The sequence below is a fragment of the Ptychodera flava genome, chromosome 16 (genome assembly GCF_041260155.1).
Source record: "Ptychodera flava strain L36383 chromosome 16, AS_Pfla_20210202, whole genome shotgun sequence".
In the NCBI taxonomy this organism is placed as follows: domain Eukaryota; kingdom Metazoa; phylum Hemichordata; class Enteropneusta; family Ptychoderidae; genus Ptychodera; species Ptychodera flava.
In genome coordinates, this window is record NC_091943.1 from 25,295,537 (window position 1) to 25,367,625 (window position 72,089).

General features: G+C 37.6%; 3 protein-coding genes across 3 annotated transcripts in view; 1 reads left to right on the plus strand and 2 right to left on the minus strand.

Moving 5' to 3' along the window:
- Positions 1–10,648: 10,648 nt before the first annotated feature.
- LOC139114409 (uncharacterized) lies at positions 10,649–22,621 on the minus strand. The gene is made up of 8 exons (XM_070676129.1): positions 22,546–22,621; positions 18,909–19,013; positions 17,933–17,967; positions 16,829–16,971; positions 14,825–14,944; positions 14,118–14,384; positions 13,118–13,326; positions 10,649–12,188 (listed from the first exon to the last, which is right to left on the minus strand). The coding sequence occupies exons 2-8, from the start codon at positions 19,002–19,004 to the stop codon at positions 11,823–11,825; spliced, it is 1,236 nt and encodes a 411-aa protein (XP_070532230.1). The 5' UTR covers positions 19,005–19,013; positions 22,546–22,621; the 3' UTR covers positions 10,649–11,822.
- A 1,324-nt stretch (positions 22,622–23,945) lies between these two features.
- Positions 23,946–35,752, minus strand: LOC139114410 (uncharacterized). Its single transcript, XM_070676130.1, has 7 exons — positions 35,705–35,752; positions 34,238–34,409; positions 33,322–33,464; positions 31,331–31,450; positions 29,443–29,709; positions 28,785–28,993; positions 23,946–26,866 (listed from the first exon to the last, which is right to left on the minus strand). Exons 2-7 carry the CDS (start codon positions 34,399–34,401, stop codon positions 26,537–26,539), a joined length of 1,233 nt encoding a protein of 410 aa, XP_070532231.1. The 5' UTR covers positions 34,402–34,409; positions 35,705–35,752; the 3' UTR covers positions 23,946–26,536.
- Positions 35,753–66,216: 30,464 nt separating this feature from the next.
- LOC139113951 (EGF-like repeat and discoidin I-like domain-containing protein 3) overlaps positions 66,217–72,089 on the plus strand; it is a 30,217-nt gene continuing 24,344 nt past the window's right edge. Inside the window, exon 1 of the mRNA XM_070675426.1 lies at positions 66,217–66,467. Coding sequence (XP_070531527.1) covers positions 66,398–66,467 — 70 coding nt within the window. The 5' untranslated portion in view covers positions 66,217–66,397. The remainder of the gene's footprint in view (positions 66,468–72,089) is intronic.

The following is a 72,089-nucleotide window of genomic DNA, read 5'->3' on the forward strand; positions in this document are numbered from 1 at the left end:
CCTTCAATGGCTAAGTTGAATGCTCGCAAGGTTATTGACAAAATGAGCAATTGTGTATAAACGTCATGATTTACGGTCTCTGGTCATTCCTTGTTGTTCAATATCAGGTATGCAATGTGATTCAGAACTTGTTGGATGGAAAGCTGCAGTTAATCATTGTAGAGACGAGCACATATTGTCAAAAATTGGAGTATCTTGTGTAGTAAATCAGAGATGTAAGAAATTCAGTAACCCATTTATTTGGCTGGACCACTTATGTAAGGCTCATCCATCCTTGGTTTCTGAGAAAGGGTTGCATTTTTTTGATTCGTACTTCTCTTAAATTATGGTACATTTTGTCTTTTCCTCGCTCCTTATGGTTTTTATTAGTTAACTTAATGTAAACGGCCTTCAGGATGCTCGTAAAAGTTCTGTTTTTCATTATCTTAGAGACCTCAAATATGATGTTGTCTTTTTACAGGAAACACATATTTCCTCTAGTAAAAAGGCTCAACTTTGGAATAAGGAGTGGGTGGGGATAGTTTGTGGAGTATCGGTGCAAATTTTAGTTGTGGGGATTAATTTGGTGATGCTATACAGTACTGTAGAGTCTGCGCTTCTGTGGGGTTTTACGATATAAATTAATGGCATATTGGTATAGCCATCAAAATTTGATGTTTGGCAAAGTTTTACTTGTCAAAAGTGTAGCTTTCTGATGCTTTATCATATTGAATCACTGTTTCCCTTGTCCAGAGGCATTGGTCGAACAATCAACACAGCTGTACTTAATTTCATCTTGGGCCAGAATAAATGGCAACCTGTTGCCAGGGAAACCATCAGGGCTCGAAATTAGTGGTAGTCCCGCGTCCACAGACTACCAACTTTTGCCTGGGGCTACCAAAGTCCAGGAAATGGTAGCCCAAATGGACTACCAAAGCCTGGGACATAAACTTCAGTCGGTACTTTGCGTGCCATGTCTGGTCTTTCACTTCTGGATGCGCACGGCCCATGAAAATGTATTTATATGGCATTTTGATCAAAATGTATCGATCACAAACTCCTCCCTACTACAGAAAGCCCATGGTCTGTTTTAGCCCTACTGAAAAGGTGGTGGTCATTGCCATGATGAGTATCAAATATTGGCATGCAACTCTGAGAATGAAACGAGTTGTCAATTCAATGATAGGTCACCAAACTTTTCGGTGTCACTGTCGTCAATTATACCAGTTTCCTTTGGGTAATAAAGGTGTGCAAGTATTCACATTAAATGACTAACAAATTCACTTTATGGGCAGAATCTTGAAAAAAATAGGATTTCTTCTCTTGTTAATGAAAAAAACCCCTAAACTAAATATGCATGGACTACCAGTCATTGTCACTGGGCTACCAACTTCAGAAAATGGTGGACTACCAGTGAAAAAAGTTAATTTCGAGCCCTGACCATGTACCTACCAACATGTGAGGGCGGATGTGGTTTGATAAACATTGTTCAAGGAGCAAAAGCGCTGTTAGTAAAGAATGTTTTCAGGATGTTCTGATAGTCAAAATCATGTCAATCTTTGCCCATTGTTTACACAGCAGTGGAGTTGGAAAAATTCAGCACCCCCACCCCATCCCACCCTTCCAAATGGCTCCTGTCGCCTTACACGCTTGGAAATGCATATGAATATAGGGTGAGAGCCCTACCATGTAGCTAGTACTCTCCACTGACAATCTGTATAATTGCTCCCTGTTCCCTGATAACACATTTCTAAAGGTCATAAGGTCTCATCCTAACAAGTTCATTCCAGCCAGTTTGCATATTCAAATTCTTGGACTACCAAATGAAAGAGTTATTGTGGAAATGCACTCACACTGTCATTAAAAGTACAGACCCACCAAAAAGTATTTACGCACCCAGCTTCAGCGGTGAAAATGTTTTGAAAATAATAAATAGCACACACTATACAAGGTTATCAGGAAAAATTAAACTATATTTCATAAACAGGTGAAAAATGAAAGACAAAAATCATAAAATCTTTCATCTCACAATCACTCTGGACAAGAAAATCACGGCGTGAAAAGAGCTGTATCAAAAAGGTCTCAAAATCGTTTGATTTTCTATGGGAACAACAACGCTAAAGCATCATGAATATTAATGAGGTCAATCGAACTGTCTAATAATGGGTATGTCCACCCCTTCGCTGGATGACCTCTCGTAGCCGGCTTGGCATAGTATCGACAAGTTTCCGGCAAACATCTCATTGAAAATGTTCCCACAAAGTATCTATACGGTTGTAGTATCATTAACGCTGTGTATTGGTCCGGACAAGTATGTACCTCCAAATCGATCAATTCCCAGAGATTTTTGAACGGACTCAAATCTGGAGACTGCGCTGGCCAATTAAAAGTTGTAAAATTGTCAAATGGATACTGGATAGACATAATCTTGGGGGTTTTGTAGAAGAGATTTGACATCCAAGGCAGTATGTACGGGAGCATTATCCTGTTGAAATACGAAATCAGGCCCGACAAATCTTGGTGCCGATGATAGCATTTCGTTTCAGAGTACATGTATGTCTAAATACTTCCAACGATTCATGGTGTTCTTGACAAGAACAACCGAGCCAACACCAGCAGCCAAGAAACAATCCCAAACCATGAAGCTTAGCTGCTACCACCATCAAACTTGACAGTTGGGCTGATGCAGTGTATTTCATACTCCTTGCCAGATCGCCGTCGTGTGTACAACATCCCGTGACTTCGAAATACCGTAATTTTCGACTCGTCGGTCTAAACAACACGGGACCACTGAGCTGGTGTCCAGTCTACATGACGTCAAGCGAATTATAATCGTGCTGCAATGTGCCGGGGTTGCGATTTCGGCTTTTTCTTGGCAACACATCCACGAAGGCAAGCTCTTCTGTAAAGCCGTGATTTCATCCGACCGTACTTAAACTCAAGAGTTTCCCTGTGTCCTCGTGAAATTTTGCACGGAGTTCACGGGCCATTTCGAACCTGTCGGCCAGACTTGACTGCACCAACATCCTATCTTCCCGTTCAGTCGTTCGCCTCGGATGTCCAGACTATTGTATGTTGACCATGGTACCATGTTGCGACAGTTTTCGGATGCTGTACCTCACACTGTCTTCAGATATGCCCAGCTGCCTTGCAATTTCCTGGTTTTTGACACCTTGAGTATGAAGTGCCTCTATTTGGCCTTTCATATATTCCGGAAGTTCGCGAACTTTGGGCATGGTTTCATTCACAAAATGTTTACAAACAAAAACTATACAGTAACCTCTGGCGACCCCTATCAGAATATTCATATGCAAGTCTGGCAGATTTTCCCGCCCCATAATTAAATCAGAATTATATTTAAACAAGCGACCTAGCGGCCGATATACCTCCGCTGTGTTTATGTAGAGAATGACTATTTTTCACACTTGTTGATGAAGAAGGTGGAAATCTTGATAGCTCATTTCAGTGGCCAGACAAAAGTGGCTAAAATAGCTGCAAAAATACACAATTGAAGATTTCATCATACTTTGAATATATCACATCGGATCATCCCTAAAGAACATGTCAACCAAAGCTATCTGATGAGTAGTTTTTTGAGAATAAAATTTTCTGACCAAAAATGGCAACAATTGCCCCAAAAATAAAAATTGCAGATTTCATCATAATTTCAAAAAGACCAAATTTAGTTCATCTATAGAAACCTGTATACCAAATTTCAAAGCTGTTAGACCAGTACTTTTTGAGAAACACATTTTTTGACCAAAAATGGAAAAAATTGCCCCAAAAATTCAAAATTGCAGATTTCATCATAATTTCAATAAATATCATTTAGTTCATCTGTAGAAACCTGCATACCAAATTTCAAAGCTATCAGACCAGTACTTTTTGAGAAACACATTTTTGACCAAAAATGGCAAAAATTGCCCCAAAATTATAAAAAATTGCAGATTTCATCATAATTTCAATAAATATCATTAAGGTGATCTGTAGGAATCTGTATACCAAATTGCAAAGCTATCAGATGAGTAGTTGTGGAAATACACATTTTTTGACCAAAAATGGAAAAAATTGCCCCAAAAATACAAAATTGCAGATTTCATCATAATTTCAGTAAATATCATTTAGTTCATCTGTAGAAACCTGTGTACCAAATTTCAAAACTATCTGAACAGTTCTTTTTGAGAAATACATTTTTTGACCAAAAATGGCAAAAATTGCCTTTAAAATGCAAATTTGCATATTCTGCACAATTTGAACAAATCTGAAAAGATCATCCCTAGGGACATATGTACCAAATATCAAAGCTATCTGACTGGTAGTTTTCAAGAAGAAGATTTTTAAATATTTTTTACCAAAAATGACAAAAATTGCCTTAAAATACAAATATGCAAATTTCACCACGATTTGAACAAATCTGACTAAAGTCACCCTGAGTAAACACATTTCAAAGCAATCGGACAAGAGGTTTCAGAGGAGAAGATTTTTTTACCAAAAAACCAAAAAATGACCAAAAATACAAATTTCACCACGATTTGAACAAACTTAAGTGAGGTCACCCCAAGTGAACTGCATATAAATATTTCAAAGCAATTGGACTTGTGGTTTCAGAGGAGAAGGCAATTGTTGACTAAACACTATACTGCACTAAACTTGTCGTTTATGGGGGTTGGAATTTGTTCAAACACGTCGATCGCGTTCCAAAAACATTGAGCGTGGGGCATCAGTTTTTCTGTGAGCCGCCATTACCGGAAGTTGGTAATGGCTGCTCCCAGAAATGTTTTCGGGAAGCGATCAAAGTGTTTGAACAAATTTCAAACCCCATAAACGACAAGGTTAGTGTAATCTAGTCTTCAGTAGTGATAAATCGTTACGACCAAGTGCAGTAAATATGTAGCATTTCACACCAACACGCCTAGTCCAGTGGGATGCGCTTAGGGGTGGACCATTTGATATCCTGGGGGGGCTTGGAAGATTTGGGGAAAAAAAAAGATGCCAGGTGGAGTTGCTCGAAAAAAAAAATCTGGCTTTAAGTGGCTGATGGAAAAAAAATTATGGACCATTGCGACTCGGAAAAAAAAAATCTTGGCAATTGTTCGATGCACACTGCAGCATCAATAAAAATCAAGCAGTAGCTCTAGAGTTTTATAAAAAATAAACCGTTTCAAGCTTGAGGAACAATAACTGAATATGAACAATTGTACAGTATACATGACCTTCTGATTAGAGGAAGTATGCTGAAATTGAAATTGCTCACCAGTGTTTTCCAGAAATGTGTAAATCTGAATGTAAGGATTTTGTCAAAATACCACAAGAAGAGAGACAGCCTGCAAACATTTTACTATTATCGTTTGCGCATAGAAAACTCATAACAATGAAAAAATATGTAGAGACTCAATCCAATGCGTAATATTATTACGCATTGGATCGACTCTCTACACATTTTTCATTGTTATGAGTTTTCTGTATACGCATGTTTTATTCGTAAATGCGAACACTGTTATAGTAAATTATCTTACCAATGTTTTCTTAACAAAAGCGAATGTGTTTTGATTAGAATTGAATGAGTTTGATGGTTTTGGGGAAACTACTATGTGGTAATGAAGAATGGGGAATGGCAATGAAATGAGCAGACAGCAGGTGATTTAAGATTAAATGTTACATCTTCACTGCAAATAAAACCATAAGTGTGTCATAAATAATACAAACAAAACAAAATCATGTTTGTTTGTTTTGTTGTATGTGAGCCACGTCTAAGACACACAACAAAAGTACTGTTTCAGTCAGTAAATGTCACCTCAGATGCCACCAGAGAAAACCATTTCACTCCAAAATTTCATTTTTCGCCTTGCGAGAGGGAGGACACCCCCCTCTCGCGCTCTCCCCCCCTCGTTCGCTACGCTCACTCGCCACTCAGTCGCTTCGCTCCCTCGCAGCCACCCGTCCACTTTCTTAAATTACCCGGCTACTTTCAATGTAAGGAGAAATAGTCTGTGTGCGATAGAACAGCATCTTGTTACTGGGTGTGAAAAACCAAGCAAACAAACATTGCACCGAAATTTGGTAAAAAAAAAAATATCTCGAAGAAGGAAAGTGAAAAAAAAAGTTGCCAGCATATGCCCTGTAGAAAAAAAATAATTCATGGTGAAGCACGTGGGAAAAAAAATAATGGCTCTCCACCAATCTTCCAAGCCCCCCCCCCCCAGGATATCAAATGGTCCACCCCTTATTTTATACTCCCCAGGGCCATTGGCATTGTAATTTGTAGCTCTACTGGTGAGCGAAGTCGCAAAAACCAAAAATCACCAACCGCCTCACCGTAGCGCTACAATATTGCAGCTACCTGGATGTCATGACGTCATCGCAAAGCATCTATAGGATGATGTCAGTCTTCATCTCTTGATGCCAAGTCTTTCAAAATTTATTTCACTACCGTAAACTTTCACTCCAATTTCCTTCAAAATATTTCTTACAGTCAGTACAACATCCTGCTTTTCTTCCTTTCGGTTCCGAATAATTACATCTTCTCTGTTCCTCAATATCCACTTCCTCCGTAATGCCACGGCAGGGGTAGGGCATCGACAATATCGCCCAGTCCTTTTTCCATAGATGGCTGTTTCTGCTCTAATGCTGTTATTTCAGTCATTCATACTCACTGCGCATCTTTTCATTTTCCGCAGAACCAGTGGACGGTGCCATCTCCGTTGGCGCGACGAGGCAAGTTTTTTTTTTCTTCTTTCATCCAACAATGGAACATGGTACCAAAAATTGCATACACCACATATCAAAGCATCCGAGTCACATTTGGCAGTCTTTCCACAAATTCCGCACACAAATATAATGTCTCCAGTTTCCTTGTTTCAGATTCACGCTGTGAACAGCCTTGCTTTCGCAGCGGTACGGTAGCCATCTTGAATGGATGCGCGTACTCAGTTATATTCAGAGTCAAAACTTCACTCAAGTATTTCAGTTCAGGAGTCCTGGTCAGCGATAAAAATCCTTCCAACATTACAAGCGGATGTTAATATCGGTGAGAAAATCAAAGCTTGAAGGAATTCTGAGTTATAAACTGTGAAAAATGTAACCACGACCACGGTCACCCTACCACGACTGAGGACGGGATGCGTGGGATGCAAGCTATTAAATCACGCCCTCTAGCCACAAATGAAAACAAGTATGGAACTGTTTGGACCTGTCCAATAAGACGTGGACCATGCCATTTGATTTGGAGCGGGTGTGGGGTGAGGGTGATTGGAGGAAAAGGGTATAGCAACAATTTTCCTACCGATCCTGGCAGCAATTTTTTTTCTTGAAAGGTTACCTTGAAACAATTCTTTTTGCCCGGTAAGGTCAAAACAATTTTTTTTTTCAACAAAAAAATCACTGATTTAGCATACTGTGGTATAATGTCTACAGCATGACAACTTGCCCATGTTTGATAATATGAAGGTTACTTTTCTCACAACTTTTTCTGCTCTGTATACAAGCGGTAACAAAAGCATGTAAATATTGTTTAATAATATTTTGTAAAAGTACGTTTTGATATTTGGGTTAAAAAATTCAAAATAATCATTAACTTACTAGTAACATTCAAGTCACACTCTGCATGAACTACAAATGCTGTACTTTTGAAAAGCACGTTATGACAAACTGAAGTAGCCATTCTCTTAAAAAAATTAGCATACAAATTTCTTTTGTCATTTCTACAGGAAAAAATTAAAAATAGTACAAATCATAATGAATAATGAATCATGGGATATCTCCAATCCAGTATGGAGCATCACTAAATTTGGAAATGACCAGGACTCGTGGCAAGTATGTTGGGGTGCATCATGCGCACCTTCCAAAACAGATCCTGACTCTTCTTGATTATATATATATAAATACACACACACACACACACACACACACACACACACACACATATATATATATATATATATATATATATATATATATATATATATATATATATATATATACACATTATGAAAAACAATACCTCTACCTTTCTGCAATTTTCTATAATATTTTGTCTGTACTTTTATTTGCTAGTCATAAACTCTTCAAAGAAATAGCATACGTAGTTCTTTTGAAATTCACTTTACTGGTTCCTAGATATTCACATTAATATTCAGATACTTCAACTTTTATGTTTTGACAAAATCAGCCATGTTGATTTAAGGATAACTTACCTTATCAGAACATCAACAAAACATTCTACAGAAAAATATTTTCCGATTGCTTGGAGTTTGAACTTTGATATTCAGATACATTCATAGAGCTTTGCTGATTTATAAAATGTTTATAGAGATTTGTTGTTTTATAATGTTTACAGAAATTTTTAAAACGTTTTTAGAGGAAACAAGTTGCTCTTTTGTTCCCTTAACTTGAACTACAGTTAGCTTTTTTAGATTTGAGAAAGTTTGTTAAGTTGTACTTAGACTGTTCAATAAAAAATGATGTACTATTTATTCTTCAAATATTTATTACCAAAAATTTGTAAAATGTCTTTGGGTTAAGCCAAGATTTGCTTTTATATAAAGTTCTTCTTTATTGCTATTGGTAAGGATTTATGAACGTTATTGTTCTTTCAATGACTTAAAAGTTTTCACCAGTGTTTACAATGCACAATGTTAGCTGTATTAAGAGGTGTTTCTAGGATACAGACTATTATATGCTGTTCAATTTTAACCTGTCAGGGTCTTGAAAGTGTTTGTAGGTCATATCTTTTACAATTTCAACCATTGTTTGAAAACCAAGCCAATGTCAACATGAGTGAGAGAAGACAGCATGACGTCAATGAAATTTCATGAGCACTGAATATTAAAAAAAACAACTATTCACTGGTGAGATTTGAGTTGCAGCAGAAAAATTTTGTCTTTTTCATTAAACATTTTATTAAACGACATTCAACATATATGTCATCGTCATTACCAGTATGCAAGAAAAATCGGTTTAAGAGAAAATGTCAAACTTTTTGACATACATATATGTGTCAAAGTGGTCTTTGACAAACATTGACAAAGTGTTATCTGATCACATTGAATCCAGGCTCCTAGTTAGCAGTTTTAATAAAATTTGAAAAATAAAAACATTTTAGTCAAAAAACATTGTCATCATCATCATCATCATCATCATGCAGCAAAAAATTCAAACCAATGTTCGCCATCCCTTACGTAAAGTACTCTTCCCTACATTGCATGATGATGATGATGATGGTAATTTTCATATTTTTTTTAAATTAATATTTTTTTTCAATTTTTAAAATTAAAATTCATATTATTTTTCATATTTTGATCAAAATTAATAAATATGATCCTGGCTTCCCTTTGATCTGACCCTCAGCAGTAATGCATTTGTAAATAACTTTCAAATAAACAGAATACAAGTATAAATCCATGCATACTCAGATTTCTAACCCATTAAAAACTTAAAGTAACTGTCCATGCATTTTTTGTTACTTCTTTCAGCCTGACTTACCCAAACATCCTGTTCTCAAAGGTTTTGCATAATTATTTTGTCTTTCCACAGAACTATTTACTTTTATGTCTTTGTTCTGCAATTTGTGTCAGGAGTCTTTTTTTGACAATTACATAAGATTACCCTTTACGTCACTTTTATTTCAATTTCACATTACAAGTTGGAGATAGCAGGGGCAATCATACCTACTCTCTTATGGGCTAAATCCTTTCAAAGGGAGACTGGTGCACCCCTTTTGCAATGCACATTATGGGGATGTTTAAGGCCAGTGTCTTGATCCCTGGGATCAAGTTTGTGCTAGTCTGTAAGAGGATTATGAAGTGTCATAGCCTTTTGTTTTCCATTGAAATTGTAATCTAGTAAGTAGATTTCCTTGCGAGACACAGGCCTTTAAAGGCACATTGTAAGGAGGTCGTCCTGTCAGTGGCTGTGCAACTTCCTTGTTGATAAACACTGCTTCTTCCAAGAAATTGGCAATGAATGTCAAGCAGCTGTGAAGCAAATTCTGCATTTAATGCGTGTTTAGTTCACCACTTTTGTAGCTTTCCAACCACTGCAAGTATTTGCCAAATAAACTTTGGATGCATCCCTTTGTTTGTATGAAGCTGCTTTGGCTGTGCTGTGGTCACCAGTTTCAGTTCAGCTGCCATTTTAAAGTTTTGGATATGCAACAGTAATGTCAGAATATGTTGTGCTTAGCAAAAGACACTTTGCATGGGCCCTATATGTGCAGCAGCTAACGCGATGACCCCTCTTTTAAAGTTGTCATAAAAGTTCTCTTTTCATTAAAGGGCCAGTAATGCTAACTTTTGATTATTTTTTCATAATTTTCATTTTATATGTCAATTACAAGTTCTCACTTTACTCCTAAAAGAATGTTGAAACACCTATTATTTTGCTTGTCAACATAGCATCTATATGTGTAAAATGCACTATTATTGTTTACATTTGACTTTTAGTCCGGCCCAGAATTCCATTGTAAACAATAACATCGCAGTTTTTAACATGTACAGGCTGGGTTGACAAGCTGAATACTGTATATATAAATATGCACTGGGGAGTGGAACATGAAATTATGTTTGGCCTTAACAACAAAAATGGTGCAAAAAAATCATCAGAAGTTAGCATTACTGGCCCTTTAAGTTATGATGTTATCAAAGTAAACAAACTCTTCTGAACACTGTAGCTGTTACATGAATGGCAGAAAAATACAATTCTTTTTAATTACATAAATACATGTAATTAATACATTCCTGAGAATAGATTTGTACCATTATCACTTATATCTCTAAAATTCACTTTTGATATTTGTCATTTGTCCTACCAATTTAAGTTTTAAAATTAGCTGCCACAGTCTGAACGATATCAATGGAACCTGAGAAATACAGCTTGCACTGATTTTACTGTTGTTAGTAGAGCTTTCAATTATAGACTGAAGATGCATGTCCTGCTAACATCTTCAGTAAATAAGTAGTTGCTGTATATATTCTTTGGTGCATGTTCACTGTTGCTCTGAAATGATAGCTTTACAGGCTGTACAAGCACTGCTGAACATTACAGGGTGATGAAAAATATGTCATCAATATTCTTTCATTCAGATGTCAAGCGCTGTCACTATGAGCTGAAGTAGTGCAGTTACAGTATCCTGTGACCAATCTGCTTGATTTTAAAATAGAATAGTTGAAAGTTTGCTTGAGAAAACTTTGAGCTAAGGTTTAATTCTTTCAGTTTTGAGGTACGAACTACCTTAAAGGCACAAGAGCTGCAACTCTGTGAAATTTGTCCAACCTCAAGGTACCTCCAATTTCCTCAGATATTCATTGCAATCTGCAAAATTGAATGATATAGTCATTAACCATGCCTCAACAAGATTTGCTTGTGGCAGAATAGGCAAGAAATTGAACAGATTTTTGTTCATTTTAAATTTCTTGCCATTTTCAAAATCTTGCCATGTTATGTGAACAACGGGGATTTTTTTGTTAAAGTGGAGTGAATTCCCTTTCCATCTTTTCAGTGGGTTGCACTATGTTGTATTTGTAAAGATTCAAATGTGTACATGCACTATTTACGCTGTTTATCATGTAGTTGTATGGAGGCGGCCATATTTGGATGCGACACCCGTTTGTTATTTGTCTTACTGAAACCTCCCCATGCAGTCCCACTCAGTGGATAATTATACTTGAGTAAACATCTGTGAGTAACATTTCTATGAACTTTTTTTAATCTAATATAAAATCATGAAAATAATGCCAAAAGTTCCAGCTCATGTGCCTTTCAAGAGGTTTAGTGTACAGTGATACGAAATGTGATAGTGGAAAGGATTTCAGTGGTATTTTGTATATCATATTTTCTGTGTTCACAGTCTACTGAATGTCAGACATCTTGGTGGCGCTCTGTTGAATCATATCCAAGACAGCGTCCCTGACTTGGTAATAATCAGACTTTGCGTTGTAGACGTTGGCAGATATCCTGCACCACAGCCGGCCTTGTACAATGGTATATGCGCACACAATATGGTACTTGTCGAAGATTTCCACAATTTTTTTATTAAGAAAGTCCCGAGTATATTGCACCTCGCTCATGTTTATGATATTTTCTGGTAGTGCCACCATACCCATGAAGGGCGCCCTCATTTCTGTGGGAATCTGCAGCTGCTCTGTGTTCCAGGCTTTGGACAGCATCTCTACAGCCCAACTGATCAACTGTGTGCAGTAGTTGTTTATCTCATCCTAGTGAACAGAACATTTAACAAACACAAAAATTGTCAATTTGAGAAACTGCAGACACAACACGTGTCAAAGCAAATAACACAGAAGTTCACTTGCACCTGCCAAACGATAATAAGATGTGGTATATATAGATCTCTCAGATGTTAGGAACTACAAACGACACTTGTGCAAAAGATAATATTACATACTGTATATTTTTAATTTTCTCCCTTTTTCCTTTTAATCACAGACCCAAGCTACAGTCTATATCTAATGCAGGGTCAAGCAGGTAAAGTAGAGTCACAGTTACATTGCCAGCATCTTTTTGATAGCTAAATATTTCATAAGATTTACAACAGTTAGGGGAATTCTTGTTATGCTTTCCCAACCTGACCAAAATAAATGATCTACATTGCCAAACTCTACTTATTAGCAGATGCTTTGGCAAAGATATCTTCACAGTTGTTTATAACTTGACAAAAGGAAAATCATTATGGAAGGATGGCATGCATTTCAAAAGTGGCTGTTGCATAAAGAAATTGACTTGTCATGAAAGCTACACAAATTGTGCAGGTTTCTGAAAAAATTGTGCTAATAATTTATCGGCATCACACAACTTGACCAAAAAGGTCAGATTTTAACATGAATGTGTGTATGCCACAGAGATATTGTCGGAATTACATAAAATTAGTTGAAGCTAAACCTCTCAAACATAAAAACAACAACAGTCTTAATGAGGTTATCGCAACCTCTAGGGGCTGTACTGTCTGAAGAAATTGTGGGGGCGGCTGAATGTAAAAAACCCATACCCCCATCTAAGATTTTGTCATTTTAGGACCTAATATGACCTTTGACCCCACTAAAAAGTTGTGCAATTCACAGAGCATATGATGCGAAAAAAGGCACAATGACTACATGTATATCTGACATTCATGAATTAAGATACTCACAAAGCCGCCAATTTCTTGATAAAATTCAATCGCTGCTGGAGCACAGAGATAAGGGGAATCATCGCAAGTTCCCTGCATGTAGAACTGCTCTTGTAAACTCTGCTGATAGTTATGTGAAGTGACCAGTGGTTTCACGGTCTTGTTGTGCTTAGGGTGAACATACAGCAAGGCAGAGCCACGAGGTGTAAACAGCCACTTATGAAGGTTACCTGTGAGGCAATATATATCCTGATTTCAATGATATTTGAAATGCGCAACACAATTCTCAATGGTACACATTGTATGGTTGAATAATATTTTGAAGTTCGTTATTTGATCTTCCTTTCACAGAAATGACTATTGAACTTTGCTGCGTATGCAACAACACACAGATTACTCAGATAAATGAAAGACAAATTTTGGCAAGTAATACATTAACAAATCAAAGCACTGCAGATACATTAGTAAAATTGTATCTCCTGGAATCATTTAGTCATAGGAATGAGTAGCTTGTACAAGAAAACTATCAAAAAATGCACATTGATTTGGTGTTCACCTTTTTGTGTTTAATGATCTCTTACCCACAAACCTTTTTGACTTTGAGAGGACGTAAAACAAAAGAATTTATTTACTCTGGCCTTACTCATCATACAAAGCTGTCTCTGGTCAAATGTAAACAAAACCCGATATAGGAAAGCTATTATAGAGAAGAAATAATATATTTAGACCATTAAATACTTTATCATCTAAGGAGCATTCATGGGAATTTTAACATTTGGTTCATGCCTATAATATCCTGTCTCCATCTTTATATACCGGTAGTACACTATTAATGTTTTCTCATTTGTAACTCTTGTGTTGGGAGAAGACTAATTTCTGTGTATCTGATGGAAATTATTTAGCACTGAATACAAATCAGGTTCTAACTGGTGGCATTTCAAAACTCTATTCAATGGTTTTGTTTTGCTCCCTGATCCAATATAGCTGACTAACAAGTGTGTGTAATCTGGTTCAGACTCACCAATATAGTAATCAGCACCAAGCTCTTCCAAATTGAGCTGCACTTGTCCCGGTGCATGTGCTCCATCTATTACAACCTTTACACCCCTGTCATGACATACTTGAATCAGTTCTTTGATTGGCATCATCACGGCTGTAGCACTTGTAATGTGATCTATAATAGCCACTCTGATGGATGGGTTGGCCTCCAAGATGTCAGTGTATTTCTGGATCACCTCATCCTTTCCATGTATTGGAAATTTGATATCCGCAATTATGTATTTGAGGTCTGCCAAAGGAGAGAATGATAACTTTGACAAAGCTGATTGACAAAACTGTCATTTCACTTTGTATATTTTTAACCTTTTTTATTTTAAGTAAAATCATTAATTTTCACAAAGATTTAATTTGGCCCTTTTAATGTTTGAGACATTTCACTAGGATTTAAGTTCATCGTTTTCTCCAGTAAAGCAATGGATTCTATTGTTACTTAACATTTTCACTGGGATTTAATCTAGCGGATTTTATGTTTCAGTGAAAATAGTGAAATTAAATCCTAGTGAATAATTAACACTGTTTCAGTATTTGGGCTGAAAAACTGTCCAAAGGCTCTGCATCAAATTATTATTGATTACAAATGCAAATTGTTATCGTCTAATTAAGAGGTACACTGCACAACAAAAAGATGTGAGGAAGACTTGCATATGTTAAAGTGCAAAGTTCATTCACCTTTCTCTGAGTTGTCGCAGACATCGAAAGCTGTTTTGGCAATTGCAGCATAATTCAGGTCACTAACCAACACCATGTCTCCATCCTTGAACTTCATGGATTTCAAAACGCAATTCACTCCTATGAAGAAATAGAAAAATCAAACTACTGTTTTGAGACTGTAAATTTATGATAGAGTGCACTCGATCATAACTTTACAGTCTCAAAACACAAAACTAGTGATGCTTGCTATGCCAGACATACCAGACATACCAAACTTGGAACCTGTCTTGGTGGCCCCAAACATGAATAAATTTCCTTCAATGTAACACTGGATGAACAAATTTTAGGAGGAGGTTATTGCTAAGGGAATTACAGATTCAAATAATAAATCAAACATGACTTATAATATTATTAAACCATATTCATAATTTTACAATGGCATAACATTTTTTTATTATTTGCATGTTGTCTGCAATCATGAGGATTACCATAGCTGCTATGCAAAGAGACAATGTCAGCTGTGTACAGTGTAAATATTCTTCATGTTTCAGGGCCAATTGAATACGCTAACTTTATGTAAGCTTTTCGACAATGACAAATCACTTTTTACAACATTTCACACCAAAATTCCAATATTATATTGGCGATCAATCATGCCGAGTGATGAATATGCTACTTGGTGTTGTCAAGTTCACTCTGAATATGCATGAGTGGTAGTGATAGTGTACATGTCGTAAACTGGTCAAATCTAATGGTATACGGTCACTTGGGTGGTTTAACTGTTTAATTATGCACTTGCCACTGTATTTCCATCCTTTAACAATACTCGTTTATACATAGATTCATAAACAATTCTACGTATCTTGCTTCAAACTATAAATGAAACAAATCATGCTTGGACCACAAATATTCGAGTAAAAGTTCAAACCATCCACACTTCTGCAATAAATGCTTAAAGAAGGAACTAAACAATACACTGTCTTTATACAGGGACCATATACTCAAAGTCACTTAAAATTCAATGACTTTAAGACATTTTCAGCAATTGTCAAAGATTGTTTGAGATCAAAAACACTGATTTCGATATTATTTTTACAATATGTCATTTTTGAATGCCATTTCATGTATCATTTTTACGATATCATGACACATTATCTTGTCATTTTTGACAATTGTTGATGGATCATCAATTTTCCAGGAAATTCAGGGACTCAACGTCATTTTCAAGGATTTTCCAGGAGGTTTTAAAATTTAAGGATTTTCGAGGACTGTACAGACCCTGTTTATGGATACAATTGCCTGTTCATGGTTTTTAAACTGGAGAAATGCTGATTTTCTGGGAGTAAAAGAATCACTGCAGAAGTTTTAGTTAGAAAAGACTTCACCTATGTGATCCAAAAATCTTCAAGTCACTTTGATCAAATCAAAAAGCTATTCCCAATTACAGTGAAAAATTATTTGGTTTGACAAGCAAGAGCACTGCAGTGTCTCTAGAGGGCAGTGTTTATGAACTTTGAACTGTAATACCACAGCACTAAACCTCCAATGACACTCAAGAATTCTTGGGATATGGTGGTTCTTGGTTGACAACTTCATCTACTCAAAACTAACTTTCAGAATATTAATTCATTTTGACCTTGAATTAATTAAAGCATATATCAAAGGGGAAATTTCATGAATTTTTCTCCCTTCAGTATGTTAAAAATACAAAGTTATTGTGTACAATATATGTTAGTCTCGACTAATGAATTCCAGACTAACATTCAGATTTCAACAAACACATTGGCATTGGTTGACAAAATTGAACATTAGGTCTTGTTGACATTATCTTGAGAGTATGTGAATTTCAGGAACAGAACAAAAATATGTACTTGAGACACACTGAACATTGTACAGCTACTAGATGTTTATGGTGCCTGGCACTCATCTTTCCTTTTCTTTGCAGGCACTTTCTAATTAACTAACTAACTTGACTGGATGAGCTGCCTGTCACCATGTACTGGCATTCAGTGTGTCACTTACCAGTAGTTGTATTGCTAACAAACACCAAATTCTCCGTCTTCGCGCCAACAAAGTCAGCCACGCTCTGCAGGGCTTCTGTGTAATAAATGTCTTTCTGTCGTCGTACGAAATCATCTGAGCATCCCTCTTCTTCCTTTAAAAACCTATAATATGGAGTGTTATGTTACATGGTAGAACAAATAAATCGCCTATTATTTTGTATCCATGGCAGGAGCATTTCTTAACACTTTGAGCCCATGACTCCACCAAAATATAGATGTTTGTAGGTGCTTTTAGGTGGTTGACAGTGAAATGGTTGCAGAACATAATGGCTCCTGTACTTGAGGTTTGAACCGAAATGGGGTTCAGCTTTTGTTGCGCCCTGTCTTCCATTGTCTAGAATCATTTTAACTATATGGACGCATCAAAGTACAGTAGTAGGTGTAGCCTTGCTGTTTAAAAGGTACCCATCTCAATCCCTGGTTTTTTCCAATTAGATGTGTGAAGTGATCATTGACACTGTTCATCTGTTCTCTATTGAAATTTTTAATGGACTTGGCCTGTGTCCACAAATACTTGGGGGGGGGGGGGGGGGGGGGCTTGAGGAATCTTGATTGAAATCTTATTTTTGTTCAGATCCCCTCAATACCCCCCAAAATTTTCAAGCCCTTCCCCCATTATCATTTAGCAGCATATCTATTAGGGATGTACACCCAGAAAAAATAAACATGTATTGGGCAGTTCTGTTTGCGGCAAAGTTGATCGAGACCCTTTGATACTTTGATATTGGTGTGATATTTACAGTGACAGACCAAGAAGTGTTTGAAATGAAGGTGTTTTTCATTTGAATAATGTTGTACAGTGTGTATCTCTACGTTGGAACAATGAGAAATGCTATCATGACACAGCTAAAACCTCCATTTTCACAATCTGATCAAATGAAAAGAAGTATTAAAATTCTTTCAGAATTGAGCATTAAAATGTGAAATTTTTCTTAAAATGCACCATATGGGACATGTTGTGCTTCACTAGTTGGGAGTCCTGCCATCATGACTGTGACTAGTTTTAACCGACATGATGCTGAAATATTAACTTGCTTATATCTTTGATGAGGTGCATACTTACTTACACATCCTAGTGACGCCTATTGCCTTCATGCCCTGACAATGACACACATAACCAGGGCCATAGTATAACAGCTTCTACTGTCTTTGTTGCAGTACCGTAGCTGTGGAAACGCAGCTATCTGTTGGCGGGGTAGGGTGCGTCTCTATGCGGGTCAAAGGTCAACCCCACCACGGATTTGGCAGGGTTGACCTTTGACCTTATAGGGACGCACGCTACCCGCCAACAGCTAGCAGTACCGTAGATTGAGGCTTTGCCGTCAAACCCCATGTCCACCGAACCCATACTTCACAATCCCAGGTGACGAGCTACTGTACTGCAGCAACCACAGTCTTGCCTATGCAGAAAAGCGATCGAACTGGCGGACTATCCATAGGGAACCCAGAAAGCTGGTTGTTGTTGTTGTTTGTGTTGTTTGTGTTGTTGTTTATGTTTATTAGTCGTGTTGTTGTTGTTGTTGACCAATAAAATTCAACGAAGATAACTGTTGTATTGTGATTGTTTCAAAATTAATGTAGATATCATAAGAAATGCTACAGGGACACTATCATTTTTTGACCCAATGCAACTCTATACACTATCTTCATATAAGACTAAGTGTTAGTACGTTAGAGTTACATCGGGTCAAAGAATGATAGACTACACTATTAGTGTCCTTGTAGCGTTTCTTATGACATCTACATTACGTTTGAAACAACCACGACACAACAGTTATCTTCGTTGAATTTTACAGGTCAATAACAACAACATCACGACAAATAAACATAAACAACAATACAAACAACAACAACAACAACAACAACCAGATTTCTGGGTTCCCTATGGACACTCCAGCCCACTGATGCCTGTGATGTTCTCACCCTATTCTGACATCCATAATACGTTTGGGCAGCGCTCCATATGAACCATGATTGCACGGAAACACATCTCTACGAAAACAAAATTCTTGGTCTCGCATTTCTCGTCCGAATTGCACCTTTCTTCCTCTCCGGCTTTTCATCAGCCAAGCTGCCATTGAACACAGACCAATCGTCGCAGCAGCTCCAGCAATCACAGTCAATCTTCGATCCATTGTTTGTATCTGAGGTACAGTTCATTGTTTACATATAACATTAAAAAGAGTCAATTAGTAATCAACTGTAGATACCTGGGCTGTCTAGTCAAATATAAGTACATGACGTGGCATGGCCTGGAGATGTGACAGCCACATCACAGAGGTCAAGGAAATCCTTGCAGTGTTAGGGCGCCCCCTACGACATTCTAAAACATAAATGCGTATTTGTCTTTATTACTACTTGAGCATAAGAACCTGTTGTTCAGAAGAAAATTTAGTTTAAAGCCCCAGTAATGCTAACTTTTGATGATAATTTCACCATTTTTATTTTGAATGTGAACCATAATTCCTTGTTCTTCTCCCCAAAGAATGTTGATATACACAGTATCCAGCTTGTCAACCCAGCCCCTATGGTTGTAAAGTGCATTGTTATTGTTGAAAACTGACTTCTGGTCCGGACTAGAATTCAAATGTAAACAATAACTATGCATTTTACACATTTGAACGATAGAGTTGACAAGCTAAATAGTGGGTGTATCAAAATTATTTGGGGAGTAGCATAAGAAGTTGCAATTGATATATATATAATATAAAAATAATGAAAAAAATCATCGAAAGTTAGCATTACCGGGGCTTTAAATTTGTCATAAAGTTAGATTATGAAGACAATTTCTTATATTTTGAAACCTTATTCGAAAAATAGAAGGCCGTAGCACTAGTAGAAATACAAGTAAAATAAACTAGACGGATAGATAGACGGATAGATAGATAGATAGACAGACAGATAGATAGATAGATAGATAGATAGATAGATAGATAGATAGACAGACAGACAGACAGACAGACAGACAGACAGACAGACAGATAGATAGATAGATAGATAGATAGATAGATAGATAGATAGATAGATAGATAGATAGATAGATAGATAGATAGATAGATAGATAGATAGATAGATAGATAAGTAGCCTAATAAAAAATCAAAACAAAATATCACAAACTGCATAGTAGTTTTATTTCAGATTCGTAAATTGAAGATAGGTCCGCCAAAGAATATGTGAAAAGTTCAATAAAAGAACTCAATTTTTGAAAAAAACTGTAAAATTCTAATTCTTGTGGTTGATATTGAAATTTTACGGAAAGAAATGGCACGGAGTGAATGATGATTCTGCCGATGATCTAAGTCTCAAAGTTAAAAACTGTGGCTCGTACGGTACGCTGTGGGACGACTCAATGTTTCCTTAGGCTGTATGGTTGACGCCCTCAAGGGCTGATTTCTGCCATTACGAGAATATGGACCGTGTTCTTTAGTTGTTCCTAAATATCCAACGACTAAGAAATTTTAAGGACTCTCAGTAAAGTGGAAGAGACTTTCTGTAGCAAATGACAACCTTTTGGTTGCTCAGTCATCAATAGTTTTTATTCATGACAGCTGAAAGTTTTCCTTCGATCACCTTGGTTCAAGTTCACCAACTGTCGCTAACGATTAGGTACATTAGGCCAAGAAAAGTAAAAATTTGTTTCTCATCCTTGACATATTGCAAAAACGATGCCGTGACGCGGGTTTTTTTCTTCTCATTTTTTTATTCTTCGACCAACAAGAACGCGCAAAAAACATGAAAACAACATAGGAATACGCGCAGAGATAAACGCACAGCACTGTTGCTTTAGTTGTTTTGTATAGCAACAGTTCTGTGGTTTGACATTTAGTGCAGCAATGCACAGTTTTGACAGCTTAATATAACAGTGACATGTGTACAGTTCTGAATGGAATGTCAGTATCAGTTATTTGTTTACAGTTTTATTTTATACAGCACTGTGTTATGCATTATCGTCGAGTATTTTTGTCGGTTTGTTTTCATTTTATTCTCTTGAGCAAATATTAAAAAGGTTGACGTGGCGGGTCTGAATTGACACGCGCGATTATGAGAAACAAACTTTTTAATTTTTTTTGTCCTTAGGTACGATCAGGCCGCCGTGTGCCAAATCACAAGCAACTGTAGGTTCACCTATATAAATTGTCAGTTTTGTGCCCCAGATACTTCGCTGCTATGTTGATTTACTCTCAAACTCTCTACATCTCAGTGAAAGTCAAACATTTTATAGCACAATTAATGAGGCGTTGCACTTAACCGACTCAAAGATGACATGAAAACCCCCTTATACTATTCATTTTTAAAGAGCAGAGGATGTAAAGTTTGGTATGGTACAATAGTTTATCCGAAGGATTAAGTGATATATATTTGGGGGTAGGAAACCTCTATTTTCTTATTACTGATAAAAGTTAATTTCAGTCAAAAAATCGCAACTACTTTATGAAATTTCATCTCATTTGAAACTAGAGTATATGCAGAAAGAAAACGACAATTTTGTTTTGCATTATCTATTGACATAATTAAATGCCAGGCACTTGTTGAAAGGCTGATATTCAAAAAGTGATTAAAATCATGATCAGCAATATTGAAGTAAGTCTCATTTTAAATGTAAGAACTTAATTGCCAAACAAAATTGTCGTTTTGTTATATAGCATCAAAAGAACATAATTTGTAATTTAAAAAAAAACTGAACCTGCCAGCGTGAAGTTCAATATAGTGAAATGTTGAAAACTGGAGAAAAAAGGAGTTAGCAAACAGGTGATTTGCATAATTTTGTTTAAATTTACATGTCTTACTCACCCAACTCTTACAACTGTTTATCTTGCTAAACGGGGTCAACCCGACTTATATATTAACCTTGGTTTAACAAATTAATGAAAACTGAATGTATCTTTGTCAAAAAGTGATTTTGAGCAAAATACGTTTTGTTATGTGCAACGTCATATTAAGTTAATCTTTAAATATACCAATTTAGATAGACTAGCATAATTTGTGTATCTTTAAACCAGTCTATTATGATTTGTGCATGATTTGATTTGATGTACAGATTACTCTATAAAGTATTAATAAACATCAGCTTTGAACTGGCAGCGACCTTTGACCCTCATGTCAGTTCGTGTTTGAAGCTTTCAATGGGATTCTGGAATACATACACGACAGCCTGACTGACAGGTTGGCGCCGTTTCGATCACCTGTCACCTGTACCGTGGTGGCTGTGACCGCACCATGTCGCGTTGTCAGCAAATTTCAAGCAAATTTAAAAAGTGCTAATAAAGAGTATGTATAGGAGATAACTGGACTGCATTATTCCGTTGTTTTTTTAAGAAGATTTCTTTTTGCCTTTGTCTGTATTCGGATAGAAGAAAGTTTAAATTATTGTGAATCTATCTTTTAACTGACCTATTTGATTTTCATATTCCATCATATATAATGAAATATAATGAAATATAATGCATAGTAAGGTGACATGCAGACAGCCATTCTGTTGACCTCCACCATAATTACTTTACTGTGCAAACGTCGGCAGCTGCCGGGATCGCTAGCTTTACTGAGATAAGGTCTCGTACGACACAGTCGAATATAAGTATTCGGTTGAAGGTTCTAATTCATGAAATGGTCCAACCTCCCCTTCGCTATTGTAATTTCAGTTCTTAAGAAACTCAACAGAGAAATACAACTCTTACCTTCTTTAGGGTTTCTTCAATGAACTTCGCCCCCGACACGTTATCATGTCGAGTAGTTGATATATTACCAGTATCATGTAATATGTAACATATAAAGTCAAATCACGTGTAAGTCACGGGGTCCAAAAATCCCGCCGTGATTTAAAATATCTACGTGATATTATTACAGTACATGCATGTGCTATTCTCGAAAAAAAAAATGTAGAGTGTTGTCGAATAGGGAGACTCGTAATAAGCAAGAACCGGTATTTTACCTTTAAGAATTGAGGCTTTTGCCAAAGTAACCATGTTTGTACACGTTTTGTTAGAAATTAGTGAAAAACGGACAGATAGAGGAAGAAATAGACACACATGAATAGCGACGTATTAATAATAACACGATTAAAAGCTTTGTCGAGTGAGCAACGTTAACGTTTACTGATTCTTACGTATTGCTGATTATGATGTCTTCAACATTCAAAATCACTGCTACGGAGCACATTTGAACTTCAATGTCGTTCCAGTTTTTATAATCTTAAAATGCATATGAAATACTTCGATCAATGCGTAACATACGTTTGGTGCCAATGGTACAGAGCGAGACAAAGAGGACTCTATCAGGGCGTTCAGAGACTCGCGGTGCTGCCGTGGGTACACAGAAGTGTACGTCAGATGTACTTGTTGATGCGGAATCAGTGAAATGTAATAAGACGTTGATGTATTGCCCTTTAACTTGTTCCTCGATACTGTATCAAGCACCCTAGGGTATCAATGCTGTAGCCCTTTCGCGGTTATTCCGACCATGCATTGCTGTGGCAAACGCCGAATACACACTCAAAACAACAAAAACATATTGATTTTGTGTTGTATAACGGATTGTTATATCGGGATTGTTATACATGGCTGACACAAATCTGCATGCCTCATGTTTCGTATCCATCGGCGACGACAGTATAAGCCAAGGTGTAACCCTACCATACTAAATGCGTATACTACGGCTGAAAAGGTATAAGAGTAACACTGCGCTTTGTATACCCTAGTGCGCACTGCATCATGGAACCGATAAAAGAATTATTGCGAAGGCATGCCTTGTGTGTGCGTGTGTGCATACGTTTAAATACGTTTGTGTCTATTTGATTCATTTTGTGAAGCTTTTAATTTAAACAAATAAACAGTTGTATGTAATAAAATTTGCAAATGTAAATTAGATTTTAGTGCCTCAAGCCCACAGATCCTCTCAGAAAACACCAAGGATGTGTCTTATAACTCGTTCGAGACTAGCTGTTGGTCCATATCTTTGGTGTTTTACGACTTTACAATTCAAAATCAGCCCGTAAAAGGCAAGAATACCGTCTGAAAACACCACAGCCATGCACCCACACCACAGCTAGTTCCCACAAAAAACTAACAGGAGAGCGCCCTCAGTAGTCTGACATGCGTCTTTGTTTATCCATAGCCATACTTTGTTCTGAGGTTTTTACTAAAACTTGCTATAGCAAAATTAAAACTTGCAAGTCACTATAACTGCCAATGATACAAATGTGATGACAAGAAGGCACCACAGACTGAATGAAAATTAACTAGGTTTGCAAATCGGTTTTCTATTTTTTTTCATAGAAGAAGCGACACACGAGAATAAGACAAAGGGAGGATATTATAAACTTTTTACTAACGTTGAAACTATACCGTAAACTATGTCAAGATGCTTGAATTCCTATCATAAAAGAGTAATTTGCCAAACACAATCAGTAAACCCCGTTGGAACGAGCAATGCGACCCTGAATTTGACTTCAGAAGATTCAATATGCTGTTCAAATGTGTAGATAAACTTCCCTAAAGCTATCAAAGAGTGATTAGGCATCCGGATGAAGTGTGTAGAAGGCCATACCTGTTGAATGTGAACTCAAGTACATCAACTATGTGAGAAAACTATCGTCTGCTTGATATTGTAGGTAAAAGTGGTTGTCTGAGTGGTAATTACGTGCACAATTATGAACATCTGGGTCTTTTCGGGAATCAACAATCGCCGTGGCACATTGTAGGACCGCTCTTACTTCATTAAGCATACATCAACAGCAAGTTATTGACTTGTGACTATTTACGCTTTTTGCAAAAATCTATAGAGAGCGATTTCCTGAAGACTTGGCGAGTGTTGAAACGCTAAGGTTGTTTTCGCCCCTTCTGTGAAGTTATCGCTTCGTCCACCCTTTCACTGTGAATCAATGTGTCATAAATCAAACTGGAAAATGATGATAAAATCTGAAAAGGTCCCAAGAAACCAAACGAGGGCTCCCTGACCGCTTATAAGGTGCATTTCAATGTGCAATTATTCATTTATTTGGCGATAACCTATCACCGGCTGGCTTAAATATGATGGAAATCGGCCACTCGTGACCTAAAAATGTAAAAATCGATCGGTAAACGCCTAAATTATGAAAAGACCTCATCGTATAGGTGAGGTCAAACTGCCAGAGAGTATGTATCAGATGGATAGGAGTATGACTTGCTGTAATTTGTATACAATATCTCCGTTTATGCATCTCACTCAAGGGAAGGGTCGTCGATAGTGCACCTTGACGGCTTTCTTGTTTACAAACCATGTATTTCATGCACGATATCTAGATGCATATGACACCAACATAGCTGCAACATTTACAGTGTACTTTCTGACAAACATGTTTTAACTTTCATTAATCGTCAACGTCACACCTTTGATATACTGTATACGTTCTTGGTTGTGTGGGTCCCATACGAACTCACTCCAACGACCCCCCTTCTTTAATAACGCAAATATCTAAATCTAGAGTTTTTAATAGTCCTGATAGATTGGTATTTTGATAGATTTGGGTCCAATTTTCCCGAAAAGTTTGGGTTGGCCTGTGATCTCTCTACCTCAACTATGTCAGTATCGGTTAGTTGTGTAGACATGGCGTCGAGATAGGACACGCCTCGAAAGTGAAAGACTTACACTTTTGCTCCAACTTTCCTCTATGAACCTTTCAACCATTCTCTTACTATATCAATAATAAGAAATAGGGGTCACCGTGCAAAGTTCGGTACTGGAGAAACCAATTACCTAACATTTACTGTTACTGGAAATTCAAAATAGCCGCCATCCCGCCTGTAAGTCTGTTGGGAAATAAAAAAAAACACATTTCGAGTTTCGAAAAAAACGAAGAAAGTAAAAGAATTTCCGACTCCATGAGCTTTACGATTAGCCGTTCCACAAGTGGTAGACCATAAATGTATGGAAAGAAACTGGGAATCTGAATATCTGTCCCCGAGGCGCATTCTACCTTAAGAAGAATAAGGCCATAAATCTGCAATTGACGGCAGTCTACCTAAAGTCTATTGGTCCGACACAATTACGGTAACATATCAGAATACTGACGAAACTTTTTAAAATTTAGAGATGTGATGGGGCTAATTACAAAAAGAAAACCTGTGCATTCATCCTGCAGTTTGCATCACTGAATGTTTGCTGTAAAATGGTCCTCTTAATTTGATTCAACTGCAGGGAAGGTCAAGCTCACCTGATTAGTCTCATCAAATTTCTTAGGTTAAAGGGAAAGGGTCGTCGGAACTGCGCCTGCGCGACTTTATTTCTTTATTTGTTCAAACAATCTATTTCTTGCACGATATATAGATGCATCACGTGAACATATAGCTGCAAAATATAAATATTGCGACGTGAATTATGCCAAAGGTGTTTTAACTTTCATAAATCGTCTACGTACCTTTGATATATGGTGTTAACACTGGTTGAATGGATCCCTTACGACCTGTAGTTCCGACGACCACCTCCCTCTAACCTTTAACAAGAATTCAGCTGTAGGAAAGTACATGCATAAAACTTTGAAACCTAATTTTTAAAACGAAACTATACCAGGTTCTACGCTGATGAATATAGTTGTATGACCAAGTTTTGCCTCTCAAAAAGTTATACTAATCTGTATTTTCTGTTATAAATGTTCACAGCCAAATGAATGCCAGGCATCTTAGTGGTGTTCTCTTAAAGCATATCCAAGATGGCGTCCCTAATTTGGAGATAGTCGGACCTTGTGTTGTAGACATGGGCCGATATTCTGCACCACACGCTACCTTCAACCACGGTACACGCAATGACGACATTGTACTTGTCATAGATTTGCAATATCATCTTATGGAGACCTTCCCGCGTGGTTTGTACTTTGCCCTTCACGAGGTTGTCTGGTAGTGCCACCATTCCCATAAATGGCGCTCTCATGTCCTCCGGGATCTGCAATTTCTCAGTTTTCCAGGCTTCCGATAGCATGTCTACGGCCCAACTGATCAACTGTGAGCAGTAGTTGTGTATTTCATCCTGGTAAAAAGATAGATAAAGGGACATATAGGAAAAACAATGCAACAGTCAATCAGACAAATTGCAGACATAAGCCGGCTTTAAAATGACAATACCCGTTCAAGCCTAAGGCTATAATAACCATCGATATAAAATTGCCTTCTTTGAACATCATATTCTTTTGGATAAGGTAGCCAGTCTTTTATCATTATTAATCTTGGACAAAGAGCTTGGTTTTCATTTCCAAAAGCCAGATTTCAAACAAGCTCACAATGCGATAATGCCCCCTGGTATAAATCTTTGTGTTTTTTGAGAGTTCTACTTACAAGTGACACATCATGTACTTACGCATGGTGGAGAAAAACAAGCATCAATTTTCAAGGACGAAATTGCAGTTTTCTCAATTCATATAATGTCAGTGATTACACTGTATTAGCTTTTCTCTTGTTCATGGGCAAGCGGATTTGAAAAGAGAAAACTTGCTGTTTTTTATGTAAATCTAAAACAGTTTATTTTGTATTTTCTTTCCTCTTTACAGAGTTCTTGATATCTACAACCGACCATACCAATCTGAAATGCTCAATGGCAACGCTATTATCATAATTTAAAGTTTGAATATTGTTACCTCACGCTTTTGCCTTATCCATTTTCCATTAATGCGTTCACATTCAAAGCCGCCGTAAAGGAAGATGACACTGTCATCAACAACGAAGAGAAGAAATAACAGGCAATTTCAGATTTTCTCAGTGATCAAATGATTGAGAAAACACATGAGTCGTCGACGTAGTTGGGAAATAGCATGTGAATGAATTTCTTCACTCGAAGGAAAAGTTTGAGAGGCTCTTTACGGTCTGTTTCCTATAGTCTACGGCTTCGTTAAACATACTGCTCTTTGGAAGATTCAAAGCGTGCATCGAAAATGTAACCTGAGACCCATATATGCATCAGACTCGTTAGCAAACGGAGAAACAAGCATATGCCACCACTCTCATGGTCAGTTAATACGTGTATATAGTATTCTATTCCATATATTGCAAATTCAACATATCAAGCTTCAATGCTCAATATATGAAGTGAGGAAAATATTGATTTTCAAAGCTCTCTATCTATCCAGTGAGAAGAATCTGTAAAGTAGTTCCCTTTTTGTAACAACAGTGGTATTGCAATTTCTAAAATATATTAAATTTTAACACGCAACAATACAAATTTCTCACTGAAAGAAAAGGTATTAGAAAAAGTCTTGTCAGAATGGATCTGTTGTGAAATCCATCTACGATGAACAAATTTTGAAAATTTAATACAAATGGCAAACAGCAATTGATATTACTCATTATTCAATATGCTTTGTACACCATCGCATTGCTTTATGAAGTCTCGTGGCTGTACACGGAAATTCGGAGAGAAATTTCACATTTTCATCTCCAACATGAGAAAGACCACTTTGTTTGTCACATAAAAATGGTAAAACATAGAGTGTTTGTGAGACAAAACCAAAATCATCGTTGAAATCCAACCTTCAGTTGATCATTCCTTCATTAAAAACATTCCTTGAATATTTTCCTTCGGTACACGATTGGAACAAATTTGGGATAATTGGATTTTCATATTATTCAAATTTCTCAAAATTGTTAGATGCCATACAGCTGAATGTTGCAATATTATAAATTACTCACAAAAACAAGTGTGTAATGTGAAAAGAAAAGCAGATGAGCTTACATTTGTAGATTAAATCGGCATTACTTAACCATCCAATATCCCAAATTAATTCCAATCGTGTTTACGGTACTTTTGATAGTAAAATATGAGAATATTCTCTACGTAGCAGTTCTTACACTTCAAAATCAAGCGGTCCAGATATGCTGGACTTACATGTATGGTTTGTTAGGTTTGTTATTTATTGAAGACTTTGATATGGTACACAGAAATTACGGGTGCTCACCAAGCCGCCAATTTCTTGATAGAATTGAATTACTGCAGGTGCGCAGAGATAGGGTGAATCATCGGAGGTTGCCTGCATGAAGAACTGTTTCTGTAAGCTCTGCTGATAGTTGTGTGAGGTGACCAATGGTTTCAAGGTCTTGTTGTGTTTAGGGTGAACCCACAGCAAGGCAGAGCCACGAGGTGCACACATCCACTTGTGAAGGTTACCTTAGACAAAAATATTATGATTTAATCGATATGTGACGTTGGTTAGCGAGTTAACCTCTACTCTGGTGATGTTCGTAAGAAATATTGTGTAATTTTCTAAATCCTCATATTTTTATTGAGCAAAGACCGGATTAGTCTTGATGCATATGACACTGATATCACTGAGATAAAAATGGGTATACTTTTGCAATCAATATATTTCGCAAATCAATTAGTAAAAAGACATTAGCCCATTGTAATAATGTGATGATGCCCCAAAAGACCCTACCCCCATGATCTTAAAATAGTGCATTACTTTCTGTGTGCTTGGACAATACTTATTTCTGCGCATTAGATGCATAGTAGTCGACACCGACCACTGAAAAGGTTTGGAATGGTGAAACTCGCTGGCGTTTCCTTCAGTGTAGCTAACTACTGTATGAACTCTGAAACGACCTGTACACACTCACCGACGTAATAATCAGCACCAAGCTCTTCCAAATTGAGCTGCACTTGTCCCGGTGCATGTGCTCCATCAATTACAACCTGCACACCCCTGTCATGACATACTTGAATCAGTTCTTTGATTGGCATCATCACGGCTGTAGCACTTGTAATGTGATCTATAATAGCCACTCTGATGGATGGGTTGGCCTCCAAGATGTCAGTGTATTTCTGGATCACCTCATCCTTTCCATGTATTGGAAATTTGATATCCGCAATTATGTATTTGAGATCTGCAAAAGGAGAAAATTAGAGTTAACTTTGGCAAACAAATTGACGTAACTGCTATCTTAATTTTGGTCATGTTCTGAAGACTGATAGATTATGAGTCTGAAAACTCTCATTAAGCGTTGCATTAAATCATGCTATTCAAGCGAAGATCGACAGCAACTGATAGAGACAGTGACTGTCATATTCTCTCATGCTTATTGCTTAAAGGAAACATCTTATTAAAATGTAATGGTTCACAGGAACTGTCCTGCAATAATGGGAAATATTATGCGCATATATATATAATATAATATATATATATATATATATATATATATATATATATATATATATATATATTATATATATTATGTATTGTATATATATATTGTATGTGCGATGTGTGCGATGTGTGATAGTGAGCAAGCGTACGTGAGTGCTTCACGAACTCTACAACGTGTGGAGCGGTATCAGTCAGAAAAATGTAACAACTTAGCCGGCTATTGAACCACTCTTTTTGGGAGTGGAGATTTAGCCGAGCGGTTCTCTCTGTGGCCTCTCTGCTAGGCGACTGATGCCGTATGTTGTGGTTCGAACCCGATTGAAAACTAGCCGTATTTTCTACCCTGGGTTGGTAACTCTGCTGGTGGACAGAATTGTCCCCGAGGTTATCGTTCGCCCAGTTAAAGCGATGAATTCGTTTCTTCGCTTCGATAAAGTTTGTATGTGCGATGTGTGATAGTGAGCATGCGTGCGTGAGTGCTTCACGAACTCTACAACGTGTGGAGCGGTCTCAGTCAGAAAAATGTAACAACTTAGCCGGCTATTGAACCACTCTTTTTTGGGAGTGGAGATTTAGCCGAGCGGTTCTCTCTGTGGCCTCTCCGCTAGGCGACTGATGCCGTATGTTGTGGGTTCGAACCCGATTGAAAACTAGCCATATATATATATATATATATATATATATATATATATATATATATATATATATATATATATATATATATATATATATATATATATATATATATATATGTGTGTGTGTGTGTGTCTGTCTGTCTGTCTGTCTGTCCGTCTGTGTCTGTGTGTCTGTGTGTCTGTCTTTTCAATTTGTTGTTCGAATTGATCGGCAACAGTTTCTCGCTGTCAATTCATAACGCACAATACTAACCTTGTCAACATCAACTGTATATGTGTGTCGTGATTATCAATATATGATAATCAAGATTAGTTTCGGATTTGAATTCGATTGTCAGCTATAATGATACATGCCGAATATTAAGAAATTCAAAACTGCTGTATCAAGTGAATTTATGTGATCAACTTCCGGAGGGAGGTCAACTACATTTTCTTGATCGACTTTTGGAAGTGGATCGAGAAAATGCACAGTCATGATGTATGGAACAAAATACTAAACAATCGTCAGAAGTTACAGTTACTAGCAGTGACATAATATAATAATACATTGAAATAAAGGGGGATATTTTTTAGCGGGTAGGGGTTCATAAATTTGACGGAGGCATAGGAAGTATTTATTGGCTAACCCTCGACCGTCATATCTAAACGAACTTTCGTTAAAGTGTGCAAACGAACTCGTGAAGGAGTCTGTCATATACACATCTACAAAATCCAGATCACATTTACCGTTCCCGGAGTTATCACAGACATCGAACGTTGTTTTAGTGATAGAATCGTGTGTAAGGTCGTTGATCAGCACCATGTCTCCACTTTTCAACTTCATGGATTTCATAACGCTGTTTATACCTGCGGGGAGCGTACAAAATCAGAAGAACAAGACATACTGATGGTGACATTTTAGTGATCTGATCGTTCGAGATGCAAAAATAACTGTGCTAAAATCGCGATAGGCCACAGTTGAAACTGTCAAATGGTTCTGAACATGAATTAACTTTCACGATGTCAAAACGTGATAGGTAATGAGGTTGTCGAGACGAGCATAGCTGAGAACTTATCAAACAATGAATAGATAAAATGTAGTACAACTAGATACTGAAAAATTGTATTCAGTTTTCAGAATGGCGCGAAAATCTAATGTCCTCTGCAGCGACAACAAATTGATGCGCATTGAAGAAAACGCATTTAAAATGTACAGAACGTTTTTAATGGTAAAATTCCATATTTTCTGGGAGATATAATGCACAAATTTAAGGCTTTCAGTCATCACCAAGTCACTTTCCCAACATTTCAAACCGAAAATTTCAAAATACTAAATGTTATGTCATTGAAACAATATAAACTATGCTGAGAGGCGGATGTAGTATTCTATTGCAACCAGTTTAGGCCTACTGTGTATACGCACGGTGAAAGCCATTGCATATGATGTTGTGAACTGATTAAAATCTTGTGGTTTACCCGTGACTTTACTTGCTTAGCACATAATTATACACTAGTCATTATATCTACAGAGTTTAGCAATGCTCGTTCAAAAACCATGCATTAATAGTTAGATATATCTTGCTTCAAGCATTCCATGAAAAAAATTGTAGGTAAACCATACAAATTCAATAAATAATTTAATAAACATTCAATACAGCTGTTAAAGCATAATCTCTACTCTGCAATAAGTGCCTCGGTAAGGGAGACACGTAGATAAACCAGTTTGTGTTTCTGGCTATATGACTCAAGTCACTATCTATTTATCAAAAACCGACAATGAATCAGCATTTTTTGTGAAAATCGCTTTTGAATAGAAAATGTGAGTAGGTTATTTATGTATGTTCAACTGAATAAACATCACGGCATGTCGTTTTGCTCAGTAAAATATGGCTCTGATAAAGCCTATGCAAACAATCTAACATTTAGAGTCATTGTCTGTGTTTCCCTTGCGATTTGAAATATCACTTTTAGTCCTGACTGATGACGACATCCCTATCTTTCACACATATCTGTACATTGGGTTGTCCAACATATGATAACCCAGGCACGAGCCTTCAAACGGAGTGAAAGGTTGCTTGAGGTAAGTGGACCATTAGCTTAGGTGGAAGGTCGATATTGCAAGGAGCATGGACTCGGAATGGTGTAATACACGGCAAGAAAGTTTTTCAACACATATTTTAACAATTGAACATACTTCATAATATGACATTGTATCCAAGACTTTAATCACCAAAAGTCGGTATTTCAGATTTATTGACCTTGAATCTTACATGCATGCATTGGAGTGGCAATTGCTGCAACTTTTGATGTTTGTAGAATTTTTGCCCCATGATAAAAAGGCGTCGTCTCATTCTTCTGTTGTTGGAATACAAAGTATTAGCCTTATACATACAACGCTCTGTGTACGTTTCGCAATGCTAATTTGGTGAAATGAATTATAGTGAGGATTACAATTCAGGTGACAGGAATAGTATCGCACACCACATTAACTCAGGCTTCCTCAAAGAAATTTAAGAGGGTAAAAATGTGCGTTTTTTTTGGTAAAAACTTGTGTTTTGCTAATAAATCTAAAAATGGAAACTCGCCAAACGTTGTAAAGCTAAAAGAGCTAAAAGGAGCCATCGCAGTTTTCCAACATGACGTGAGAACACTGTCACCGTAACCAGCATTCAATGCGCTCACCAACTGGCATTCAAGGTGTGAGCAATACTGTCACCTCTGTTCAGTGTGTCACTTACCAGTAGTTGTATTGCGAACAAACACCAAATTCTCCGTCTTCGCGCCGACAAAGTCAGCCACGGCCTGCAAGGCTTCTGTGTAATAAATTTGCTTCTGTCGCCGTATAAAGTTGTCAGGGCATTCCTCTTCTTCCTTTAGAAAACTACAAGTATGTCATGTGAGAACTATATATGTGCACCTTCTTAATTTTGATTGTAATTTCTCTTTCAAAAGATAGAGGTATGCCGGTGAAAGTGGCAAAATTTACGAACAAAACATTTACATTTATGCACGAGGGTCAGCCAAGAAGGCTGTTTGTGCAAACGTTGTTCTTGAGCGATTATTTGTCGGGCCCGGTGTTTACGCTTCGCTTTTACGAGCGATTTCTTGTCGGGTGGTCGGACGATATTTTCTCCGTATCATCGGACGGAGAACATGCAATTGTGAAATTTTCCTCATTAGTTAGCGGGGAGATATCATTCTCTTGCTCAGCGGACAATTTGAAAAAAGATCGAATGGTCGTTGACTGTGAAAGACTTGGTCGATTTTCCGAGCTCGGGTTTGCCGATGGGAACGGGAACACACAAGGCTAAAAGATAGTGGCGATGATATTTGTGACTGAAGAGTTGGGAATAATGTTAGCGGGCAGAGAGAAATGAAGATATCGTGGTAAGGACGGGGATCAAGTTGTCATGTTACTCATTAGGCAAGAAAGAAACTTTTTTTTCAAATCCTATGGGTAGCAATCTCAAAAAGCTATTATTTCCCATCAATATTTCGATTTTGTCCTGAAATATTTTTGCTTGCAATTTCGTTAAGACGACCAGCTGACTGATACCAAGGGTGTACAACTCTTTTTCGAGGGGTGGGTGGCAGAGCATTTCTTCTGTAAAATATTGTTTTAAGCGAAGATTTTTGGTCGTCACATGTTCTCACCTATCCCGGACATCCATAATACGTTTAGGAACCGCTCCATATGAACCATGATTGCACGGAATCACATCTCTACGAAAACAAAACTCTTGGTCTCGCATTTCTTGTCCGAATTGCACCTTTCTTCCAGCAGCACCACCATCAATCAAAGGCAATCTTCGATCCATGTTGTTCACTATGGAACAGTTCACAATTTAAAATTAGAAGAGTTAGTTAATGATCAACCGTACATAGTGGGGCTCTCACTCCAGTTGCACGGAATAAGAGTTCTTGGCATGCCAGCCAAGGTCAAGGTCAACCCAATGGTATGTATGCCAATCATGTGCTTACCCTAATTTACTTATATTTGGAAACTGGCTTGAAATATGAGGTCATAGACCTGGCACAAATATGAAAGAAAAAAACTACATGTCGATAGGAAGATCAGTCAGATAGGTAGTCAAATGAACAAACTGCATCCTAAATGATTACATGTATGCCTTTGAGGTTTTTGCATGTTTGATTTAAGAAACGGTACGTAAAATAAAATCATGTGAACAATTTCAATGAACGTAGTCCAATTTTAAGAAAATCAAGTACAAAGTGCCTCATTCTGATGATTATGATATCAATACTGAAGTATTAATGGGGCAGGGCGTAGGAGTTAAAATTATTCTGGCAATGGTCCTCTTTACGCTAGGCCGAAAAAATACTGGCAGTTTTGTCTTCAGCTTTGATTTAGCAGTGACCTCTAACCCTCACATCTGTTTATACGTTTGCAGCTTTGAATACCGTGGTAACACGACAGCATGAATACAGAGAGAGGGTTGACGCCCTTTCAGTCACCGGTCACTTGCACCATGGCTGTTATGACCTTGTAGTTGCTCGCTGCCAGCAAATTCAAGCAATTTCAAGAATAATACCAATTAAGAAAACATATGCCGAGATACTTGGACTGTGTCATATGATGTTTTTGTCATTAAGATATCCCTCTCTTTCCTTGTCATCCACACGTAATTAAAACTAACACTAATGGCGAATCTATTCTACGACTAACCTGTCTTATTGTGCTGTTCATTATTAATACACACTGATAATAGAAATATCATGAATTGCAAAACGAAATATTGAGACTAATAAAAGTTAATGGAAAGCAATACACGTGTCAATTAAATGATAGCGATTAATATAAATTGTCGAGAGATCAGTTATTAGACTATAACATTACACCAGCTCTTTTTTACATTCTATGGATTTATCCGGTATCTAGGACAAACCCGATCAGTTCGGCCGACAGACATCTTTCTGTCACTGTACTCAGATGTCTACTGTATAAACGTCTGCAGCAGCTGGCGATTCGACCAATATTTTTACAGTGATGAGGTTAATATCATAACGTAAAAGTACAGCCTGTAATTCCAGGGCTAAAGTGTCCCCTATCATGGGTGTTGCAACCTTTTTCGTAAATTACTGAAGAAAGATAGTTCTTACCCTCCGCACGCTGGTTGTTTCAGTGAACTCTACGCCAGACACACCAGGTCATCGCTTCAGAAGCTGATACATATACAGTATCAGGTAATAGGTAACTTATAAAGTCAGACTTGGTGCGCAGGTGAGAAGCTCCATAAAAGCCCTACTATATATTCATAGCATACATACTCCAAGCAATGAAGAAAGAGGGCATAAATAGTTAAAAGTCTGAAATTTATCGAACAAGTGCCATTTTACTGTGCTAGTCTCAAAACGGCCATGAATGGGTACTGTATTCAATAGTGTGAGGAGTTCAGTCTTCAAAACCTTTACTATCGAGCGTATTTCACTGCAATGCTGTTCCAGATTCAGTGACAGATATGGTACGATATGTAAATGCAAAATATTTGTCGACATATACTATACATCTACAGGGTTAATGTCAGACTGGCCCCCAGTCGCTTGACTTTTCTCGGCAGCAGTTACTGGCTGGGCCACCGCATTCACTCCAAGATCCATGCAGCAGCCTACCACTAACGCGACAGTCTGCTGAAGTTCATTACTTCAGTTTACTCTGTTTTGATATTTATATGCCCACATACTTGGAGCAAGTCTACGTTAATTAATGTGTAACATATGTTTGGTGTTTCGATGGCCCAGTGCAAGAGGGGCGTAACTCATGTTTTGGTCAAAATTGAGTTTTTGATATATAATTTTGTTCGGGAATGTGAAATGCATCTTTTGTGAAAATTTTGAGTAAAAAAGTCAATATAACTCATGTTGCCAATGGCATTGGGACGTCACTTGAGTTACGCCCCTTTTGCTCGAGAAATTAAGTGCACTATAAAGGGCGTAACTCCATACTTACGCCTGTTTCACCGATAAAACCATTAACTACAAGCAAATTGAATTTTAGAGTTAGAGGCTTTTAAAACCTTTATTCCCCACTAACTAGTGTTGAAAAGTGAGTTACGCCCCTCTTGCACTGGGCCGTCGTGCCAAATAAGAGACTAAAAGGCGTTCTGGGTTATGCAATACCACAATTTAGGGATACACAGAAGTACACGTCTTCGCCGTGGAATACATGATATCTCGCCTACTGAGGTCAGTTATTTTGGCACCTGGAAACTTTTTTTCCGTTCAACACCACAAGATGTTAATGTTATTGTAAAGGGATGTCTATCTGCCTGTGTATGAGATCTTTGCATAGGGTTTGTGTCGCATTTACATGTAATTTATCTTTCTTTCACGACTTTGACCGTATATATTACCCGTCCTTTGAGACGTGCTGTACCGTGTTTGTCCAATACCATAATTGTGTAATACGAGTTTTGACACGATCTTTGGATAATGGATGAGTATGATTGCTATTCACTTATTCATAATTGATACAAATATGACAAATGACATAAAACTGCATACTGAATTCTGTGCTGGTGCATTACAGATTATCAAAGAAACCTTTTAAGTTGACATTTTCATAATAACGGAGTTATGATTTTTATGACATATACCGTGCCTTATACCAAGGTTGGGGAATAGCGCCCTCATATGCTAACATACTTTATTGTTGATCCATAGCCATGCTTGTTTTGTGTTTACTAAATAAGCGTATCATTAATGAAAGGATAAACGATTGTACATTAAATGGTTGCATGTCAATATGGCTGACTTTCAATAAAATTAGACTACAAAACCATTCAAATGGCTACAAGATGAAAATTAACTACGATCACAAAACCGATTTTTCGTTTTCTTTTGGAAGAAATGGCACTCTTTTTTGCGAGGTTATAAGCAAAATGAAATAAAGCTGCGTGTATCAAACATTTTCACTCAGCTTTCAACTCATCCACAACTTTCGTTACCGTTGCTTTGATTCCGATTCTAAGACAGTATATTCACCAAGTAAAATCATGTAACAAGTTGGTGCCATGCACGCCTCAATGGTATGGTGTTCAAATACGTATAAACTTTTCTGAAGCTATGGAAGGGTGGATAGCTTTCTTGGTGAAGAGTGTACAAGGCCATACCTGTTTCACATGAATATGAAGTGTATCAACTGATTGTGAGAAAACTATCGTATGCTTGATTGTATAGGTCGAAGTGGTTGTCTTAATGGTAATGATGTCTTCTTTAAGAGTGGACACCTGTCTTTTTCAGGAGTCAATGATCGTTATGAGGCTTTTGTGTGTCAACTCTCACTTCATCAATCAAAACATCATCAGTAAGTGTTTTGACCTTCCAACTTTTACTTCTTCGAGCAAACATCGTCAGAGAGTGATTTGGTGAAGACTGCTCGAATTTTCACCATAAGGAACTCGCCCTGTCTATCCGTTCGCTGTCAATCAAGCAACGTGTCATAACTAAAACCGGGGGGGATTTTGCAAGATACTTTGACAGCCCAATTAACTTGCTTCTCACAACCGCTTCCGAGTATATTGTAATGTGAACCTCATTAATTAAGTTCACATCTAATTTTAGGCAACTTGAAGAGCCAGAAGGCCTGAATTTGAAAGGGGTGGGTCTAAAATGGACTAAAATTTAGTTAGCAACGCTAACATTTATACCGGAATATTTTAAAACGCACCACAATAATTATGCACATGCAAGCCTTATTGCAGGCTAAGTCTATAGAGTATACATTTGATATATAATATAAGCATTGGACTGAAATATTATACATAATGTCCAAATGTATGCAATTTATTAATTGCGCACATGTCTAAGACTTGTCTAAGGCTTGTTAATACATAGGCGTAGGAACGGGGGGCGGCAGGGGGATTCCCCCAAGCTGAAGTGGGGGGGGGGGGTACAAAGACATACTTTGCCCCTCCCCCAACATTAACTAATACACACTGACTACATCTAGCTAATGATCGACTTTTACATGTTGTCTATCAGCAAAATGGATATAAAGAATGACACATCCACAGAGTCTGCTCGAAAGTATACAAATCGAAGGTATGGAGGCACACATTTTGTCGCATTATGGAACATACAGTGTGATTGGCTGAGAGGTTGCACTTCAGTGTCGGTCATTTAGCCAATCAGACGAAACTTCACAAAATCGATGATCCTAGAAAGTAGCAAAGTTTGTGACATGAAAACAAGTGAACGCGCCGTATGAAAACGCGGTTACTGTCCGCATGTAAAAGTCATATAAACAAACACTTCTTTCTCTGTAACCGTCAGATGTATGATATTACTCAACCGATCGTCTCTTTTTGGAGGATGTGGTGGCCCTAAAAAGGGCCGTTTGTTCGTTTGGTTTATGATCAGAGTTATTCTTATTCATCATCAGACCAAGGCTGACCCAGTATTCTAACATACACTTTACAGTAGATGGCTTCGATATCCCGGTTCTAGGGAATCAATTCAATCCAATTCAACCTTAATTGTACTCGACACATATCAAAGCCGTAGCCTGCAGGGGGGAGGGGCAGCCTGCCCCCCCCCCCCTGTAAGTTTTGGGATAAGTGCAATTTCTCGAATACACAGGGATGCTGATAAAATCGTTAATATTTTCCGGGTGATTCCCAGCATGTGTGCTTTGTATTGTTGGTTTATTAATGTCAAGTGTACTTGCAATTACACCAATTCTTTGTGATTATTCCTATTGTTGCTATGGTTTATTGTTCGCTAGGTTAACTTAATCACTTAGTGTTACTTATTTTAGTGCGCTGAATAAAATGTGGCTCTTTTGCGGTTTAAACGAATAACAGTAACTGATTCAATTCGCGCCATTATCAGCTGATAGTGGCGCATCATCCAAATACGATACTCTACATGTTACAATCATGAATGGCGCCATAGAGGTTAATTTAACTGTATTGCGTTCTTAAACTTTCGAATGGTAAGCAGTCATAAGCATGACACACCCATAGAAAAGCTACAACAGGCTGCTGCAGGTAATAAACAAAATACAATACTGAAAGAATGGCCAAACATCAGGGATAGTGATAGATCTTTAATTATCATATTTAACACCTTATATTGATCTATTTCTTCCTATTTGAATTATTAATATTTAATTTATTAAATTAAATTTTTTATCGTAAATCAATCACCAGAAAATAGTGAACGCTTGCCCCTCCCCAAAAAAAACCCCAAAGAATTGCTTCCTACGCCCCTGTAATAGTCTTAAATAGTGGTGTTTTATAGACTACGCGGCACATGGAGGCCCAATATTTGTTATATTTTGTGAGTTGTTACCCACTTTCAATATCTCAGCCTCTGATAGCTGTGTAGCATGGCAAATGGGAGAATAATGCACCTAGGTTGCCTTTCATTTCAAGCTTAGGCATACTTATAGATACGCACACCCACTAATAATACACATAGCATAATGATAGGTTACCTTCAAGTTCCAAAATGTATGGCACCTGAAGTATAAAGGTTAATAAGGAAGAATCTCGTATAACCTTTGACTTACTTATACTTATCCCAGAAGATCAAACTTGAAGCACAATATATTTGAGTTTTGCGAATGTTAATTCTCACACCGCATCAGATATGATACCGATCCTCTTAGTTCAGGCATTTTAACCCTTTCTCTGGCACTGATGAGCCAAGTTGGTTGAGCACATGAATGATACGTCCTGCAGCTTCCATTTGCATTGAATTTCTTCTGTAAGTTCTGTAATCCGTCAAAACTACAAACCTTTAGACGCAGCACAAATATGGACCGAGGGAAAAATGAGATAGACGGCTCTTTAGTAAGTTATAAACAGGGAAGTAACCGCCTCCCCGTGAGTCCGTAGAGGGTGATTTTTTTGCCAGATATACCAAAAGTTATAGTTTCTTACCCCGGGCAGGCAATAAGGCAAAGTTATCGACCATGATGATTATTTGCTGTTTCCTATACCATATTTATACGTACGCACAAAAGGATAATTGATTTTGTCAAATATCACGTGCCGGGGCGGATTTCTTTTGAGTATGGTCCGCTGAAAAGAAAGTGTACTTGGCAAGTTGCCGTGAGATGGGAGCAATCGTGTCCAGGGGAAATCCTGGCGAAAAATGGGGGGGGGGGGGCAAGAGGTGACTCAGAAAGTTTCCAGATTTTATCACCTTCTTTTCCAGTTTGACGTATGCCAAACGGCTTGCTTCACATTGAAGGATGATACCTTTCAAGTAGGTGCGAAAACGGCTTTAATTCTTCACATCGGTGGCGTCTTCATGAAATCGCGCTATGAGGATGTTTAATGAGGAGTAAATGTTCACAAGTCGACAACTTGTTGTTGATGTTTCCTTGATGAAGTGAAAGCTGACTGTCAAAAGAGGCGATTATTGACTGTTCAAAATGCAATTATGTTCATTAAACACGCAATTACCACGCAGAAAACCACTTTTCACCTACAACCAGCTGGATGATAGTTTCTTCGAACTCTGCTGATACACTCAAGAGCAGATTCAACAGGTATGGCCTTCTACACTTTAAACTGCATACATAAGTACTCTTTCAAAACTTTCGGAAAGTTTATGCACATTTTATTGTCTATCATTTGAAATCAAAGTAAACTTAAAGGTAGAATCACACTCTGAGAGAAATTTTGATTCTCAAAGTTAACAATTATTTTCTTGGAGATCATTTTCAAACTCTTGGGGCAAGTATTCATCGTCTTATATCGTGAAAATCGAAGATTTAATTTTCCCCAAAGAGTTAAACACAGGGCTGGAGGCCACTTTGTAATTTCAAATTATATAGGCAATTTGTGTCTCTATTGCCAAAATTTGCTCGATGACCCCTGATTTTCATTCTTGCATTGTTTAGAGAATGGCCCAAAGTTTTCTGAAGGAAAGTGTGAGAAACAGTTTAGAGTTTAGGCCTTTCAATGTCAAGACGCGTGCTTCCGTTAAATCTTCCGATGTTATTCATACACAGTTAATTTCATGCTCTCTTTCATGTGCTTTGGAGATCACTTTTTTGTTGGGGGATGTAAGTTCCGTACAATGACAATACGCCTTTAGTATTCTGCAGAATCAGTGATTTAATTTGTTTCTGATGAAATGGTCATGCTCAGTATAAGATGCGCCCAGGGTTCGCTCTTCTCAGATCTTGTATTTAACCCTTTCACCATCATGGTTTGTCCTAAATCCATTGTTTTCTATGGTAAAATTGGACCTGTACACAGGGAACTGGGTGTGAAAGGGTTAAACATTGTGCTAAGTCACTTGCATGCGTCAGATCAAATAATTTAAGATGGCAACTCTGAATTTTATGTTGCTGCCTCAAGGCACTTTTTCTCGTTAACAGTAACGAAGTCACAACACAGATAGTTTTCAATGGAAAGCCCCCGTGGCAAGGATAAATTAATATTCTGCATCAACAAAGATGCTCAGCAATACCAACATCATTACCCAAGGTAAGTAAGTTAACTGCTTCAACATAAACAGAGTCTTATTTAAATCGCTTCTGAAATAAACGCACGAAGGGTCACTTTCCAAATCAGTGCTTGATATCAGAGAGAGAGAGAGAGAGAGAGAGAGAGAGAGAGAGAGAGAGAGAGAGAGAGAGAGAGAGAGAGAGAGAGAAGAGAGAGAGAGAGAGAGAGAGAGAGAGAGGACGAGAGTAGAGAGAGAGAGGGACTGATATCAGACAGAGAGAGAGGCTGATATCAGAGAGAGAGAGAGAGAGAGAGAGAGAGAGAGAGAGAAGAGAGAGAGAGAGAGAGAGAGAGAGAGAGAGAGAGAGAGAGAGAGAGAGAGAGAGAGAGATTAAAATTTCACACTTTAACAGGTAGAAAACTGGTTTCAGTATAGACAAGCAAGAGTGTCTCAAGTCAGAAATATTAGAATTATTGACTTAAATGACAGTGATCTCACGAATGTGCGAAAGACGGGTAAGAATAGTCGACACGGTGAATTCGCTGACCATCTTACAAAAGCACAGTCATATCGAATATAATAAGTTTGATTGATCGTTTAATTGCTTGATTGCTGGAATGAATGATCGACGGGTTGACTGACAGAGCTATAAGGTGACGACAATATGTTTCATAGGCATGTGTTCAATGTTTTATAATTATAAAATACAGAAGAAAAGTTACAACCAAAAACAAGTTTCATCCTATTATGGTAAGGATGATAAACCCATTATTATTATAAAAAATATACAGTATATGGAGACGACTGGGAGTTCACTTTACAGATAGTCGGGAGCGGGTTGGGTTTTTATCTTTTATTGTAAAATATCATCACGACTGACGGGGAAAAACCCCTATGTACAACAAATCTGCTCTTTACGTTAATTTATTAATTCTCTCAAAAGCATGCAGTTTGTCAACTTTTAAGTGCATCTCTTTAAGAAGTTTGTGTCTTTCATTGAATTTGTTTTTGAAAACCGTCTCGGTACATTTACATTTACAATCCAAAATTTATGGATACTCCATTTTCCAACTAAAATTAAAAATTGTACAGATTTTTTTGCGTATCAGTAATGGTATACTTACATTGCATGCACTCTGTGAAAATAATGTTTGATGGTGATATTTCGATTTCTTTCTAATAACATTTTTGCTTTATTCCAGCATCTTACAAATGGAATTAATTCTATTTATATATAAATGAACAGAAAATAAAGAAAGAAAGAAATAACAATAAATAAAATAAATGCAAATGGAGAAATAACAGATAGTACATAAACAAGAAAATTAAAGTTTCGAGAGATCGTGAAACCCAGGTAGACTAAAAAGATGGATATGAAATAAAGATGAGAAAAAGACTATCAAAAACGTTTTGATAGTCTTTTGCTTCCCTATATGTCATTGTCTTTTTGAAAAGAGGTGACACACTTACTGTAGAGACTTTTAGGATGAGCCATTCAATATGAGAGGAATCACATTAAAAGTGGTCATGAAAACATAGGGATATGAATATACAAGTGGGTGTAATTGGTCCCAAAAGGTTTGACCTTTTACACAAAGATGTGACGTAAATGAGTCTATATCATCTCAGATGATAGTGAAATTTCATGGAAACAAAATGCTCCTGTATCAGCCAGTGGGAATTCCGTGTAGTTGGAGAGAGAGAGAGAGAGAGAGAGAGAGAGAGAGAGAGAGAGAGAGAGAGAGAGAGAGAGAGAGAGAGAGTATCATTTCATTAACTCATTTAACACATTGACGATAAGTATTAACTTTTCTAAATTACCCCATTATATCCTTGATTGAACGCTGGAGCAAAGTTTGAACTCTGACTATATCACATAGGGTATGACAGGTTGTACCTCACATAAGATATCACCAGTGTCCGTCTTCGCAGTGTCTGAAAAACTTTGTTATCGTGCACGGCATATCGTGTGTTATAATCAATGTCACAACCAATTACGAGTATTTAGAATGTAAACTTCTGAGAGAGATAAAAAGCCTACAGCAAGAGGTCAATCTTATCAGAGCTATCGTCAATTCATTGAGCAGGTCGCTCATTTTGCGCGTTGGAAAAACGGCCAATTAAAAGGCAACATGCACCGTTGCCGTCTCGTATTATTAGAGCTAGCTCATGGGAGTGAATACGCACATAGGATCTGAGGATATGAGAAGGCTGGGACATCTTTTTTTCGTCAATGGGAATTCTAAAAAAACCTTATCTGTTGGACATGATGTGTCCAACTCGAAAGGGAAAATCATCCTGTAATGGAGGACACTTTGAGTTCCAATAGTGAAGAATGATTGCAAAAGTTGAACGTAATTCTACAAACAAACAAACAAACAAACAAACAAACAAACAAACAACCAAACAACCAAACAAAGCATTGACCGTCGAGCACCTTGACGCAAGGCGCTATACCATATAATAGGCATCCCGTGGTTTGTGAACAAACACGTACAGTAAATCTCGCCTCTTTATTCTCTTACATTCTTAAGATTGATAAGGGAATCTGTCACCTGTGCTGCCTCCGTTTACATATTCATATCACATGTACCCTGAATATATTACTCCTGTTTTCTCATCAGGTAATTGCTAATATCATCCGCTCAAAGGGTATTTTTTGAAAAGCTATTTCCCTAGGGAAAAAAACTTTTAACCTACTAGTAATTTGGAAAAGTGTCCGGTCAAGTAACCGTAGTGTCGTCTGCAGCTTTGAAACAATGACCGGTGACCAGCCCCCGGATCCGGATGAGCGACGAGCCTCTCTCTAAAATTGCAAGATTTTCCATTCCAACAGCGTAGGAACTTGAACAGCTAATCGATGAAAAAAAGATTAAAGAGCAACCAAGGATGCTAATAGGAATGCTTAGGATATTTTTTTGGAAGGAAGTGGTACTACTGTCACCGCTGTGAAGAAATCGCCAAGTAAACTTGTCACAATGGATCGTTGCGGTGCATAATATCGAAACACATTAAAAATCATAACAAAATACAACATGAGTGTTTGTCATGTTTTACAACACCTACAATCTGGTCTTTATTCGGTCTATAGCGCCCGTTTACCCCTCGTGGCCGTGTGTTACCAGAAATACATCGTTATATCCTTGGCCTACGGCCTCGGAGTAAAGCGATGTGTTTTGTGTAATACATGGCCCCTCGGGGTAATAAACTGGCGCTATAGCCTCATGACTTGGAAATAGGTGTTCACTACGGTCACTTCACAGTGGTGTCGTAATCTTCGAAATTGGGGCAAAAATTAATGTTTCCCACTCACGATACATTGGCGACCTTAGACGCGGTAAATCCAGCCGCAATTCCACACGATTTGACTATAAAAATACCAGTACGGAATCGACAACATAATGGGCTAACTCGTTTACACATTTAAAAATATACCCAGTAACTTATTCTTCTCATGAGGTATTCTCATACTACCTCCATATTCGTATTTAATGTTATCACTTGTCATGTTTAGCTATTTAATATCATTTTAATTTATTCATGGAGTAGGTTTGAAACAAAAGAATTGTAGCATGCCACTCACGGGCAAGTGATAATTTGTTCTTTTGTACCTTTTCTAATGCAATAGAAATCAAGGTATGTCATCTTATCGTATTCTTTATGGCGTCGGCATCCGACATAGCCTCGACACTGTTACAAAAAATACAACAAAACAGAAAACCCCACTCAAACAGGCAAAGCCTCTCAGACTATCTCACAGACAGACTCACAGATCCACTCTCTCAGTAGAGGGATTCTCTGATGTATCAGTGGCTGGGCCGTGAGGCCTAGTCATGGTTCCATATTTAATAAACAAGTTCAAGTTCTATATCATCACTCGTCGTCTTCCTCCTGAATTTCCCCATCGAATTACGACAGTGGAGTGACCGAGGTATGACCACATGATCCAACAGATTGGTTTATGACAGATGAATATCAAACATCAAAATATTTTATAACATTAGGTTTCAACTGTGTCGGTGTGTGCCTGTAGCTAGCTATACCCTTCGCCATCTTTGAAGAGTATTTCAAAGATAACAGTATTTCTTAAGCTTACTTGCCAACCCCATTCGCCATCAACATCGCAGGGGATTATTACCCCCAGACGACAGTCCCTCTGTGGTGTTTGTTAACAAATCTTTTAAGAAATGAACCTATGATAGATTTATAGTTAAGATAACTTAATTCATATCGTTGAAAATTAATTACACAGCCATATAGTCTCGCATTTTTACAACCAACGGGAGCTCGGGAATTTTGTTTACTCCCTTCATGTCATCATATTTAAGTGACCCGCTTGCAGGCCAAACCGGCGTAAATTTTCTTCATACCGAGAGCCGTACGTATTTTAAGGTAACGCGCCTCGGGGACACAAATTTGGACTCTCAACAATTCTTTTCTGGTATACCACTTGTTGGGGTTCATTTTAAAGCTCTTGTAAGAAAACTTTTCACCGGCTTAGTTTTTCGAAATTCGAAAATTTTATTTTTCTCTTCAGAGTTAACAAAGGGATGGTGGCCATTTTGAATTTTTAATATCGGTAAATCTTGAGTTATTTGTCTCCCTAGTACAAAAATTTGCAAGGTGACCCCCGATTTTTATTCTTGATTTCGAAAGAGAATGTTTGAAAGATTCCTAAAGAAAAGTATGAGCAAAAGTTTAAGGCCATCACTTTCGAGGCGCGAACTACCATAATGTGTAAGTTATTCGTGTGTTATGTTCACTGTGCTGGTATTTGAATTGTATGTTTTTGAAAGTCGCCATTTTACTTGTCCAGTTGTGGGCTGAATAATGTATTTGAGTTAAATTGAATTAACTCAATGAGCCCGTGCCTATGGAGAGTAAAAATTCCTTCCGAGTCAAACTTGAGTGATAGTGTACACCTAATTATTTTAGAACGTCACATTTGATTCTGGTTACTGTGCTTTGGCGGAAAAAAATAGGAAGAACAAAAATCGTCGTGGTTTTACAGCTGTGTTGACAATCGGCCTTCTATTACATGATGTTGGTGTATTTTTATTTTCGTAGACATGGAGATACATGTAGAATATGTAGGACATGTGACAAGGACACCCAACGCTGGTAAATTGTTTGATTACAACAATAAAACCGGAGCTAATTAGTCCATTCATTGTCCCAATTACTATGCTGAACAGCTCATTAATTTACAACAGAAACACTCCGCGAACTTAAAATTTATTTCACCAATACTGCCCGGGTAATTGCGTGCAATGTGTCCATCAGGTAAGTGTCCTATAGATTACAATGAGAAGTATTTTTTCTCAAAGCTAAAAGGCTATTACGAGAAGGTACATCGTACAAGGAAGTGTGTGTTCTGTATGCGTTCAAGAGAACGTAGTACTACGCGTTAAACTGCTGGGTTTATTCGTTTTGGTCAGGCAAAAAAAAAAAAAATGTGTGTTTCCGGTAACTCGACCTACCCTAGTTCAAACCCCCCGACCCGAAACTTTTTTTTGGACCTTGAAAACAAATCCCGCGAGATTGGCTGGGAAAAGTTTTAAATCACGCGTGATTTCATGACGTCATTAAACAACGATGGCGACTGTTTGTGCAAGCGTGTTTTCCATGAACATGTGAGAAATGCGATCACGTTCAAGAAAAAATGTAAAAAGTGTGAAAGAGGCTCCCCACCTAACTATCCAAAATGTTTTTGTGTCGAGTTTGTGTTTGATTCGTTTCAAAAATGTGTTCCTACATTCTTAATCCGATTGTTTGTGTTAATGAAAATGTTTGTTTCGCCTCGGATATTTGTAGAGAAGTTTGGATTAGTGTGTACGGTAATGATTTGTTTGTGTGGGAAAAGCTTATGGCGAGACGCAGCCGGACCTAAGGTGTTACAAAGTTGATAGAATGGCCCTTTGACGCTTGCGTTTCGAAACCCGAGTGAGGTTTCTCATCAGTCGCAATGTAGATTCTTTCCTTAGTTTGTGTTGTGAAAATTTATTTTAATGTATTTTAGTGGTCTTGCTCTTCGAATAGCGAGGCAAGAATATCAGTGTTTTGGTCTCGTTGTGAGTCCGTTTGGTGGTCTGGTTTGTTTGTTTTTGTTTCTTTACTTCTGTAAATTTTGTTTTGACTAGTGTGTCTTTTAGGTTTTTGTTTCTCTTGTAAGTAATGATTGGTGATTCTGGGAATAGATTCTTTAGTGTTGAGTCCTTCTCCAGTTCAGCCCAATGTTTCAAAAGACTTCCCTTAAGATCTTTTGTTTTTATGTAAGGGCTGTATGTTGTACTGAAGATGAGTTTGTTTGTTGCTTCTTTACGTGTACTTGTACAGTTTGTTAGTGTATTACGAATACTGTGGTTTATTTTTTCTGTTATATTCGTGATTTCATTGTTTTTGTATTCTCTATCGCGTAGTTTGTTCCTAAAGAAAGCGACCTTTTTAGTAAAGTCGTCATTGTTGTTACAAGTGCGAGCGTATCTAAGGATTTCACCTTTGATAAAGCCATTAAATGTTGCTGTCGGGTGACACGATTCTCTATGTAGAAATTGGAATGTGTCTGTTGGTTAAGTATGTGTTTTGATGTCGAGGATATTTTCTTTGTGGTATCTTGCACCTTTGAAAACTACTACATATAGGAATGTAATTTCTTGTGTTGAGTTTTCGTATAAAACTTAAACGTTGGGTGAATTGTGTTGATTTTTTGAATGAAGTTAGTGAGTTCGCTTTGTGTTCCCAGGAAGATTGCAAAGACATCATCTCTGAATCTTTTTCCAGAAGTGAATGTTGTAGTGGTTGTATACGATTATTTTCTTTTCAAGTTTATTAAAAGCAATGTCTGCTATCTGGCGAGGCATTCGATCCCATGCTGCAGCCGCGGGTTTGGCGGAAATCTTGCTTGTTAAATTCAAAGCTGTTGTGTTTTAGAATTACTAAAGCATTTTTATCAAGTCTTCCGTGGGTGGTTTTTTGATGTCGTAATTTGTTTGAAGCGAGGTTTGTGAGTTTAATGTTTCACTGACTAGCCGAATCGCTTCGTCGTGAATTGTGTTTGTGTACATCGACACCACGTCGAGCGTTACAAGAAATGCATGTTGGGGGACATTTGTTTTTTCTATTTCTTGTATGAAGTTTGTTGTGTCTTTTATATATGACGGTTGTTGCTGGACCAGTGGTTTTATGAAGTAATCCAGGAATTCTGAAATTCTGTTAGTGGGACTGGAGCAGCCGCTAATATTGGTCTCCCTGTAAACGTTGAGTTTTCAGGCGGCGGTTTGTGAATTTTAGGCAATAAGTACCACTGCGGGGTACGGATTTTTATGTTTTTTGGATCGAGATACTTATAAGTATCATGGTCGATGTGTTTGTTCTCGTACATTTTGTTTAATAGTTCGTGTACTTTGTTTACTGTTTGTTCTGTGTCGTCACTGTCTAGTTGTGTATAATACTGAGTGTTGCGTAATTGTCTTTCGCATAATTTCGTGTATGCATGGTGTATGTAATCTTTTGTGTTGACAATGACGATGCCTCGACCCCTGTCGAAGGGTATTAAAATTTTCCCATTTTCTTTTTTGCAGAGAAAAAAAAATACCAAAAAAAATAAATTTCCTACCTACCTACCCTATTTCTGAAGAGCATGTTACATTAAACACACAATTTTTTTTTGGCCTCATTCTGCATGTAGTATGACTGATCTTTCCAACGTTTGTCTTTGCTCGCATTTTGAACTAAAACTGTTATATTGATTCTGGTCGGTCGTTCAGGTAAGTTGCAACATTGTTGCAACGACACTTTCCATTCGTAGGGAATTTAATATCGACAGTGCAAGCTTGGACAGGCCAGTATCGCAACTCTCTCTCCGTTCACTGAGAGTTTTAACCTTTTCGTCGCAAACGATAGTGACTGATTGTACGTATAATCTGGTCAAAACCATTAATCGGATGTAAAATGGGACCGTAAACACTCTATTCATAGAACCTGAATTGTGCGTGAATTATTACTTCAATTCTCTGATAATCATTTCTTGGAATGCATTTAGTTGTTTATTTGCGATTGAAAAACAAAAAACACGACTGGATCTGAATTTGTCAACGTTTCTTACACACAGTACTTTTAATCACTGCCGAAGGACGTCGTGATTCATCACGCGGTTTCATCTTAACTGAGAAACACCGTGTCGTGCCAGGCAGAGCAAATACAAGGCGGTAACATTTTCCAAACCATCGTATATCATCACTAACTAGTTAATGCTTACCTGTGTCATGTCCCAGTAGTAGCGTTCGAAAAAAATTAACTTTGTCCCTGAGGAACAACGACATGAATCAACAATGTAAATAGATTCGTCAGCTTTTAGAATTATTTCCCTCAACTGTGTAGCATCAGAGAAGTCAGGCATATTGGTCAGAAAAAAATTAAATACATGGTATATTTTTGCATCTGACAGATATACATGACAACCCGAGAACGCACCCTGAATCTCGTTGTTCAGCCAGATTTTATTCGACGCTCGGCGCACGCTTGAGCAAAATCGATTGAAATCACGCTTGTGACCGTGTGAATCCGTGATGTACAAAACTGAAAAAATGCTAGGGACTTTTTCCCATTAAGTACCTATGCAATTATAGTAACACGTGACTATTCGGGAAAGAAAAGTCGACATTGACTAATCTACAAGCGTCCCTGTCAACGGGAATTAATTGTCACTGGCCTTTCTTTGAAAGATCGAGTTGATTAAACCTTGTTTGAAGTACATGGGGTTTAATTCCATCTAAAACAAGCAACATAATGTAATTAAATCGAGCAATCGGTCATAATAAACCACGTACCATGTCACTCCCGATACGAGAAGAGAACGTAGTTACATGTACTTATAATTAAAAGGACGCGTTCATTTCCAATCACTGCCTGACTAGGTAAAGTGCTTTAAATCAAGTCGGCCTAAAAAAAAAAATTGTGTGTTTCCGGTAACCCGACCTACCCTAGTTCAAACCCCCCGACCCTAAACTTTTTTTTGGACGTTGAAAACAAATCCCGCGAGATTGGCTGGGAAAAGTTTTAAATCACGCGTGATTTCATGACGTCATTAAACAACAATAGCGACTGCTTGTGCAAGCGTGTTTTCCGTAACATGTGAGAAATGCGATCACGTTCAAGAAAAAATGTAAAAAGTGTGAGAGGCTCCCCACCTAACTATCCAAAATGTTTTTGTGTCGAGTTTGTGTTTAATTCGTTTCAAAAATGTGTTCCTATATTCTTATCAGATTTTTTGTGTTAATGAAAATGTTTGTTTCACCTCGGATATTTGTAGGGAAGTTTGGATTAGGCCCCTAGTGTGTACGGTAATGTTTTGTTTGTGTGGGAAAGCTTATGGCGATTGTAAAAAGTGTGAAAGAGGCTCCCCACCTAACTATCCAAAATGTTTTTGTGTCGAGTTTGTGTTTGACTTCGTTTCAAAAATGTGTTCCTACATTTTTATCGATTTTTTGTGTTAATGAAAATGTTTGTTTCGCCTCGGATATTTGTAGGGAAGTTTGGATTAGTGTGTACGGTAATGTTTTGTTTGTGTGGGGAAAGCTTATGGCGAGACGCAGCCGGACCTATGGTGTTACAAAGTTGATGAGTGGCCCTTTGACGCTTGCGTTTCGAACCCGAGTGTGGTTTCTCATCAGTCGCAATGTAGATTCTTTCGTTAGTTTGTGTTTGTTTTTAATGTATTTTAGTGGTCTTGCTCTTCGAATAGCGAGGCAAGAATATCAATGTTTGGGTCTCATTGTGAGTCCGTTTGGTGGTCTGGTTTGTTTGTTTTTTGTTTCTTTACTTCTGTAAATTTTGTTTGACTAGTGTGTCTTTTAGGTTTTTGTTTCTCTTGTAAGCAATGATTGGTGATTCTGGGAATAGATTCCTTATAGTGTTGAGTCCTTCTCCAGTTCAGCCCAATGTTTCAAAAGACTTCCCTTAAGATCTTTTGTTTTTATGTAAGGGCTGTATGTTGTACTGAAGATGAGTTTGTTTGTTGCTTCTTTACGTGTACTTGTAAAGTTTGTTAGTGTATTACGAATACTGTGGTTTATTTTTTCTGTTATATTCGTGATTTCATTGTTTTTGTATTCTCTGTCGAGTAGTTTGTTTCTAAAGAAAGCGACTTTGTTGTTTCAAGTGCGAGCGTATCTAAGGATTTCACCTTTGATAAAGCCATTAAATGTTGCTGTCGGGTGACACGATTCTCTATGTAGAAATTGGAATGTGTCTGTTGGTTTAATATGTGTTTTGATGTCGAGGATATTTTCTTTGTGGTATCTTGCACCTTTGAAAACTACTACATCTAGGAATGTAATTTCTTGTGTTGAGTTTTCGTATGAAAACTTAAACGTTGGGTGCATTGTGTGGATTTTTTGGTGAAGTTAGTGAGTTCGGTTTGTGTTCCAGAAAGATTGCAAAGACACCATCTCTGAATCTTTTCCAGAAGTGAATGTTGTTGTGGTTGTTTACGATTATTGTCTTTTCAAGTTCATGAAAAGCAATGTCTGCTATCTCTGGCAAGGCATTCGATCCCATGCTGCAGCCGTGGGTTTGGCGGAAATATTGCTTGTTAAATTCAAACTGTTGTGTTTTAGAATTAGTGAAAGCATTTCTATTAAGTCTTCCGTGGGTGGTTTTTTGATGCCGTAATTTGTTTGAAGCGAGGTTTGTGAGTTTAATGTTTCACTGACTAGCCGAATCGCTTCGTCGTGAATTGTGTTTGTGTCCATCGACACCACGTCGAGTGTTACAAGAAATGCATGTTGGGGAAATTTGTTTTTTCTATTTCTTGTATGAAGTTTGTTGTGTCTTTTATATTTGACGGTTGTTGCTGGACCAGTGGTTTTATGAAATAATCCAGGAATTCTGAAATTCTGTTAGTGGGACCGGAGCAGCCACTAAATATTGGTCTCCCTGCAAACGTTGAGTTTTCAGGCGGCGATTTGTGAATTTTAGGCAATAAGTACCAATGCGGGGTACGGATTTTTATGTTTTTTGGATCGAGATACTTATAAGTATCATGGTCGATGTGTTTGTTCTCGTACATTTTGTTTAATAGTTCGTGTACTTTGTTTACTGTTTGTTCTGTGTCGTCACTGTCTAGTTGTGTATAATACTGAGTGTTGCGTAATTGTCTTTTGCATTCGTGTATGTAATCTTTTGTGTTGACAATGACGATGCCTTGACCCTTGTCGAAGGGTATTAAAACTTTCACATTTCTTTTTTGTAGAGAAAAAAAATTACCAAAAAAAAAATTTTTTTTCCTACCTACCTACCCTATTTCTGAAGAGCATGTTACAGGAAACACACAATTTTTTTTTTTTGGCCTAAATCAAGTCGAGCAGCCACACAATGTACAATAATTACAGTGAGCATTTGTGTCGTTAAAGGTTATACCCAATTGAAATAATTACATGTAAGAGTATTGTAACAGTAATACCACAGAGTAACATAGACAGAGTGGTAACGCCTGCATGCCTTTTGTTCCATGGTCGTCTCGGTAGACTATTGGTTTTTCATATTAAAATGAGCTTCAAAGGTATTAAACTTTTTGGAGGCTTTGTTTGTGGTTGATAATTACACGAGATTATGCGAAATATACGACGAGATGGCATCGTACTGCCAGTCGCGTAGCAACCATAGTTACTTTGTGAGCTCTCAGGCCAGAAATACTGCTTCACGCCAATCAAAACATAACACGCCAGCAGTTTCATAAACATGTCCTTCCTTGACGCACGTGTGAAAGACGGTATGACTGACCGTAAACCATTGAGTAAAACCAGACAGTATCGATAAAAGACTTTCAAATTTGGTTCAAATACACTCATTATATATTCATAAAAATATGAGAGGAATTTTTAAAACGATAAACTCACTTTCCTGAAGCTCAAAACACTCCCGTTTTCGCCAGCACGTCGATTCTGCTCAGCATCACACGAAAACAACAACACAAACTTTGCCGAACATACTTTCGCTTAACAATCGGCGAAAATCCGAAAATTACCGAAGGATTCATGGTCGGCACTCTTCGGAAAAGAGAGGCGAGAGCAACCTTAGGCGAGGCGAACATGGATGGGTTACGTAACCGCTTAACGCCTTACACAATACCCGTTGCCACTCTATTTATCTTTCTCTATGGTAATACCAACGATGAGATTGAACCTTTATAGTATGCTTTGGAGATCGTGTGTGTTTTGCTCTCCGTTATCAGGTCGAAAGCAACAAAGGGCATCAATGACTGACTCAACTACTTTCATTTGAAATGGAAATACGTAACGGATTGAACCCTAATGAGCTCGCGAATATCGGAAGGTTAAATCTCAATATGGACAATCACGGTTTAACGATATATAACGTTTATTTGTATGTTTACGTTTAACCGTTTCCATATTAAAGTAGGTACTATTTAAATGCAACGAAAACCTCTATCTTACCGAGGTCAAGTATATCATATTAAATCCAACATTGACACAATTTACAGGAATCACAAGAACACTTGCCTCGTTAAAGGTCGTAATTATCATTGAAATTAAGAGGAGACTAGTATTGTAGATCGGATCGAAAGATTTAAGTGTGTCAGCGTTTAAGGACGTTTTTGCAGTTTTTGTCATACTTGAATAACCACTTTGATATGAAAGGGAATAATGTAAACTGTAAAATTTCGAAATGACAAACTATTGAGTGGGCAACTTTCTCGACTATTAATTTCCATATTCTCTAAATTTTACCATTCATCACAGTGTGAGACTGCGACCCATCGCGCAGCATCTTATTAGCTGAGGCCTTTAACTGTAGCAAATTCTGTCGCACATCTGTTTAACCATCCTATTTTATAAATATTTGTAATTTCAACTGGTCATTTGTAAAACCGCAGCTATTGTGTTACAACGTTAAAAACACCAATTAGAGGACCAATTGTAATAAGGTGAGGCAATCAAGTTTCACTCGGCGATAACAATAATTATGGACAGACGGCACTTTAAATTACAGATAATGAAAACTAGGACAATTAAAAACATATTAGATAGTTCATTTGCATTAAAGAATAATACGGCAGAAATGTCACAAGATCTCAGATTAGTAGTAATAATTTAGTGTGTTTTGCTGCCGTTCTATTGTCATCAGTTAGTGTCGGCTGCCCAAGCAATTAGGGCTAACACCGTAATGCTAATACAACACTAATGAGCCGCTAGCAGGTACCATATGGGACGCCAATTAGCGCCTTTTGGATACATGCCAATCAGTAATATTCCCCAAAATATCTGCTCACTTTTCGAAGTCGGTCTAAATCTGAAACAGCCGGACAAAATACGTTCAGATAATCTGAAGGTTGCTGTCTTCAGATATGAAGAAAGAGAACACAGTCGGGGATTAATGTTTTCAATAGGGCACACCCGAGATTCCGATAGAAAAATACATTTTACACTACTCTTGCCAGTTTCCGTCATGTTGACATTTTTTGCCACGGTAGAAATTAAGCCAAAGTTTGAAGCGATTTCATTCCATGGATTTGTCTTTCATTTTTGATGTTTGATCCCTTAATATCAGTCTTACTAAGAAGATCGCTTGCTCTGCTTTTTTCAAGACATTCTTCTCCGCCCACACATTTCTGCAATGATCCCGATTACGTGCAAATATCGTATTTTTTGGGTCATCTTTAAATATATAATTCCGGCCACTGGGCAGTTGAATAGCGGACATTTCCGCGAAGCTTATTTGGCGTTGTTTGTAACTGGAATGACAGCACTAGGAATTTATAATGTCCGCGTTCATGTCATATTATATATCTGGTAAATTTGCTCGCCATATCCATTAAGCGATTTGCTACCCCCATTTGCATCACCGATGACGAATATAGAGGTCGTTGGTGATAGAATTGACTATGAGTGTCAAAGCTTGCTGTGCCGTCGGCATGAAGACTGGGTGCAGGAAACACCGGGGCTTCTAAATTAAAATTTGGTAATTGATTTTTAATTTTGATGGCTGTCAATGTTGTATTTGACGTGTGAAATGAGCACCCGTCATCTTTTTATTTAGCCAGCTATGCAATAGAGTAAAGGTTGTAGAAGTAAATTGAACAAGAAGGTGGACTGTGTCCTTTTCAGTCAATTTCTCTTCAAAAGTCAGATCTTTTCATAAAATTTGAAAACAGATTCTCGGGAAAATGGAAAGACTTCACATGTAACTGTTAGTTAGCCTTAGTCACTCCCATAAGGCCCGATAGTTTGACGAGAAACGCTTATTTTTTGAATGTACGAATATATTAATAAGATTTCGATATGATACCAAGTAATCGATTTTTTGAGACATGAAAATTAAGTTGTAAATTATCTTGCCCTAAGTGATGAATTCATAAAGGAGCCATATCTATTTTAAAACAACTTGTATTGCATGTGTTGTGTATAGGGTTGTCAATCTGTCACGCAAACAGCCAATAGTGAATAATTATTGGAACATATCCCGCCAAAGTATGAAACCATTAATTATGCAATCCGAGACTACCAAAACTTAATTGGTTCTCTGTTCCAAGTTATACATCCGTACACTCAGTTCAGGAGAGCAGAGCACGGGGTATCATTGTATCGATAGGCGCGTTCTAGTTCATTGTTTGAATAGCATAAGGCAACGGCGTAGCCAGCCGCTCTGTGAGCACCACCAAAGAAAGTCGAAAGATATAAAAAGTCATGACCACAACGACCATGGAGACTTATGTGATTACTGAGAGGCCAGTAGTGTCGATGAATAAAGGAAAACTTTGGCAAAATAAACAGAAATGTTCGCCGACCTGAAAAACTGTGGTCAACCTGTCCTGTATTGTGCTTGATTAAACCATAGGAAGAAGATTTGTATCTGATCAGTCATGTCAAGCCCCGCGTCAACTGTTTGTGTTCAAAAGGTCACAAGCTCTTCAGCGGTTCCCTTTTATCTTTTCCAAAATTACCAATTTTCTTACAATCCATTGTTCAGCAGGCAGCATATTTCCTCCACTTCGCACAGGACTTTTGCTAGTTTGTTGTGTAAAACGTCTCATGGCTGAGGTAGTGTTCCAGAAAATTCGAGAAGTCTAACGTGACTGTACTCTATCTAAAACTCCAAGTAATGTGCGTCCTCCTTCAAGAAAGAATTGCAGAGTCCTAATGTAAAATGACAAACATCGTGCACACGGAGGGAGGTAGAAACGGCTGTAGCAAAGCCCTAAACTATAGGTACATGCTTGCGTCCTCCTTTTGCTATTGAACAGTTGAATTTCACTTAATTTTGAGGTATAAAGACAAGGCAAAGTTTATGTTCACTTAAAAAACATTTCTAAACTCTCTCATCTAACATATTACTGTCGTTTTTTCCTAAAACTAATGTGTCGTCAAATACAAGTGTCTATGTCTCAAGTCAATACGTGACGTCATGGCTCTGCACGGTATTTATAACGATCAACATTGGTACTAGAAATGTAGCGAAGAGTGTGTTTTCATAGCGAAGCCGTTGATTATAACGACCCTTAAAATGCCTTCAAGTTATGGGGCTTTGGTTATGTTTGTATGTGTGTAATTTGAGTGCATAAATATATAGAAAGCCGTCATTATTTACGGCCCGGGGGTCGGAGGAATTTGTGGGGGTCACTCAAAAAACTGAAAACTACAATGGGGGTTGCTCAAAATGTGGAGAGAAAGTAGGGTTACTCAATTTTTGGTACAAAATGAATTGAAACCCCTCTCAAATTGCTCGATTTTACACATCAATTTCTCAATGCGAGAGGGGGAACCAACCCCCTTCTCGCGCTCTCCCCCTTGGGGTACGTGTTCTCACAGTTTTACACAGTAAAATCAAAAATTGAATAATTATTTTTTTAAAAAAACTTTGTAATGTTCTTCAATCAAAAAGTACTTCCAATGAGCACTTGGAATATTGTGAAAACAATTGTATTGCCTATTGAAGACTCCATGTGGGCTTAAAAAATTCCCAGTTTGTGACATTGGGAAAATAATGCGACTTTATGAGTATTGATATAACTCAAGAGAATTATCATCAAACGCAGTGAAAATATAGTAATGAAATATAGCAACTTCAAGATTTAGATTAGGCTTATCGGAAGTATATTTCATGACGATGATTTTCAGTAAATTGTGGTTCACTAACCTCCAGGATGTCATGATTCTTAGGAGTTTGAATTTTTGCCACTCCTGAAAATGTCAGATTGCTCCGCTTCAGTTGAATGAGACACAAAATTCCTTTTTATGGACACCAGCAGAAAATATCAGCAAGGTACACGGTGTGTTCACAATCTGGCTGATAGGCCATATAAAATATACATCTAACATTAATTACAAACTATTTTGATTCAAGACTTAAAAAACTATCCAGAGGAAAGGGAAACATTTTCCATTGAATTGAAAAGTACAATAATTACTTTTGCAACAGTCTCAAACTAAAACGGTTTTGAAAAAAACTGCGTCACCACATCATTTTTCCCAAGTGTCAATGACAAGAAACAAACAGTTTTGTTTTTGACCTTAGGGAGAAAAATATTGAAGAAGACAAAAAATTGCGTCGTCGCACCGCTTTTAAAAATAAAGCCTGGCGAAAAACAGATTTTTTGGACTTCATATGGTCCTGAAGCTATAAAACGGGTTCGATGTTTGTGCAAATATAGACCTTAACACTAATAGGGTTTCATATATCGAGGTTACCGTTAATAACCAGGCTATAATGAATTGATGTGCGGGGTCCAACTCAACTGAAGTTCAATCTTTCATTGACAATAGTAGGTTGTTGTTGCAACGAGATGTTTTCGCATATTTCGCGAGGGTTCAAAATTTCGAGGACGCACGCTGTATCTGTAGTAAGCATCAAGTTACAAGGCCAGTGACCCTTACATATGCTGTTTTCCCTCTGTTTGCGATGAAACTGTTCACGAAACTGTTCAATGTTATTGCTCCTCAAGAATAAGACACTATTCACTGTTAGAACTCGAAAGCCATTTTCAGATACTTCTGATCCGCTGAACAATTTGGTGAAGGAACAAGTTCACTGTTTTGGTGGTTTATAGTGCTGAGAATTAAACTTTTCCTTAATCAATAATTAACGCAGATGACGTTGGTCATATACCGTTCGCCAAGGTTTGTATAAATTGCCGTTAGTAAAACGTAGTCGGTAGTTCCCTGGTATATAACTTTTTACACTTATAAATACACCACCTTTTCATCTATTCCACCAGTTACTGCGTTTGAAGGTATGTTTTATATGCCAGGTTTTATCAGCATGTTCGAAGGTTCTCTCGACAACAATGGAATTTGAAATGCTGTTGACATGCTAATGCTGAAAGGCAGCGATTTTGTCTCGTTAGTACTCTATCGACGTCAAAGGCAATGTTAGCTTGGAGGAGCTTTGCAAATGGATTCCGAAGGTCTCACATGCGCAGTTTTGTTTTGTGTGTCAGGGTGTTTTCAGCATGTTTGAAGATTCCTTCGTCAAGGGAATCTGAAATGGTGTACAATTGAAAAGCTGGTTTATAATGCAGGAAGACAGCGACTTTGTCTCTTTAGTTCTCTGTCGACGTCAAAGGCAACGTTTGCTTGGAGTAGCTATGCAAACGGCTTCTTAGGGACTCAGTTCATTTTAATCATACTTTTGTATTGTAATGGACTTCATCCAAGATACCACGTTAAGGGCGATTATGCCCTCACAGCTCATTTTTTAAAGTGGAATTTGGAATAATTATAAAGAGGGCTTGAAAATTATGGCCATAACATTTTTTTTCATTTTGTAGTCATTTTTGTTGGATTTTTCAGTGGGAATGCACCTAGCGAATAACCTGCTACTGCTAAGTTCCCAAAACAGCATCTGTTCTTCGAAATTTTCCGACGATAATTTGCCATTAACCTACTCGAAGGAGGTTTTAAAACTTGTCGACTAATTTCGTTTCAACAAGCTTTCGAACAGTGAAGGGTAACACAATAAAGTTAATTGAGATACTTCGTTAACCATTCTAAAAGTATCTTTCAAGTGATGTAGTGCTCCCCATGTCAATACGCAAAATACCGCTATACGTCTGTGCGTCGTCCATTGCCTATTCGATGTAGGGAAAAAAAATAAGCAAATCCGTTACTTGAATTAAACAAACGAATAAGCAAATCGTCCGTGAAATAAATGACTCACAAGTTGTCAGTTATAATAAAGAGCCAGTAACCCTAACTTTTGATGATTTTTTTCACTATGTTTGTTTTTTTTAATATCGACCATAGTTCGTTGTCGTACTCCCCACAGGATGTTGAGATACACAGAATAAATTAAATGTACAGACTGCGTTGCTATTGTTGACGAGTGAATTCTGGTCCGGACTAGAATTCAAATATTATTAATAACAGTGTATTATGTCGAGAAGCTAAATGGTTGGTGTTTAAACGTGCTTCGTGGAATATAACAACAAATCATGTGTGCCTGCATATGACTGTAATCCAGTGTCCTCCAAACGCGAGCATGCAATATCCCAGAGGAATGGGGAAAAACAACAGAAACAACAAAAACAGAACAAAAACGAAAAAGGCAAGCCTTTAGAACATCTTGCAGCCATGGCACTCAGATACTATAAGCAGATGTATTGATGATTAACAAACGCTAAACTTCAGTTGAAACGCCGAGTTTTGAAACGCAGCACCGAGTGGGTTCGAGGCCACGCAATAGCGACTTCAGAGTTTAACTTTTAAAAGGCTTTGATGCATGGTAAAGAATCTAAGCAAGATAGGTTGGAACTGCCATGAAACCTGTCAATAGCGCTAAAATGATATCCCTCAACAAGCCTCAAGGGACGGCGATAAGTGGTTTTCTCAAATAGCCGTGGAACCCCGAAAAATTCAAGTTAGTGTATGGTTTCCGGGAAAATGCCAGAAAAATTTATGTTCTTTATCTGTCACTGTCATCTTCCTAATGGATATGCAAATGCAAAAGACACTGAATGCACTTCATTATTTCTATTCACGCGTCTGCTAAACCGGCTGCATACGATGTAACGCAGGGATTGTGACTTCCTTGAACATACCTTAGGGCTCTACATCCTTTTCTTCATTTAACGTCTTCCAAACGATTTCTTCATGAGATAAAAAAATAGAATTTCGCTGACGTATGTTGAAATGCAAAGAGTGTATCTTTATAATTATTACAAGGTATCGTGTGCAAACTTAAATGATGTTAGTTACAAATTATTTTGTGCTCTGACTCTGAATTAAGTTCACTGCGACGGTATTTGACATCATTAACATACAAGCTGCGGTGACAATTTGGAAGTAAAATTAATAGGAATTTCAACATGAATTTTGAGTGAACCAATAAAAACCGTATTTATCGGTAAAATGAAAATGATGCAAAGTATAGGAAGAATACACAGCTTTTCTTCGGTAGCTAGAAATTACACACAATGACAATATTTTATGTCGTGTGTGGCGGTAACACAAGCAGCAGCTTTAAAGGCTATGAGTTTGCATTTGTTCGTCGTAACAACTTTGGCAAAAGTAAGCAAATTCTGTGTTTTGTGTCAACGCAAAATAATATTAAGGTTGGCGGGTAAGCGATTAAAAATACACACAAAAAATTAACATACTCAGTTTGCCTTTATTTGACAGTTTCCTCATCCAACATACGCATCCCCTTGACTATATAAAGGTTTCCGTTCTACGTCACCGCCAGGTGCAATGGCTTCAATATGAAGACTGCAAATGAGCTGTACGACAGAATGTCCCCAAAGAAAGAAAATTACATGTCTGCTTGTTACCATAAAATACTCTGAAAAAGTACACGCGCAGACGCAAAACAAGCAATGTACCTGCTTTTACTATATCAACTGCAGTGTGTCTTAATAGACATTTTGTTTGCGATGACGTCACTTTGAGAATGTTCCTTACCAGATATATGTATCTGTAATCAAATTCGAAACAAATCCCGATTTTTAACTAGTTGATTGATAGGAGAGTTGCTGATTGCTTTGTTGAAAGGTCTTATTCATCGCGGTTCGCAAACTTGTCCATAAAATAAAGTGTCCAGGGTTATCCAATTCGAATTGCTGTTCTGCAAATGCTGCAGTGTAAGCACTCCTCATGATGCACTTCAAATGTTCACTGCGTAGTTCCAGACAATTCAAACTGCACCCGAGATCTAACAATAGCGCCGAATGAAAAGTCATTTTTATGGATAGAAGACTCAGATACATGGCAAAGGATCTACGCAAGATCTGTTCGAACACCTATGAAACCTGTCAATGTCGCTGAACATATTCCACAAGAGCCTCAGGGGACGGTGATAAATACCTTTCCGTCGGATTGCAGGGGAACCAGGCAAATTCAAGTCTGTGGGTTTCAGAAAAAAGCAGGAAAAATGTGTTCATATCTGTAACTTTCGTCTTTCGAATATGCACATACACTAGATACTGAATGCAGGGCGTCAGGATCGTGACTCGCTAAAACGAAAATACCATGGACACACCTTAGGGCTGACTTTCTTTCTGTCACCATTTAACGTCTTCCAGGAGAAAGCCATTTCTTTATTAGACAGAAAATGAATGAATCAAGGTCGTTTTCTTTTTCCTTTCCCTGACGTATGTTGAAATGCAATGCGAAGAGTTGACCTTTAGACAACATTTTGCCCAGAATAAATTAAGTTGTCAAAATAATGTTATACATTACAAACATACATCAATGTGTGTATGTATGTGTATAGTTTATTTATTATTTATCTATTTCCTATTTATTTATTTATCATAGCGAACTTGTCCATACAAGCTAGCGTCCATAGTGTACAGTTTGAATTGCTATTCTACAAATGCTGGAATACTGCATAGCATGATTTCAATAATACCTTGTCCTATTCCAGAGTTCCGCACAAGTCATGTTCTCATTATTGCCACGCCAGTCTTTTGTTTCACATTTACAAATTCAATGTAATCTGTCAATCAATTAACGCATACTCATTCGAGAATTGATAAGAGTTCGCAAAATGTAATCACTCAATTAACTTATAGTGCAGAGAAAATTGGCTTGAGTCTCTGAAACAAAGTGAGATCTTAATGCTAACTCGCTGACAGATCATTAAAAAAAAATTATCATTTTGCAAAGTTTTGTTGAATTTGCCGAAAATGGTCGTCTGGTGCCATTAGGTATACATAATGCCAGTACTAGAATTTTGGAATTATTAGAATCACGTGGTACAACCAGATGTACAATGCCGTAATTGCGTTATCAGTGAATGTCATTAAGTTACATAATTTAGCTTATTAACAAATCAACCATAGTTTCATAAGCTAGATTTCGCTAACATTCAGCATGTTTGATAGGATTTTCTGACAGAAACGCTTTTGTTTCTAATGACAAATACGAGTATTCCACAGGGGAAGATGCGCCAATAGACTGCTTTCTACTTCCTTGTGTTTCACCTTAATTTTATCATTTGATATATCAAATTACCTATCGTTGATTTTACCCTTATTTTTGTTTTAAAAGTAGTGCTTACAATCTGCACTGTGCTTCAGAAAAAACCGCATTGGCCTTTAAAGCCAGAAAATCGTTCACAGTTACACATTTAAGCCATTTTTGCCTGACTATCATTTGTTCATCAGTTGATTCAAATGGGGCCGTGGCATATGAACTTGCGTAACGATTGCTTCTGTGTTGCTAAGGAACAACCTTTTCTGACGGCAGACACTAAAGTTATCAAGCAACGGTGAGGCCAAAAAAGTGCGTAATATCAGCAAACCTTACGTTTGATGTTTTCTTTTTCACACGTGAGTAAAATCTCGATTATTTAGCCTCCAGGAGTAGAAGACGCAAAGCCTTTGCAGTAGACCATATGATGTAATGAAAGTACACTGGGACGGCCCTACCAGTTAACTCCTGTTGTGAAATATCAAATGTGCACTTTCGTTCCATATTGAAATGATTTTTTTGTCTGCTTAATCTTAAAAAGCAGAAACTTCATTTGCCTGTACATATGAAATGTCTACATTTTCGCCAAAGTCACACCCATTTATATTTCATTGTATCTTTTTAATATGTTTGGCTCCCAAAACGTAGGGAGGGCAGAAATGTTGAAATCATTACAAACTTTGTCATGAAGTTTATCACTTCAGAACCTTAGAAACAGCAGAACCAGAAGCGTTGAATCTTTCTGCACGGCAATACATCTGGCACGTTCACGTTCATGTGACGGTGTGGGCGGTACGAACTTGACGGTGGCATTTATCGTTCGACCAGCGAACATTTACAAATGACATGAAAACATGTTTCATCAGCGTCGTTCGCTTGAAATTTCCTGATTTATATCTCTGTTCCGGCAGTATGTAACATTCATATGTTTGTCGTCTCAGGCTGAAAGACTACAATCAAGCGCAGCTTGATAAAAAGACACAGCCATCCATGAAGTTAGATAAGCCGATTGTCAATGTAGATAAAAGTGCTATTTAGACTGTGTGTTTACTGTTAACCTTTTTAGCACAAGCATAGGCAGAGTCAAATCCATGGACAAGGCCATGATGCCTAAAAAAAGTGGACGCCTGTCAAGAACCTTAGACTTTCCTAAACTTAGAAGAAAGTTAGACTTTCCTCTGATCAGCTTCTCTTGGCCTAAAATGGTGATCCTTAGGTAATGCGTTGATGGAAAGAAATTATTTGTTCATTTAAGGAACGACCCTCAAAAACTACCCCCCCCCAAAAAAAACCCCAAACAAACAAACAACAAAAAATAACAACAACAACAAAAACCACCACCCCTCCCTTATTCTCTCTTTCAGTGCCGTCCAGGCCCTTAAGGTCGAAGGCGCTGAACAGAAATTTTGGCTTTCAAATTTTATCAATTCTCTTCTAACCTTACCACTTGAGGGGGCTCCTTATAAAAGCTCTTGATGAAAGAAAAGTCATCACAGTCTTAGTTTTTCGAAAATCGAAAATGTTATTTCTCCATAGAGTTACCACAAGGATGGCGGTCATTTTGAATTTCAAATATCGAGAAATCTCTTGTAATTTGTCTCTCTAGTACCAAAGTTTGCACGGTGACCCCTGATTTTTATTTTTGCTTTGGTAAGAGAATGGTCGAAACTTTCACGGAGGAAAGTTTGAGCGAAAGTTTAAGTCTGTCACTTTCGAGGCGCGTATTACCTTAACTTCAAAACAAAACGACTCGCTTGACAACTCTTTATTCGAATGCTTCTTTCTTGTGAGAGAAGACAAATTCACGGAAATATGTTCACGTAAACATGTCCATGAAAAGTATGGGATAGAGAGTAAGGGACATGATATGAGTCCAGGGAACGACGGATGGATGGCAACGTGTTGTTACATATGTAAGCAATAAAGCACACCCAGCGATGGTATACTACGAGATTTTGACCAGTGCGCGACATATATGCACGAGCGATAGCGAGTGCATATATGAACTGAACTGAACTGGTCAAAATCGAGTGGTATACCGTCGCTAAGTGTGATTTATTGCTATTATATCATAACAATATATTGAAATTCTGGCGTGGAACGTCAAAAACGGACTTTTACTCAAGCTGAGAGCTCGTGCGCATGCCCGCCATGGTATATCGCCAATATACCATGGTTGTTATTGCGTCTCGACCAATCAGATCGCAGCATTTCCGCCATCAATATACTGGTATGATATAATATACATTTTCCACCGATTGAACCATTCTCGCCATGGGTAGCGTAGCTACCCCAAAACCGACAATTAAATTGCCCACACACTGACAAGATTCATCTGCGTGGTCTGACAAAGTAAACAAATTACACAAAATTGGCTTTCACTCCGCCCGTGTGCAATCAAACCAACGAAATGTGCTCAATTATCAAACATCACATTCAACATTTGTTTGAAGCATATGTATACAAACAAAAATAAAATAATAACAACAGATCAGTTGGTTCTGTCAGTAATCATTCACTTGTACATGAGACTAATATCATCCATGTTGATATCTGTTGTCTTGATACCTTGAGTTTTCATGATGGCGCTGTATTTAGATAACGTCAGAGAATGTGTCAGCCAACAGTTGCAGGTCGGCGCAATCAGAAAATTGATATACGGCTTCAAATTATTCATAATGATGCACAGTACGGTTGTGAAGAAATGTGACGTCAATGGCACAGTCACGGTGTTCTGCAATACCCAACCCATGTGACAGCGCAACTCCTAGATGAGTGTTCATAAAGCATTGGTGCTAGCGGGCTGTGAGCATTGCTTGTATTCAACTAGTACCAATATTATACTCCACAGAAAACTGCAGGCAAAGAAGTATGCATTTATGAAAGCAGCTATCGAAATATTTCACAAGAGGTGTTGAGGCAGACGCTGCTTGAAGTCTTGCCTCAAACATTGTCGAGCGACATGGCACCGAAGACTGAGCGTCTTTCCATCGGACCAACAGTCATATTTCTCAGCATTTGTTTGCACAGTGGTAAGTCCGAAAGTTTCGTTATTTGTTAAAAAAGACATTTTCCGACATTTCGGAGGTATATTATACTTGGGCACCTGGTTGTTCTCTGACAGTTTTTGATCTAACCCTATAAAGAAAATTGTAACGCCTGTTGATTCGTTGGATTTTGTAAGACTTTGGGCATAAATAATTGATTACTAAGTGCCACATCGACAAACAGGAAAAATTTGCCGTTAGCGTCCAGGACTGTCATCACTCTGAGAATTCTGTTAAAAATGCACTACACTACGTGTAAAGGCACGGTAATTGAAATTTGTGAATGTTTTTGTAAGTATTCGCCCTTGGTCCAGCCACATCCAATATCCCATTTTCTCCTCGTGTATTGAAAACATCGATCGTTACACACCGCTCTACGAACATAGGTAATCATGAAAGGTGGGTGACCGGCTGTTCGTAACGAGCTGCCAGCAACTGCATGGATGAACTGAAGTTCATATGCAGCGCTCATAGAAGGCTGGCTGATGGCACTTATTAAGATCGAGGAACATATTTTTGCGCTTTACGCATAATATTCTCCTACCTGTGTTTTTACCAAATTTACTCATTGTATAAGTCTTTTTTTCCTTTGCTGCTTTGTTCTCCTTCTTTCGTTTGTTGTGTCTTTTCTCTTCTTCTGTTTTGTAATCCGTGTTTTTGTCAATTGTTTTATGTTTATATAAATAAATAAAAAAAAATTTCAAAGAAAAAAAAGTCTTTTTTTATCTAATTTGAAACCCTTCGTAACAATCTGCCTTGTAAACGTTCTTATCGTATCGGATAGACACCCTTCAACAATTGTTAACTTAGTTCCCCTTCACGTCGACTCACTACATGTCTTTCCATGATTTAATTTTAAATCAAGGGTTGATTGATCCGTCCTCAGCGTTTTCCCACAGGGCATTCTCAGTCTTTTTGCTTTTCGAGGTCGATTCAATAATCGAACACGTCGCTTGTAATTTTATATCTATGGCTTCCCTAACTGGTTCGTCGCTATAAAATAGTCCCGATACGGTTGCTCCTTCAATTTCTCCGTCCGTTCTATCGTACCACAAAAACGAAAGACGGGTAATGATTAACGAATTTATTAAATGTTCTTGTAACTTCGCACTGGTTGCTCATTTCAATAGCGAGTACATTATTTTCGATATGATTTCCGGTATCTGAACTCTCCACTATTTGACAGTCTAATTCTTCATGTTTATGGACATTAAAAGGATGAAGAAATTTTTAAGACCAGGGGTTAGAAGCAAGAGAAGGAGCTTAGTCGATACAATAAACGAGCCGTCGAAAATCATGTAGATGACACTTTAGCGGTAGCTTTTCGTTTTATCGATCATCGATACACAAAACCTCTTAAGAACGACACAACTGCGGTCTTCTTCTTCTAAAGTGCAAAGTGTTTAGATGATTGAACATGTTACAGCAATTGCTGCATAGCTTGTAAATCATAGCAAAACAGCCTCGGGGTTTCTTTTCTAAAGGACACTGGCTTAAGTAATTATACATCCTCTGTACGCAGAGTTTAAATCTCTCCGGACAAGGTTTCTTTGTGTTTACTCTGAAAAGCTCAATTTTGTTTTATTTCATCACTTATTTCTAATTGACGATCTGCCTTTTTGGACACTTTATGATTCAAACCTCAGACTTGTGTAAGGTAAAGCAATTATACTCAAATCCATGACGTTATTTCTCCACCTTACACGTTTTTTCTTGAGCATGCATGCTTATGTGAGACTGCAGACGGGTTTAACACGTTGGTGGGTGTGTGTGTGCTGCTGGTGCTATGATACTTGCAGCTGACAATAAAGGAATTGTTCCATTTTACTAGATTACCCGGAACGTAAAAGAGAGATTATTGAAGTTATTTCCTACATTGTATCAAAAGCACTTTTCTTGGTATACTCGAACAAGCAACTTAAATACTTGGTAAGACAGTGAGCGTGTCTGTGATTTGCTACTATAGAGAATAAACCCAGCTTGATTGTGCATGTTAATCCGTCATGCGCAGTGAATTGCCCCTTACGATATCTCAACGTCACCAAGAACAAAGAGTAACCTTTATTCACTATTCTAGAAATTAACACTGATGTGCAAGTGCTATTTCCTGTCAGACAACATATGTTTTACAAAGCCTGCGATGACTGCCTTGACGACCGTAAATTTCCCCAGCTATCATGAATTGTCATTCAACTTTGAGGTACCGAAAACTCGGCATGGGTAGTTTGGCTGAGGCTGAATGAGATCGCCCCCAAAATAGCCGTTGCAGAAAAAAACTTGTCGAGACTAAAAAGTAGTTTGACATCAATCTATTCCCTAATATTTTTCTTCGTTTAGGAAACGAAAATACTTCACAAGTAATTTCCAAGCTGGACGAAGAAAAATATTTGGGAATATGGTCGCGCCAGTAGCTAACTGACAACGCCTGCGCAGTATCAATGTACTATATAAGAATTTTCATCGACGCCCCTATTTTTGACCACTTTTAAACTTTTTTACAGAAACAAATATGAAACACTTAAAGCATTATTTTTTTACTCGCCATTAATAAAGTATATCGCTGCCATTAGCCAGTAAGTGTCTCCACCTCGTCATTGATACAAGATATCGTTACCATTGCGCACCGTCAAAATAGAAAAGAACGAGAAAACTGTGCTGCATTTGAACGAGGACACGCCAAGAATGCTGTGATTGAACTTGCAGACGACGGCGTTCACATTAGGAGCGTTCTATGTGTCAATAACTACATGAAGAAATTGCCAGTTTTGAGACTAAAAAGTTTTCAGCTTGCAATCGGAATTTGGGTAGTGCAGTTGCTACAATTATGATAATGATGGCACGATACGTCCCTTATTAAACAATATGGGTTGTTATCATGGTAAATGCAAAACGTTCTGTACAAACATTGCCATTTATGTCCAACCTTTTGACATATTAAGCGGTAAATCGATACCTGCCCAAGTCTGACAAAGCGTTTATGAACTGTGTGCATCCATGGGTGACCAAGTGAACTGGGTGTTTAAATTTATTGTTTACGCAATGCATAATGGTCTTATGTATATAGCAAGTATTAATTCTATTTTAGTCCTTATTATAAATTAATACCATTCTTGACAATAATAGTCGACTCTTCATCTTCAGTATAAAAATATTTCTAATCTTAACCTCTGGTGTGACATCAAGGGCTGAGTCCTATGTGATATTATACTTATCACATGCAGAAGCCAAGAAGACGTTAGTTTTAAATAGTTTTCCATAAAGATTCCGCGTATAAACCTTTGAACGACTTTTGAAGTTACATCAATACGCCATGAGCAAATTGTCGATCATTTCTAGCCGTCGGTCGCATGAGCGTTCATGTACGGAGCAAATGCTAGAAGACCTCTCGGTCTACACGTACATTGCGCGAACTTGAAGTTATACACAATTTCAAAGATAGCTTTGGTCTAGAAATTTACATATGACAAAGTTGCGCTAGTTTTCGAAATAAAAAATCGATTGGATCTCAACGACGCAAACACTGGTCTTTCCAGCAAACCGTGCTCTAGGATCCAACGCTAATGTGACTAGCTTCGAGTTCGTTGTTTCCGAACATTATACACGTAATTCCTTAGGAATATTCGGGCGTTACACTCACGTGATTTCATTGTTTAGTCAGGTGGCTTAGCACAAAAAACAGCAAGATCGTTACACGGATGACAAAAGTGCCAAATTTGCTACAGAGGTTCACATATGTGTGTAGATCAAAATTAGCTATTGCTCCAAAAATTTGGGCCACCAGAAAGGCTCGATGACGTAATAAATTAAAAATGGCCGCCATAATTATTTGCTTAAAAGTGGTAAAATACAGTTTATTCAGTCAGGTTTCACTATTCTTGTAAATAAACTGACCCAAACATTCTCAATTATAAATAAAACATTGAATTGACGCAAATTAATTATTATGATGACGTCATAAATCCAAAATGGCCGACCAAATTCAAAATGTCCACCGTAAACATTGTTTAAAAATGTTAAATCACTGTTAATGAGGCCTGTTTTCAGCATTTTATCACCTGAACTGAAATGAACACCCCAAATTACAGACAGAACAGATAATTGATGTAAATTTATTATTAAGATGACGTCATAAAACCAAAATGGCAACCGAAAGTTACAAAATTGACGGTTAAGAAGTTTACTATGCTTGGTACAATAGCTCATTTACGTGACAAAATGATAGTATAAAAGTAATGTACAATTTGTATTAATATTCCATAAACTTAAAATAAAAGATAAATGTATCAAAACTTAGCCAATAAGTTCAACACAAGTAAAAAACTCTTATGAGATTATTGATTATTAAAAATTGTTCGTGTTTGAAAAATCAAATCAATATAAAGGAAATGAAGGCAACTTCACACACTGGTTCTACCTTTGATTGTGATACGTTATAGTGGGTAGATCAATGTGGTTCGGTGATAAGGAAAATGGTGAGAAACCAGTGAATCGATAGTGCTTTGACCCTCGTAATGTGACCTTGGTCCCGGAAATAAGGTTTTATGTTGGTTATTCCTCCTAGCGGCGCGTTCGGGCAAAGTGGGGTCCCTTCTTCAGTCACTTGAATGGTTTTGTATTCCCACATGCTCATTTTAATGGTAGCCATTGTTCATCAAAGAGAGATGCTAAAATCATAATGTTTTGGTCAGATTTTTGCGTGAATTGTTGCTCAGACCATTCTTTTGTACTCTCCTTGTGTTTGAATTTTGCTTGAAGGAGGATATATTGTATGTTTTCCTTCCTTTTGTACGTTATTATAGGCTTTCTGGAAAACCATGGCCAGCGTTTAATCGCCCTTCATAATTTTCCAGATTCTTATCACATTGTTTGATTAGGCTGGTTTTGATGATTGTGCTGATAAGTATTTTGTTACATCATTACTCTTACTTTTGTTAATTAAGGATAGCTGACGTTTTATTACATTCTTTTTATACAAGCTATGTCTTTCTTTTTGTAATCTCTTTGTTGAAGATTTTGCGTTGAGAAATTGACCATTTTATGAAGTCCATATTGTTGTTGCATGTACATATCTGAGTAATTCACCTTCAATGAAGCATTTGAAAGTCGGTGGCAGATAACTATCGTCAGATGGTTTTGTGTGGGTTTTAAAATTGAGCCATCTCTCTCGATTGCGTCAAGGTATGAGATTTTGTCGATAGAATGTTCAATTATGAATTCCCAAGTTGAACGTAGAGAACAAGGTGTTGCACTCCTCGACAAATGTTCTGAATGTTAGAAATTGATGTTCGATTACTGTGTAAACCATGAACATGTCACCTTTTAAATTTCCATACGAATATTTGACCGGATTTAGGATTTAATATAACTTTCTCCGTTTCATGGTATGTGATATCAGCTATTTCTGGTGAGCCCATACTGCATCCATAGATTTGTTTGTATTTTCCTCAGTTGAATAAAATATGTTTCGTTTGAGAATAATCGACAGTAAGGCTTCCATGTACATTGATGGTGGTTTTTTTGTATTATATCAGTTGGCAGGTACTGTTTCAGAGTCCAACGCTACGTTCGCTGCATTTATGGCTTCATTTTTGGCATGTTTTTCTACAT

Coding starts and splice junctions, on each gene's coding strand:
- LOC139114409 (XM_070676129.1), bottom strand. CDS start 19,004: ATGGATCGAAGATTGACTGTGATTGCTGGAGCTGCTGCGACGATTGGT. Junction 16,972..17,932: donor GGCGTCACTAGGATGTGTAA/GTAAGTATGCAC, acceptor TCCATATTATAG/GTTTTTAAAGGAAGAAGAGG. Junction 12,189..13,117: donor ATCAAGAAATTGGCGGCTTT/GTGAGTATCTTA, acceptor TCTGTTCACTAG/GATGAGATAAACAACTACTG.
- LOC139114410 (XM_070676130.1), bottom strand. CDS start 34,401: ATGGATCGAAGATTGCCTTTGATTGATGGTGGTGCTGCTGGAAGAAAG. Junction 31,451..33,321: donor TGTTCGCAATACAACTACTG/GTAAGTGACACA, acceptor CGCTCCCCGCAG/GTATAAACAGCGTTATGAAA. Junction 28,994..29,442: donor TGGTGCTGATTATTACGTCG/GTGAGTGTGTAC, acceptor TTTTTGTCTAAG/GTAACCTTCACAAGTGGATG.